Below are 72,089 nucleotides of genomic sequence, written 5' to 3'. Positions count from 1 at the left end.
CACAAGTAGGTGGATTATTATTTGTAAAATAATAATAGTTTAAACCCGAGACACTTAATATTAATTAGATTATTATTAAGGAGTTATAATTGTATAATCATAAAGGGCTTAATGTAAGATTGTGTTTTATAAAAAGAAGGTTAAGGTGCAAACCCTAGATAGACTTTTTATCAAAACAAAACCCTAGCTTCCTTCTCTGGTTTTCGGCCGACCCCAAGCAAAGGGACGCCGCCCTCCTGCCGTCGACCAAGCACCACCGCCGCCTTCTCTTTGGCTGGTTCCACCTTCGGGTATCTTGTGCTTGGTTGTGAACTTCCTACTAGCGAGAATTCGTTGTAACCCGCGTGTTACAATCCCGGTATAGTCGTCAAAGGTTGATTACTAAAACCTTCTATTGTTGTTTATTCTTTTTATTTGTTTATACGCATATAACCTTGATCCTGATTGGGAATATTTATTAATTAGATTAATAAATCAAACACATAGGATACAAAATAAAATCGGCCATGATTATATATATATATATATAATCGGCTCTTGGTAAAATATGTTAACCGCTTCCGCTATAATTATGATACACTAATTCCCAACACTTATGTATATTAAAGCTAACACCGGTGATGAATCCAACATTTTTCGCTTGTGGGAGCCAAATTTGGGTTGGATCCAAAAAAGAGTTGGCGTAAAAAATTAAATAAGCATGTATGTGTGCAAGAATAATTACAAAACGTGCATTTATTCTAACTAGGTAGTGCGGCTGCCGCGGTTCATTACGTAAGGATCCCGGTCGATATCGTTTGTTTCGTATGGCACTGAAACTTGGTATAGCAACCGAAAGAGAAAACACATATACAGTACCGTTAGCAATTGAAACAGAAAACCGAAAAACAAAGTCGTAATATGACCGCAACAATATCAATAGGGGTGTTCGGTTCAACTCAACCAAAAGGATAAAAAACGATTGTTTAACGTTGGGTGCACGAACATACTCACTCGTTTTAACTGATTAGAAACAAAATTTAAACATTAATTAATCTAATAAATAAAATATAAAAAGCTTATTTTCTTAACTTTAAAGTTTTTAACGTATTATCTTTCAAGACTAATAAACGAAAATCTTTTTTGGACACGTGTCATATATATACTCTGGTACTTTCTCATCTTATTTTCCTGTTTATCTCTTATATTAAATATTAATAATTTAAAACAAAAATTAGATAAGAATAAATATTTGTTTTTCTATAAATAATTTTAAACAAATATTTAAATAAAGATAAAATCTCATTTTTGTATATAGTTATAAAGTTAAATTCCGAGTATTATAGATACACATATTTTGGAGTTAGGTGATTGAAATTATGGTAAATTAGGAATTAAAGGTTCTCGTTTGGTATATACTAAATAATTGTATTATTGTTTTTTAAATAGAATAAATAATTATTCTAGGTTCGGGGCATATGCTTCTATCAAATTATACGTGATTTTAGATGCATCGTTATAATGGTTCGAACCCACCATTATAGTCGCATAATTCTTTCAAATGTCAAATCTTGACTACTTAGTTGAGTTTCACCTCTGAAATGTTAGGCGTACTTTTATAATTGGTTTAAACTCATCATTTATCGCACATTGAATCAATATTTAAAAAAAAAACCATTTTTAAATATAAAAATTCTATACTCCATTCATAGAGAACTTAGTTCTCGATTTTACGGTATAATTCATAAAAATGATGAAATATTTAAAAACGTTGGGATTGATCTCCACCTTTTCGTACCGTAAACTCTCTTGAATACAAATTTGAGACGAGTGTTTTATGAATAAAATAAACAAATAAGCATGAAGATGCATAAAACTAACTAAAATAATTGTATCTCATAATTTGAACGTATCATATAAAAATGGGATTTAACCCCATGTAATACATGTGTTTTTTTATCTAATAATAAATAAAAAACGAACTAAAATGTTATAATAAGTAAATAGAACACCAAAGTTCATTTTTAAAAGATAAATCTTGACGATTGTATGTGTTAACATATGACATTATATTTTATTCAACACGAGTTTTTTTAAAGATATATCTCTTTTTTATTATTTATTATATAAAATTATATTTATGCAGCCCGTGTAATACACGGGGTTTAAACCTAGTATAAAATATAAAAAAAAAAACTTTCATATCCTATTTAACCCTATACAAATAAGCAAATGATACACAAAATTTTTAAAGTAAATAGTTTTATACATGCTAGTATCTTATGAAACAATGTATGCAAATTATCATTTTGTACCTATGCTATGTAATCAAACTTATATACTCGTCAATTTTATGTTAACCTTTACTTTAATACATGTTGCAGAAAACTAGTGATGATGCATGAGGAATAATACTTAGAGTGGACTAGAAACACACCCAAACTTTAATTCTCATATTTTGCTTTATGTTGTTATGTTTATACTTACAAGATGTTGTACTTTCCTTTCCATGACAATGTACCTTCATTTAGTATGAAATGAAATTTGAATTATTTAAATATTGTCGCAATTAGCAAGTTATGAAGTCTTGAGCAATCATATTTTCGTCTCACTCCGATGTTTACGACATCGGTTGGGGTGTGACATAGGTGATACCCGGCCTGATTACCCGAAATCAGATACCCGTTTCCTGAACTATATACCCGATCATTTTTTATTTATAATTTTACGTCTCTCTTACCTTTGTCTATTACTGCTTTATTTTAATAGGTTCGTTATGTGTAAAAGTAATTTTCTTTTGGAATATGTATTAGATAATACTATTTATATTTTGTGTGTTGTGAAGTACATAAAATCATATAAAACTAAAATGTTATTATTTATTTATGATAAAACTTATATCTATGTATTGTATCATATTTTAATTTATTTTAGTTGTTATACAAATAAAAGTTATACATTAATGGTTATACCCGATACCTGCGGGTATGCCCGATACCTGACAAGTAATTTGTCACACCCCAACCGATGGCGGAATCATCGGGGCGCGGCACTGAGCGAAACAGATTGTCCAGGAGAATCCATAACAACTATTAGTTATAATATATTAAAGGTTCATGTCCCATACCACAAACATAGAAAATAAAAACAGTTATTACAGACATTGTTCTCAAAGACAAATTATCCATTCCGACAACTCAGATTTCATTAAATTGTTTGTTTCTAAGACTCTATCCTAACTTGATTCCCACATAGCAGCAAAACATCCTATGCACCTGTCACATACGTTAAAATAGAGGTCAATACACATAGTGTAAAGGTGAGCATACAAGTTTGATAATAATAATAGAGTTCGAAATCGTTTACGCATAACCAGCATGATAAAGTGAAGGCAAGTAGGTTATCGACAGAGAAATATGCACAGATGTGATTGCGAGTTGTAGAATGCGCAACACATATCCCCACTGGGACACGTGAAGTAAAGCCCTTAACAACCCATGTCCACGACAGGTGCTGAGTCCAAACTATAGTACTATCATTGCTAAGGTGTCAGGCAACAATCACTGTGTTAGCATAACATACAAGCATTCATCGAATAACACGTAGCATGCAATAACGGTCAGCGTAAAATAGTGTTTGCGTTGTGTGATGGATGTGATTTGAATATAGATAACGTATGTAACACCCAAAAGTGCGTAAAGCAAAAAGGGATCTAGTATACTCACAGATTGTGTTTAACAAGTAAACACTCTCTTGGATTGAAGGGAGCGCTGAGAGAAATTAGCCTAAACAATTAACGATAGCATAAATGATAAGCGGCGCGTAAAACGGTGCAAAGTACCAAGTGTCAGATGGTAATCCGGTCGGATGGCAATCCGATCGGTTGACCATTCGATCGGATGTCAATCCGTTCGGATGGTCATCCGATCGGATGGTCATCCGATCGGATGGTCATTCGATTGGATTGACATCTGCTTGGTAAGAATGTGTTTGTGTATGATGGCTTTCAAGTTTTCGTTGTAGCATTTTGAAAACAGAGAAGTATCTCTACCATTCAGGTCGATCGATCGGATGGCGATCTGATTAGTAGGACACTCAGTGAGAACAAGTTCACAGCGATTGCGATGCGATAAGCGAAAAAGCGATAAAACATGCGATAAATATCGATTAATCCTCGATTATTCACAGATACTCCACATAATACAACTAAAGCAAATAAAATAAAGATTCGATTACAAGTCAAATAAGTCAAACAATAATTGAGCAAGGAGTGGCAGGTCGCAATTAGCAATCTTTTCTTCCGTTGACTTCAATCTTGACTTTGACTTTGACTTTCGCAACACGGGGTGTTACAGCCTCCCCTACTTAAGGGAATTTCGTCCCGAAATTAGGCTTTAGCCGTAACAAACAACTGCGGGTACTACGCCCTCATGTCGCTTTCGAGTTCCCAGGTGAACTTTGCGCCTCGTTTGCCTTCCCATCGGACCTTCACAATGGGAATGCGTGAGCGCCTGAGCTGCTTAGTTTCTCGGTCCATGATCTCGACAGGCTTCTCCACGAAGTGTAATGTTTCATCCACTTGAAGATCCTCCAGTGAAACTTGTAAATCATGCTCAGCCAGACACTTTCTGAGGTTCGAAACGTGGAAGGTCGGGTGGACGTTGTTAAGTTCCTCCGGTAGTTCGAGTCTGTAGGCCACTTTGCCGATCCTTTCCAGAATCTTAAAGGGTCCAACATATCGAGGCGCAAGTTTCCCTTTCTTGCCGAATCTGACCACACCCTTCCAAGGTGATACCTTTAGGAGTACGTGATCGCAAACGTCAAATTCGAGGGGCTTGTGTCGTCTATCGGCGTAACTTTTCTGACGACTCCGAGCTTTAAGCAGATTGTGTCACACCCCGATTTCCACGTGTTTCACCGATGGGCCCGGTGGGGGATTACCGTGACGTAGTTGGCAACAATATAGTCAAACCACAATATTTAAATGCACAGCAGAAGCATAAAGATAGATTATATTTCAACCATCGATTGTAGTATTCAAGTATCACGAATAGTCGAAATAAATCCACAGGGGATCAAATAAAAATATAAATATTGTTCAACAGATATGGCATCCCAAGCTTGCGAGACCCTAACGATGCTTAAGGAGTGGCCAGCCTATTTCGTGTAGATCCTGCATTTAATCTTTTGGGGAAAATACGTCAGTTTACACTGGTAAATACATTCAACCGCCACTTTTGTAAAATGTTTATTAAAATTGATTTGAATGCACAAGGCACAAACTCTTTATAACTTGGGATAATTTATCAATTAAATCTTGTAAAAGAATTACATGTTCACTATGCGTTCGGTCGCCCGGGTCGTGCCGGGTTTAAGGTTAATTGACACACCACATAGCATAAAACCGTGGCGGTAAAGCCAACGGTTATACCTTTATAATTATGGACACATTGTCGGGTGTACGCCTACACCCGCGTGTCAAGGTCGTGGCCATTTCGTAAAATGCTGCCAAGGATATCCGGGACATGGTCATTAAGCTCCCAAAGGCGTAAAGCCAACAAAACCAATTTTTTCAATGGGTCACATTGATAATACCCAACTACTAATGAGTTGGGGTCAATTGCCCGACCAAGCGGTATTTTAAATACCGTAACCCAAGCCCGTATAATGGAAAATAAGTTAAAAGTATTTACCTGAGCAAGTAATAACCTCAGTAAACAAATGCAAGTATCTTTTACTGGTCTCCTATTCTGGAACGAAGGTTTATAACAACCTATTAGAATCCTAACGGGTCTTCAATTTAGCCTTAGCTTAGACCGGTCAGTTTCAAAGGACAAATATGGTTTAATCGCGTGAAAAGCGAAAACCGGGAATGGAGTGTGATTTGGACCCAACAAGTTTGAAGACTTGTTTCATATGGGTATAATAACCACACTCTGGATTTTGAAGTGGAAACAATAAGGTTTGACCCGTTTCGGCTAGTTGATGTAAACTAGTTACATAAACCGAACCGTGCGTGCAAAAGGCGTAACGGGTAACCGTAAGGGTCCTACACAGGTTTCCTAAGTTAATATGCTCTAAAGAGGTTGTGGTATCAGTAGGATACCTTCCATAATGCCCGTAACGAGTTTAAATCCAACATATGGCCCGTAGGGGTATTTTGGTCATTTTAAAGGTTATAAAAGAGGTTTCCGAGTTCTACAGGAAATCTGAGTTTTCCAAACAGTTTATAAAGTTCAAAATACTCTATTTATTATTTAAAATCAGTAGCAACTGGAATTGGTTCAAAATACCACGTAGAACTCAAGTTATGTCCAAAAAGGGTATATTCGGTATTTACCGAATCGATGCCATAACCGCGGGTTATGAGCAGGTTAAAAATAATTAAAAATCTTTAAAAATCTCAAAATAGTATTTTACATCAGTGTGTAAAAGGTTTGGTGTTGAAATTTGGGTTTAGATAGGCTTTATGCTAATTGCGCCGTTTAATTACTAAAGTTTCCGTAATTGCGCTATTTAGCATAACTCCTATTCTAGACCTCGGATTGACGTGAAATTTTAGGGACATGTTTAGAAATCAGTAATTAAGGTTATTGTCCTTTCACATATCCAAAATTCTCATTTTAAAGTAAAAAGGGCGTTATGGTCAACTTTTTAGGCGTTTAACGGAAATGTGCAAAAGACTCGGACAAACAACGAACCGGTCACAGAGGGTTATACCATCATGTAACCTGGTCCTAAGAGAGTCCTAAGGCATATCTAAATCATACCATAACAGGTCAGAACTGAAGTCAAAGCAAAAGTCAAAGTTTTGCGACTTTCGGTTCCGAACCGGGTCAAAACAGTAAACGGTCGGATCAAACAAGCGTAGACTAGTTACTATACTTATTATCATGTTGTATGAGTGTTAAAATAGGTTACACGCCATCTACATTACTGATTATGCATAAAATCGAAATTTAGCATTCTGTTGACTTTTTCTAAGCAAGTTTGACTCGACATTTGGACTAGTTAGAGTGGGAATCAGAGGGTGCCCTTTTAAGGGTTTAAAGCCCACATGATTACCAACAAATAACTGCTTTCATTTCGATTAATCACTGGACCATTTGTGATTAACCGTTAAGTCAATCGTTAATTACGACGGATTGACTTTTAAGCTATAACTAAGCAAAAACTAAACCACAAAGGGTTAAACATACTTACAAGAGTCCTATGCACGACTTGTGAAGCATAGAGAGAATGCTTGAGCCTTAGAAATGATCAGAAAGCAGAATAAAGGTGTGAAGAACTTGGTTGCAACTCATGGCCTTTTATAGTGTTCTAAATCCTTCAAGATGGTGACAACTAAGTCTATGGGGTGATCCAGATCATTTACAAGTGTTTCCTAGTGACTAGGAAAGGTTAGGGGTCGCCCATGTCTCTGAAAATATCTTGGTAAGTCGGTTAAACTGTTATAACAGCCAACAGCCAACTTTCTGTCGCTGGGCGGTCCTTACGGACCATAAGGCAGGGCCTTTGCGGTCCGTAAGCCTTTGACAGAGAAACAGTTTTACCCTTTCGCACCTTACGGACCGTAAGGTAGGACCCTTGCGGTCCGTAAGCCCTTGTTAGAAGTAAAAAAAAAACTTTCATGATTTGAACGGACAACTTGCAATGCATGATTTCTGGTTAGATTTTCAGCACAATGCCTTTAACCCATGCTTGGACAGTTATCTACTCTATCATGCAGAATCATTGGCTTGCATAAGGATAAAATTCTCTATGAATGATTTATTGAGCATTATTTTAATAGGATCCAAATTAGTAAACTTGGACATCCTTTATTATTAGTAATTATCGGATTAAGGTATAATAGATGTTTGTTAATCATGTTAGGGTCTTGGGATTTATAATGAAGTCGTTCAGAGGTATAAATTAACATGTCGACATGTTCAAAAATCCTACCATACATCTTTTAATTAAATCCGGGTTTACCATACTTTTGTCGTAAGTGACACGTGTCGTTTATTTATTGGACACCAATTTTCGAGGTGTTACAGATTGTCTCGAATTTGGAGGATTTTGTCAGTCGTTTCTTGCAACAGCTTAGTACCGGTTATTTGCGAGTCTCCGATCTCGTGCCATACAATAGGCGATCGACATTTCCTTCCGTATAATGCCTCAAATGGTGCCAATTAAATGCTGGAATGATTACTGTTATTGTACGAGAATTCGACTAAAGGTAAGTATGCGTCCCAATTACCACCGAAATCTATAACACACGAGCGGAGCATGTCTTCAAGGGTACGAATCTTTCTTTCAGTCTGACCGTCGGTTTGGGGATGGAAAGCGGTACTTAGATTAAGCGTAGTACCGAGAGCAGATTGAAACGTTTCCCAAAGACGCGAGGTAAACCGACCATCGTGGTTAGAGATGATATCGCGAGGCGTCCCATGTCGACAAATGATCTCATTGGTGTAGATTTGGGCTAATTTTTCTACTTTGTAGTCTTCTCGTATCGGCAGAAAATGAGCAGATTTAGTCAAGCGGTCAACGACAACCCAGATGCTGTCGTGACTTGATGGCGTGCAAAAAAAAAAAAATCGTTATGAAGTCCATAGCTATACTCTCCTATTTCAACATAGGGATCTCGGGTTGGACAAGTAAGCCAGAGGGTCTTTGATGCTCGGCCTTGACTTTCGAGCAAGTCAGGCACTTCGAAACATAGAGAGCGATATCTTTCTTCATGCCCGGCCACCAGTACTTGTAGCAAAGGTCCTGGTACATTTTGTCGGCACCGGGATGAATAGAATATCGGGACTTGTGGGCTTCGTCCATCAGAATCTGTCGTAAATCTTTCCGCTTAGGGATCCAAATTCGGTCCAGATAATGGAATATCCCATTCGACTTATTCACTAGCTGGGCTCCATCGTTGAGAATTCTTTCCTTCTTCAGGGTGCGCTCGGTGAAACAAGCATGTTAGGCTTCGCGGATAAGGGTTTCGAGATGATGCTGGGCTTGAATATTGCGAATGCTATGTAGATAGCTTCGTTGGCAACAACATTTGCTTTGCCAGGATGATAACGAATCTTACAGCCGTAATCATTGAAAAGTTCCACCCATCGGCGTTGACGCATATTCAGTTCTTTTTGGCTGAAGATGTGTTGTAGGCTCCTATGGTCGGTGAAGACCGTACACTTGGTACCATAAAGGTAGTGTCGCCAAATCTTCAACGCAAAAACAACCGCGCCTAGCTCGAGGTCGTGGGTTGTATAGTTCTTCTCATGGATCTTGAGCTGACGAGATACGTATGGAATAACCTTGTCCCGTTGCATGAGAACACAACCAAGACCAAGGTTCGAGGTAGCACAATAGACAACGAAGTCATTGTTTCCGTCGGGTAAAGCAAAAACGGGGGCATTGTAGAGCATGTGCTTGAGGGTTTGAAAGGCAGTCTCTTGTTTGGTTCCCCAAACAAAAGGCTTGTCTCTATGCGTGAGAGAAGTAAGTGGCACGGCGATTTTAGAGAATCCTTCTAATAAATCGGCGATAATAGCCCGCTAGTCCGAGAAAAGAACGGACTCCAGACGAGTTCTTAGGTGTAATCCAGCTCTTAACAGCTTCGAACTTTGCGGGGTCGACGTGAATACCTTGACTATTGACAATATGACCGAGGAATTGAACCTCCTCTAGCCAAAACTCGCACTTGGAGAACTTGGCATAGAGTCGATTCCCCTGGAGTAGCTCAAGAACCAAACGTAGATGTTGCGCGTGTTCGGTTTTCGACTTAGAATAGACCAGGATATCATCGATGAACACGATGACGAAGCGGTCAAGGAACGACTTACACACGCGATTCATCAGATCCATGAAAACCGCGGGTGCGTTGGTCAAACCAAAAGACATAACAACGAACTCATAGTGGCCGTATCGAGTGCGAAAAGCGGTTTTGGGTATATCCTCCTCTTGAATGCGTAACTGGTGATAGCCTGAGCGCAGATCGATCTTTGAAAAACATGTAGCACCTTGCAACTGATCAAACAAATCATCGATTCAAGGCAGGGGATAGCGATTCTTGATGGTCAGCTTATTCAATTCCCTGTAGTCGATGCACATCCAGAACGACTCGTCCTTCTTTTTGACGAAAAGGACTGGTGTGCCCCAAGGAAAGGTGCTAGGGCGAATGAAGCCTTTATCAAGCAATTCCTGGAGCTGACTCGAGAGTTCGCGCATTTCGGACGGAGCGAGTCGATAAGGAGCTCTAGCAACATGATTGGCTCTAGGAATGAGGTCGATACAAAAGTCGATATCATGACTTGGAGGTAATCCAGGAAGCTCGTCAGGAAATACAAGAGGAAAATCACGAACCATGGGCACCTTATCTAACTCCTTAACTTCCTTTTTCTCCGCTACTACAATGTGTGCCAAGAAAGCTTGGTATTCCTTGCGGAGATACTTGCTAGCCTGGACACACGACATGAGTTGGAGTTTCTTCGACGCGACTTCACCGTAAACACACAATTGATCACCATTAGCGAGCGAGAATCGAATCATCTTATCAAAGCAAACAACTTCAGCATGGTTTTCGCGAAGAAAGTCCATGCCTACTATGACGTCGAAACTACCGAGCTGCATCGGAATTAGGTCGATATGAAAGACATAATTGTTGAGTTCGAGAGTACAATCACGAAGAACAGAACTGACAGCGACGATTCTTCCGGTGGCAACTTCAACATCGAATGACGAGGGAAGATGGGCGCGCTTACGATTAAGGAGCTTGTCGAATTCAAACGACACAAAACAGTTATCGGCTCCAGTATCAAATAAACACGAAGCATATATACCATTCACAAGGAATATACCATTGACCACGTTGTTATCGGCTTGAGCTTGGCGGACATTGATGTTGAAAGTGCGTCTGCGGGCTGCTGCTGCTACTGGGGCTGCTACTGTGGCTCTTGCTTCACCACTCGATTTGGGCACATATTTACGAAGTGGTTAGGATCACCACACGCAAAGCAACCTCTAGCATGGATCATGGGTGCAGGAACCGCTTGTTGGCCTTGAGGAGCGGTAGTAGAGCTTGCTGAGCAGGAGCTGGACCTTGAGCTGGAGCTGGAGCTGGAGCTTGACGTGGACCAGTACGGTAGTTGACGGTGAAGTGGCCGTACATGTTGCAATGCACACAGTATCTGCAGGCGATTCTCACTGGGTGGTGATAAGTACAAGTAGGGCAAGCCGGGTGAGGACCAGTGTACGCACGCTTGGCCGGCGGTGCGTTGGTAACCGGTGCCGCTACTTGGCGGTGTTGAGGCTGCGGTTGAGCAGGAACTGATTAGAGCGGGGCAGCAGTATTGACAGCGCAATTTTTGCTACTGTTGTTGTTCTTCCTCTTGTGACGAGATGACTTTGAAAACTGCGGAGCGGCGGCGATTTCAGCGGTTGCAGCACTGGTAGTTTGATGCAGATTCTTGGAAGCTTTATCCCAGTAACCAGACTTGACTCGCTTGTCGTTGATCTCAACAGCGAGTAAAAAGGTTTCTTCGATTGTTATCGTCTTTGCAGCTTGAACGAAATCAGCCACGCAATCCGGAAGAGCACGGATATACTTCTTGATGGTGATTTCGGGTGTAGACACTTGTAACATTCCCAAAATTTTAAATCTAAAATAAAGTTATTACCCGAATAGATCATGGTTAAGTTGACTGTTAGAAATATAAAGTACCTAGACGGGCCTAGGAACCGTTTAATAATTAAATTATAAAAATACATTATATTTGGACTTACTCCATTTTTTTTTTGAAACTTGGTTCAAAATGTAGATAAGATTATTCTCGTTCTAAAGATATATTCATTGTTTTATAAAACGTCATATTTTAGAAGTTATAAACGCCAATTAAGTGAAGCAGCTAAATTAATTATAATATATACAAAAAATAAAAATTAAACAAAACTAAAAGTAGTGCATGTGTGTGCTACGTGTATGTGTATGTGCACAAATTGATACATGTGTGTGTGCATAGTACAATAAATATATAATAATAATAATAATAATAATAAAAATCAACAACTTACATTGAATGTTAATGTATACGTGTACGTTGCCTGCTTAGCTTCCAAGGAATCTACTTCAACCATTTTAGTATAAATAGAATATACATCACAATTTTTTTCGTTGCTTAGATCTCCTATTCTTTCTCACTTTATATGTTCTATATATTCCATATTTTCTTTAACTATAAAACCTCTAATACTTCAAGGCCCTGCCTCGTTTTAAGTGCTTTAACCCCTAATCACTGAGTCAATACCCTGCCCGATTAATTTAGGACCCACCAACGCATGTCAAGGCTCTGCCCAACTAAGCATGTAGGGGTTCTGTCTCGTGACGTAGGGATAAAGTTGAAATGGGGTTACTATACTTAATGCGAGTGCATTATATATTTTATCAAATAGTTCAGGAGTTATACCCAGGATATAACAACCCTCCTTAAAATAAATTGGATACCCCTAAACACTCCTAAATACACCACGTATAAAAAAAATAGGCCCGAAATACCTTTATTTTAATAAAAATCAAAGAAAACAAAATTCCCTACTCGCTCACGAGGCGCGACGGAGACAGCAGGAGCCCGCGACAGCTGGCCATCAGGCCGCACCACATCGTGCCACGTGGCGTGACACCCGGCAAAGCTAGTTCGTGACTCAGCAACCTATACACTGTGCCTGCTCACAAAGGCATCGTGGTCAGTTTACACATCTAGCCTCTTTTTGCGTTTTTGCTAGCCACCCCTGCGAGGACCCCGGGGTTTATGAATCCCCTAGTCCCCCTATATATACATTCTGAGTAAAAGGCAAAGTGTCAAGAACAGACATTACTTTTTTCAATGGATCATAATCTGCCATACCCTTGTGAAAGCGGTTCTAGCCAACACTTGTAAAATTTCGAACACTTGTGAAATTTTCCAACACTTCGAGACACGTAGTCTCTCGCGGGCCGCGAAGATCTGGCCTTCATCTTTCGCGGGGCGCGACAAAGTGCCGGTCAGGCACTATAAATAGGAGGTCGAGGCTTCAGTCTCAAATCGTTCAGAACTTTCAAAACTCTCTCAATTCTCTAAATAGCTTAAATAATACTCGGGCATTATACCCCCTAAATAGCGAAGCTCTGCCTCGTTGTAAGTATTATAACCCCTGGTTACGTATTAGATACGTTGCCCGATTGATCTAGTGCTCCGTAACGACTGTCGAGGTTCTGCCCGACGTAGTTGTTGGAGTTCTGTCTCGGGGAGGGTATAACTAATGTAAATTTGGGTTATTATACTAACGCGTGTGCATTGTTTATTTAACTAGATTATAACTAGGAAGTCACAAGGAAGTACCTAAAATAGCAATGTGAGTAATCTACTTTTTGCAAACTGTTTTTACAAAACCTCAATTAATTAACATTACATTAAACAGTGATTGAGTATTTGTATTCTACAATTATCGTCGGTATGTTGGGCTTTGTATACAAAATTTGTTACTACATTGTGAGTAGTAACATGACCACAAGTCGGGTTGACAGTACCATGGGTGGTAATTAAAGTAGATGGAAACAAATATAATTGCGCGACCACCCTCAATGCTGTAGACTGATAAAACCTGTTTTAATTAAACTGAGATTCACTCACCAGTATTTCTTGCTGATAAAATGTTTTAAACACGTGTTTCAGGTAACTTAGTGTGAACCCAATAAAAGTCAGCTGGAGAGCACTAAAGGCTTAGAAAAGTGGCCATAAAAGTTACCTAATTAAAAAGAAGAATTGTTTTTTTATAAATTAGGGTTATCCCTAAAAACATGTTTATAATGGAAACTTGGGTTATTCCCATGTGTTTATTATCATAAAAATGTGGTGTTTTAACTCTGATAAAAATATTTCCTAACTATGGTGCTGATGAAAATTTCCGCTGCCAAATTGATAAACACCAATACCACTGAAACTGGTTGCGGCCGCTCGTTCCTGGGTTACTAGGTAACGGGGGCTGTGACAACACTTGACTCGGACAGATTATGCTTAGCTGCTTAAAGCGAGCAGTCAAATCAGCGTTGTCTCCATCTTTCTGCTTGATATGCCAGAATTCGTCCTCCAGCTTTAGGCGCTTGTGGGGAGGGCAGAACTCTTGCATCATAACGTCCTTCAACTCATCCCACGTCAGCCCGTAAGCTGCATCATTTCCGTGTTTGTTTCTCTCGGCCGTCCACCAATCTAAAGCTCGGGATTGGAAGACGTCAGTTGCGTTAAGAGTACGGAGATTATCAGGACAACCACTCTAGCGCAGGGTAAGCTCGATCAAATCAAACCATTGAAACATGGCCGTAGGCCCATCTTCGCCGGTAAACTCTTTCGGACCGCAAGCTTTGAACTATTTGAAGCTAAAAGCAGCTTTAGGAGCATCAGTCCTGGACTCTTCAGAAGATTTGCTAGCATTTTCATTCAGCTCACTAACAATATGGGGGATAAATTTCGCCATTTGCTTAGCGACGAGGGCGGCGATGTGTTTGTCATCATGATTGCGGCGAGCTGAGCGCGAGTGAAACGATCTAAATGACAACATTGTCTGCAATAGATAGCGCCATAGGATTTAAAACGCTATATAATCGAATCTCACCTCACACGTACTACTACTAAAGCTCAGGAACACGTCTACCATACAAACACATAATCACATACGCACATAATCACAGAACACATAAGCACGTAGGAGCACGTAAGCACCTAAGGCACAGAAGCACATGAGACAGTCAGATCACAGAAACCTATCATTCAAAGTTCGCGCGTTCAAGAATAGCGGTTGCGATTAGCGAGTACACAGCGAGTAATATAGCGTGCGATCATCCACAAGTAGCAGCAATTTGTTAGCGATTTGAGATAGATGTGCAGTGCGAGTTTTGTGTGTCGATCAAGACGAGAAGCGAAAAGCGTATAATCACCAAAAATCAAACCACATAAACAGGTAAACTCTCATAAAAACACATAAAATCCACATAAAAGCGACGAATATCAGAGTCGCCAATTGTGGGCTCATAATCGAAACACATAAAATCAGCGATTGCGGGATTGAAATCGAGGGTAGATTGTTTAAGGCTTGATAGACGTTGACTACCCAAAGTGATTCGACTATTCACAAGGACTTTTGGTACACACTTTGGCTTTCGGGACTATGCTCTCGCCTCGATTTGGGCGAACGACACGCATCCTTCCAGGCACGCATCCTTCCAGGCACGCATCCTTCCAGTTACAGCGCGACTTCAAGTCGTTGGAGTCCGTCGAGACTTTGGTGAGAGTTTTATAAAATCGAAATAAGAACGGAACAAGTCGTCAAGGTTCGGGTTTCACCCCTGACTTAACAGCTTAGTTCCTGTCTTGATAAAATAGAGAAGAAATATGCGTTAAAGTACGGATTTCACTCCTGATTCAACGCAAATTCTCCTGTTTATAGATAAAAATGTGGGTCGAACATGCGATTTAGTCGAGAGTTTGCGGTTTTCACACCTAATCTCGACTTAATCACTCATTCATTTTCGAAAATTAGAGTGCAGTGATAGTGTAATGTTAGCGAGTGCAAGCGAGAAATAGCAAGTAGGCTCGTGCGGAACCCCTACTGGGTTCGCACACGTCGGTCGGTTGGTAGTTAGACTATAGACTAGGTCATTTCTAAGACATCAACCCGGACTAGGTCGAGTCTTGCCTAATCCCCTATAGTTATGGCTCTGATACCAATCTGTCTCACCCCAACCGATGGCGGAATCGTCGGGGCGCGACACTGAGCGAAACGGATTGTCCAGGAGAATCCATAACAACTATTAGCTATAATATATTAAATGTTCATGTCCCATACCACAAACATATAAAATAAAAACAGTTATTACAGACATTGTTCTCAAAGACAAATTATCCATTCTGACAACTCAGATTTCATTAAATTGTTTGTTTCTAAGACTCCATCCTAACTTGATTCCCACATAGCAACAAAACATCCTAAGCACCTGTCATATACGTTAAAGTAGAGGTCAATACACATAGTGTAAAGGTGAGCATACAAGTTTGATAATAATAATAGAGTTTGAAATCGTTTACGCATAACCAGCATGAAACATGTATAAAGTGAAGGCAAGTAGGTCATCGACAGAGAAATATGCACAAACGTGACTGCGAGTTGTAGAATGCGCAACACATATCCCCACTGGGACACATGAAGTAAAGCCCTTAACAACCCCTGTCCACGACAGGTGCTGAGTCCAAACTATAGTACTATCGTTGCTAAGGTGTCAGGCAACAATCACTGTGTTAACATAACATACAAGCATTCATCGAATAACACGTAACATGCAATAACGATCAGCGTATAAATAGTGTTTGCGTTGTGTGATGATGTGATTTGAATATAGATAACGTATGTAACACCCAAAAGTGCGTAAAACAAAAAGGGATCGAGTATACTCACAGATTGTGTTTAACAAGTAAACACTCTCTTGGATTGAAAGGAGCGCTGAGAGAAATTAGTCTGAACAGTTAACGATAGCATAAACGATAAGCGGCGCGTAAAACGATGCAATGTACCAAGTGTCGGATGGTAATCCGATCGGATGGCAATCCGGTCGGTTGACCATTCGATCAGATGTCAATCCGTTCGGATGGTCATCCGATCAGATGGCCATTCGATTGGATTGGCGTTTGCTTAGTAAGAATGTGTTTGTGTATGATGGCTTTGAAGTTTTCGTTGTAGCATCTTGAAAACAGAGAAGTATCTCTACCCTTCAGGCTGATCGATCGAACGACGGTTTGATCAGATGGCGATCCGATTAGTAGGACACTTAGTGAGAACAAGTTCACAGCAGGTTTGTCACCCGATCGGATAGCAATCCGATCGGGTGGCAATCCGTTGGTTATTGACTATGCATTGAACATGTTGAAAATTGTTTAAGTGTTGAAGTTTCCAAACGTCACATGGTCGGATGGTCGTTCGATCAGATGGCAATCCGATCAGATGACAATCTGTTCGACATTCAGATCCTTGAAAAGTTAAATAAAAAGTTTAAGTGTTGAACCTTTAAGTGCAATCCGATTGGATTGCGGTTCGATCGGATGGCAATCCGATCGCATGGCAATCCGATCGGACGGCAATCCGTCCCACGACCTGATCGTGTTGCTAACTTGGAAATTTTGTTAAGTTTTGCGGTTTGTTCGAGACGATTTGACAACGTGCTAAACAACAGGAACCCCATCAAGACCCAAGTGACCTGATCGAACAGGAATCACCCTAGTCCGATCAGTCAACTGTTCGAGACGGTGGTTTATGTTTAACCCGAAATCAGTTGTCTTTTAGATAGAATTCAGATCTTGAACCAACACATCTCTAAGAAGGAGTAGAAGATTAGAACAAGCTCCGATTCTATCGGTTTTGAGGGCATTGAGTGTAAAAGAGTTGAAAGAAAGTTGGAAAACCATCTTTCAATCCTTTTAACTTTGAAAACGTTCAGATCTGTGCGAAAACATTGTTTAATCTTATGGAAATCCTTCAGATCTGAGTTGTTCTTGGTGGAATGAGGCCAAAACTCGAAGTTCATAAGAACTCCATGATGACGTCATCCTAGAACACCTCAAATCCGCTGATTTCGCGGTTAAAAGTTAAGATTCAAAGGTGAAAAAGATAAAGGAGTGCGTGTAGATCATAGAAGTACAAGATTTAGGTTGAAAACTTACAAGAATCGCGAGAAATCGAGAGAAAGAAGGTCTGAGTGCGGCTGGTCGAGTGGAAGAGCTGTCACATCACAAATGATGTGACAGGAGGGTATTTATAGGGTTTCCAAAAGAGGAAAGTGCACTAGGGTCGGATTGGTCACCGATCGGATGGTAACTCGATCGGATGGCAATCCGATCGGATGGCCACTCGATCGGTTGGCCACTCGATCCAGGTGTCCGGCGTGTTGAGTTTTGTCGTTTCGATTCGCGTGTTGAGTGTTGCGATGCGTTTCGAGCGAGCAATGCGATAGATTAATAATAAAGACATAAACACTATATCTAACATACGATCATCATAAATAACTGGCGTTTAGCGTTTGCGATTCGATTGCGATAGAGTTACGATTGCGTTTCGATTAAACACCACAAGCATAAACATAACTAATCATGCACAAGTAACACCTAAATAGCACACCCACGTAAAACAATAACCAGGACGCATAATTCGGGTTGCGAATGCGATTGCGATGCGATAAGCGATAAAGCGATAAAACATGCGATAAATATAGATTAATCCTCGATTATTCACAGATACTCCACATAATATAACTAAAGCAAATAAAATAAAGATTTGATTACAAGTCAAAGAAGTCAAACAGTAGTTGAGCAAGGAGAGATCGCAATTAGCAATCTTTTCTTCCTTTGACTTCAACCTTGACTTTGACTTTGACTTTCGGAACACGGGGTGTTACATAGTTACCTGACAGGTATTGGGCCGGGTATGAGACGCGATTTTACAACCGGGTATGAATATGAGTTTATCAATACCCAGTCCGAATCCAACCCATTGTCATTCCTACATAATACGAAAAAGTGATTGGGTTAAATTGTATAAGTATAGGGGACTAAAGTTGAAAGAGAAAAAAAATGATTGGGTTAAATTATAAAAGATATAAAGTATGGGGTTAAACGTAAAAAAAATAAAGATCAATATAATCCTACTCTTAAAGCCACATCATCTGTCTGCCTCGAGACTCGAATCCTTGAACCCACAGGGAAAGGCATTATTTTATACTTAATATTGTTAGACCAAAGGCCCTTTGGTATACATTTTTTGAATGCCATATGATTATCTTACAAACACTATTTTCATGTGTCTTTATGATTGCGTAGTTTGCTACTCTAATTGGTTTGTAATGACCAAAGGCCAAATGATCTAACGGTAGCCCTATGGTTTTTTTATGTGAGGTCGTGAGTTGGAGTCTCACATGATGCAATTTGCTTCGGGATGAGCCATGGGGTTTTCCTATTTGTGGGTTTCCAATTTCCTTCCAGGCAGGTGGGCCGTATCACCACGTTTTGTTCTTTGATTGGAAGGATAATTCTTTTGTTAGGGTGAATCTGGATGTTCGGGCCTTTGCTAACGAAAAAAATTGGTTTTTAATGAACATGCCCATAGTGAAATATACCTCATAAATATAAATATAACTAATCTTGACTAATAAACATTTTATTATTAGATATTATTTAAGTCAATTTAATAAATTATAATTAAATTTTATTAAGTAATAAAAATGTAAAAATGATTTTTTATAACATTAAAGTTAAGAGTGTGTTATATATCATCACCGTACTCAGTAACTTTCACCAATAGCAAAGCTTAGTTATAGTCGGAGGAGAGTAAGATGTAAACAACCTTACCTCTACCCCGTAGGAATAGAGAGACTGCTTCTAGTGAGACCCCCCAACTCGATAGTAGTTTTGCATCAAGCCTTGGGCATAAGGCACATAACACTTAGCAACTGAGACAAATGCCGATTGGTGCATGTACCCCCTTTATCTTTCGGCTATCAACGCCACCATATGATGCATGATTAACCATCCTCCTCTTTTAGCATTATTAATACGAAATTAGTAAAATAACGTTAAAATTTGTGCACTTTCACTTTTGCCCCCCAAGCACCCACACATATATACATTATATGTGTATACCGCAAGCGGGGCGGTAAGAGCGTGCTATATAGTTAGAGTTAATTACACATATAGTCCTTATAGTTTATTGAAGGTAACACCTTTAAGTACTAACTTATTTTTTAACGGGCTCAGGTTCTATGGTTTCGATTTTGTAACACCTTTGAGTATTAAGGATAATTGCCATTAATTTTCTGTTAATCAGTATAAAATGACTAAAATACCCTTATAACTAGTACACATACAATTACCAAACGTCAATTATGAGAGAAGACATTGTAGTAGGCACAACATTTTTTTTACTTTTTTTACGTAACTAACTTAAAAGAATCATGATAAATATAAAACTCATGCATAATATCTTTAATATAATATAACACACACATTTTTATTATCTTTTGAGTAAAATGCACGGATAGTCCCTGTGGTTTATCAAAGTAACACCTATAGTCCCCAACTTTTCAAAATTACACTCGTGCTCCCTGTGGTTTAACAAGTTGTTACTTGAATAGTCCCTAGAGTGAATGGTCGTTAGTTATCTCAGTTAAGTGGGTTTGAAATGACATAATTACCCTTGCTAAAAGAAAAACAATTAAAATAAAATCTACCCTTCCCTATATCAACGCCATTCTCCACCTTCATTCCAAAATCTCCACATCTTCACTCACCTCCCCAATGGCAGATCATCTTTACCCTCAACCGCCTCCTGACGCCATCAAGCCTCCACCCATCTCCGACCACAAGCGACTTCTTCTGTAAGGCACTTACGTCATCCAGATCCCTAAAGACCAAATCTACCACATTCCGCCACCGGAAAACTCTCGCAAAGCCTAAAAACTAGCTAATCGGAAACCTAAACGGAGTTGCTGCTTCTGCTGGACACTCGCCGCCGTTTTCATCCCTCTAATCCTCCTCGTCGTCGCCACCGGAGTTCTGTACCTGGTTTTCCGGTATTTAGGAGGTTGTTAGGTGATGAGTTTAGAAAAAGGGTTTATGTGAAAATCCAAGAAGATTTCACATAAATGATGAAAACCACATGCGAAACTATTAAGGTTTCTTATAAAATCAACAAATGAGGCTAAGAACAAATTAGATGCCATTGAATACTTGAGATGGCCGGTCAAACGGTGAATTTTGATAATTTTCCATCAAATATGGCACTGAAATTAGCGATCATTCAGTTAGAATCTGTGCTCATTAAGAATTTATATAGTTTATTTATGAGTGAAATAATATTGAAAAAATGGGTTTCAGGTCGGAGGGAGTTGGGGGTTAGATTGTAGGTGGTGGTTGATGGAATTCAATGGTGGTGGTGGACGATAGAGGTTTTTAGGTTGTCGGGTCGAGTTGGGGGAAGATGATGGCGGCTGAGGTTAGTTGTATTTGTTGGTTGTTAGAGTAGATGGTGGATCTGAGGTGAACGGTGAGTGGATAATAGTGGGTTGTGGAAGTTGCAGGTAGAGGTTGTGGAGGTTGCAGGTGGATGGGGAATAAGGATAAGGATAGGGGGTAGGGTGGAGGTTGCAGGTTGTGGAGGTTTTAATTTAAATGTTTTTTTTAGCAAGGGTAATTATGTCATTTCACACCCCCTTAACTGAGAAAATTAACGGCCATTCACTCTAGGGACTATCCGAGTAACAACTTGTTAAACCACAGGGAGCACGAGTGTAATTTTGAAAAGTTAGGGACTATAGGTGTTACTTTGACAAACCACAGGGACTATCCGTGCATTTTACTCTTATCTTTTATTATATTCGAAACTACAAATTTTGTTACGATTCATTTTTAGTTTAGTTAATATTATATTATTCTTTGTTTAGTTCATTTAATAATATACTATTTAAATATTATGTTATGTGTTATGTTATATTTTGTTATTTTAAATTATTTATTTAGTTTAGATAATATGATACCACATAGTATAATGTAATGTTACCCAAAGTAAACATATGATATGATATGATATGATATGATATGATATGATATGATATGATATGATATGATATGATATGATATGATATGATATGATATGATATGATATGATATGATATGATATGATATGATATGATATGATATGATATGATATGATATGATATGATATGATATGATATAAATACAACACAACACAACACAACACAACACAACACAACAAAAGAAAACACAACACAGCATAATATAACATAATATAATGTTAAATAAACAAAACAAAGAATCATAATTAAATGAGTTAACTGCCATTTTCGTCCCTGTGGTTTGGTCACTTTGGCCATTTCAGTCCATTTTTCAAAAATGCGCCATTTTCCTCCCCGACGTTCTGGAAAGGTGCCATTTCAGTCCAAAAATCATAACCCAGTTAAGTCGGTTAGTAAATAAGGACTGATTGTGTAAATTTGTAACATAAAGGACTGATTGTGTAAATTTGTAACACCACCACCACTAGCCCTGCCACCACCACCACTCCGCTGCCACCACCACCACCACCACCACCACCACTCCGCTGCCACCACCACCACCACCACTCCGCTGCCACTGCCACCACCACCACTCCGCTGCCACCACCACCGCCACCACCACCACTCCGCTGCCACCGCCACCACCACCACTCCGCTGCCACCACCACCACCACCACTCCGCTGCCACCGCCACCACCAATTTTGTTGATGATAATGTTGTTGCTGATAATGTTGTTGCTGCTGTTACTGTTGCTTCCTTCAAATATTAATAGAGGCGATGATGATGATGATGATGATGATGATGAATTTGTCGTTCATCACCGCACCACCACAGCCCTGCCACCACCACTCTCACAGATGTCAACAGTGTCATCTCCCCCAAAGCGGTCAACAGAAGGTCAAACAAGAAAGTCAACGGCTCAAATTAACGACCAAAATCAGGTTATATTCCAATTAACCTGGTGCAAACATTGTACAAGTATAAACGAATGAACCGGAACAAGAAAAACGAACCGTTAACGGCTGGAACGACGTGTTGACCGATTCCGGCCACTGTGAAGATTCCGGCGAAGTTGCAGGTTCGGTTCCAGGTTATATTCCAATTAACTGGGTTATGATTTTTGGACTGAAATGGCACCTTTCCAGAACGTCGGGGAGGAAAATGGCGCATTTTTGAAAAATGGACTGAAATGGCCAAAGTGACCAAACCACAGGGACGAAAATGGCAGTTAACTCTAATTAAATTTGTTGGTTATAGAAGAGAAAAAAATATGTGGGTATATTATATTTGAGATAATATGCATGAGTTTTATATGTATCACAATTTCTTTTGAAAATAGTTATATAAAAAAGGGTGGGAGTTGGCTATAAAGTCTATTTCCCCTACAAAGTGTAAAAAGTCATAAAACACCATAATCTCAACCATAAAACACACTCAAAACCCACAAATACCAAAGTGAAGATTACTAAAACGCTATATTTGTGGGTTTTGTGTTGTGTTTTGGATGATAAGGCTTTGATTATCGAATGACTAACATTAGTTTGTTTTATGTTGATTATCATGTTGTGTTTTATATTCATAGTTATACGATGGTGTGTTTGAAGTTTTTATGGGCTGTTAGGGTTTAGATATTGTGTTTTATGGCTCAAATTATAGTGTTTTATGACTTTGTACACTTTGTAGGAAAAATAGACTTTGTAGCCTAACCTCACCCATATAAAAAATTATTCAAAAAAAATAAAAAACTAAACATTGTCACTACTATAGTGTTTCCTCTCACAATAGATGTTTGGTAGTTGTATGTATATTATTTAAGAAATACAATTATTAAATATTTTTATGTAACATATTTTGTAATATTATTTTATACAAATATAATGAGTTTTATAGTTAATTACACAGATATTCCTTATGGTTTATTGAATGTAACACCTTTGAGTATTAACAAAAAAATTATATAACGGTATTTAAGTCATTGTACATTGATTTAACAGACAAATTAACGGTACTTAGCCTTAATACTGAAAAGTATTACAAAATTGAAACTATAGAACCTGAATATGTTAAAAAAATAAGTTAGTACTCAAATGTGTTATGTTGAATAACAATAAGGGCCATTGTATAATTAACTCATATAGTTATAAAAAAAATATTAAATACATGGAATAACAAAGTAGTGGGAAATTCAAATGAGAAGAAATTACTATTACTAATTAAGAATAAAAAGAATAAAGGGTACAAATGTAACTAGAACAAATCATTTAAAGAGTATATCCTTCATTTTTGTTATTTAAATTAATGAACCCTAATCATTTAATGAGTTATCCTATAAAATAGTTTTGCAACTTACACAATAAAAACAATCATCCACATGATCCTACAAATTCAACGTTTCCTATACCATAAAAACAATTTTCCTACACCATAAAAACAATGTTTTGGTGTAAGATAGAGAATATGTAGGACCCCAGCATTTTAAATAATTTTGCAACTCATAATAAAATATGTGTAGGACACAACACTTTTAAATAATTTTGTCACTTCTAATAAAATTGGTGTATGACCAACACATTAATGGTGGAGAAGGAGAAAATTATGGTGGCATTAATAAGACTTGAGTAACCCGTTATAATATTTATTTGAATTCTACATCAAAATGTCTATTATACCCTTATTAATTAAAACATTAAATAAAAGTAAACAAAAATTATATCTTGATTTACAACCATTGATTAAAAAAATATAAGGCCTAGATTAGTTTATTTTTCTTCTTTCAAAAAGATTCTTCTCGAATGAACCCGTAATACCAAATCTTTATTTGGGCAATGTATTTGTTTATTATAAAACAACATCAGTTTTCATTAGCAATGGGGTGTAGGGCCGTTTAAATCGCTCGTCGCTCGTTCAGAAATTGCTCGGAAAATGCTCGTTTGATTTGACGCTCGGTTGTAAACAAGCTGCTCTGCTCGGTCTGGATCGAATTATTATTTTTAATTAGAACATATATACAAATACATATACACATACATATATAAACATGTATATACACATATATACACATATATACACAAATATGAATTATACATATATACACACACACACCTATATATACACACAGATTACACATACATATATACTTAAAAATAAATTAAAGAGTAAACTGCAATTTTACCCCCTGAGGTTTGGGGTGATTGGCATGTCTACCCCCCCCCCCTAAGGAAATAATTGCAATTTTAACCCCCACTGTTCACCCTTATGTCGCATGTTTACCCCTCGGCGTTAGTTTGGCTAACTGACCTGTTAGATTTAATATGAAATGACTATTTTATCCTTTTCTTATACCCCCCAACATTCCTGTTATGTTGCATAATTACTCCCCACAGGTAAATTACTAAAATGCCCTTTCTTATTCCCCCCTATACTTTCTGTTAAGAAGCAATTTTACCCCCTCGGACATCTAAATCCCTTCCCGCCACCACCCAGATTCAATTCAGCATATTGAATAACTTAATAATCGAAACCAATTGATTCAATTCATTGCTGACATATGCATATAAACCCCTGCTCTTATAAACATAACCCCTGCTCTTATAAACCCATGCTCTTAATCAACCCATTGCTTCAATTCATTGCTCACATATTGAATCAATTCATTTGCAGCAACTGTATACACATTTTAGCAGCAGTATTTATTCAAGCATCAGTATACATTTTAGCATCACTATACAGTACATGATTCAATTCAATTCATTCAAGCATCAGTATACACATTAAGTATACACATGAAAGGCACATTCAAGCATCAATTCAATTCAATTCATTAGCATCAGTACACACATTCAATTCATTGCTCACAGTTAATCTGCATATTATGACCCAAACTGTAATGCAAGGCACATACCTGTTGTGGACTTATGCCTAAACTGTCATCTGCATATTATGCCCCAACTGTAATGAGTGAAACTGTCATATGGCTAGACATGATTAACTGGACTTGATTAAATGAGTGAAACTGTCATAAATAGTTTCTGTTTTTGTATGATCATCTGTATGATCATATGGCTAGCAGCTTACTAGCCTACAACCTGAAATATACATCAACAAAAAGGTACTTGGACTTATTTCTTATTCATGATCAGGTCATAAACTTATAATAAAGAACCTGTTTATGGACTAACCACTGTCATCAAATGGACTAACCATTGTCATCAAATGGACTAACCACTGTCATCAACTGCACATTTGACCACTGTCATCAACTGCACATATTCAACAACAAACATGCTGCACATTTTGATCAAATGGACAAAATGTAATCCTAATCAAACATCAAACATCAAAACATCAACACATCAAAACATCAAAACACATTACCATTCCTACTTCAAAGTTAAGTTAACATCACAACATCAACACTTCTGGGATTATCCTACTTCAAAGTTAAGTTAACCTACAACTTAACCTACAAAATACACATTACTATTCCTACATAACTACTATCTTATCATCCGCTCAACTCTCCGGTGGATAATGGAAGTTGAGGACATGCCTCCCAAACACGTAGACCACCAGGTGGACCACCAATGATGAGCTTGATAAGCTCATCGTCAGGTCAACTGTAAAAAACCAACAGTGAACCAAATCAGATCCTAACCCTGTTTATAACATGATAATGACTAAATCTGACCCTGATTAACTAACAATGGCCGATTATACCTGCGGTGTGGCGGATGAGATAGCGGATTAGCCAACACACAACCGACATTTTGTAGAGAAGACTGATCGGAGGAGATAGCGGAGGAGTTGTTGCCGCCAGAGGAGAAGACTGATCGGAGGAGATCCCTGATCGCCGGAGGAGAAGACTGATCGGAGGAGAATCACTGATCGCCGCCGGTGAAGCCTGTCGCCGGAGAAGATGACTGATCGCAGGTTGAATGGTGGGTGGGAAGGTGGGGGGGGGGGTAATTCTGCTTCTTTATGTTACTTATAGGGATGTTGTAGAGAACAAGCTTCACATTAATAGCAAAATGATTATTTTACCCTTTGACCATTACCTTATTATGTTGACTGTTAATCAAAACTAACGCCGGGGGGTAAACATGCGACATAAGGGTGAACAGTGGGGGTTAAAATTGCAATTATTTCCTTAGGGGGGGTAGACATGCCAATCACCCCAAACCTCAGGGGGTAAAATTGCAGTTTACTCTAAATTAAATTTATAGTTTTATATATATTGCTCTATTAGATTTTGGTCCACTATGTACAAATTTACAGCTATATCTATACGTACTAGCCCAATCACTCCAATAAAAAAAAATTAAGTCTAAAAGTTAGACCATAAACCGATAAACCATAGTCTTCTCATCGCCTCAATTTTCATGTCGTTACCCTAAGTCGACTGTCTTCTGGTCTCAACGTCATTGTTCGTGCCATATGATCATCGCCTCGTCGGCTACAACATTGTTATTCATAAGAAAAAATATTATGCCATTAAAATGTGCCTGTTTTTAAAAACATAAAAACTTGAGACCCAACATTGTCACTATCTCTCTCAGCAAATTTAAATGGGCGACACAGTTGTCCAAATCGCTTGAACTTCGCTCGACGCTCGCTCGGAATATTTACTGCTCGGAAAATGCTTCCTTGATTTGAGGCTCGGTTTTAAATGAGCCGCTCCGCTGTGTTCGGTTTGTAAACGAGCCAAGCACGACCAAAGGTCCGCTCAGTTCGGCTCGGCTCGTGAACAACCCTAATGGGTGCCCATGTGGTTTCGTATGGAACAAAGACACTAGTAACTACATAAAATATTATTCTTTAATTTATAAAAGTCTGTAGCAATACCATACTCAATATAAAGAGAATAAAATTTTCGGTTTTATGATGTGACTTAAAAAAATATTAATTTATGAAAAAGTTATGACCATTTTTAAATATTGCGAGAGTTGGTTTAAAAGTCAAGAATATATTTAGAGAATTGTACCTTGTAATTATTTAAAGTCTAAAATTTTACGAAATTACTGTTTTGTCATCTTCATATGTATTATAATAAAATAAAATGTAGATATAACTTTTTTCAATTTATGTATAAAAAACACACATATTTTGATTTATTAGTTTATAATATATAATGTACTTGTGTATTTTTAACTTGAAATTGAATTATAACTAGTAGGATTAGTAGGATTAACACCCGTGAGAATGTGACAAGAATTCGATCGATATCAATTCGTTACAGTACCTACACATGTTATAACAATCGAAAAAGAAAACCAAAAAATAAACGATATCGGTTTGGTTCGTTAAAATAACAAACCAAAAGAGCCACCAAAAACCAAAAAATAAACGATATCATTTCTCTTTGTTAAGAAACCAAATCCAAAAAAGCAGCCAATCGTTCAAACTTCTTTTAATTAATATTTTAACCAAGATAATTTTAAGCTAGGCGAGGCTTTTAAGTAAAAATAATATAAGTTTATCTAGATAAGTAATTTTATATCAAATTCATATTCTTGATGATATAATCAATATTTTTAAGTATAAAAATAAGTATATATGATTAATTAGGAGAGAGACAGAAAAAAATAAAAAATTAGATAGCTTCAACTAATAACACGTGTTATCTATTGATTTTCTATTCTTTGTTATGATTTTTAAATACCACTACACCAATTGTGTTTTAGTTTACAATTAAATACCACTACATCAATTGTTTCACAAGAAGGATTATTTGTGTTTGAGGGAAAAAAAGGAAAAAACTCGCCGTCCAGAGGGACTTAAATACGAGTTATAGGGATGTTGGTCACACAAATTTACTATAGTGTCAAACACTCAACTTGGTTTGAATAAATCCGAAGAACATATACATAACTGGTTAAGTTATTTTACAAAGACTTCTAATTGTAAGAAGTGTAAGAAGGATTTATAGAGTGACAACTGTCCAATAACTTAAAATTATACCCAATGCATCACCACCCAAAACCTAAACACCCCCCCCATCCCACCACCACCCAAAAACCTAAACCCCCCACACCCCCCATCCCCCGGCAAAAAAAAAAAAAAAAAAAAAAAAAAAAAAAAAAAAAAAAAAAAACTATACCTCACAAAAAAAAAAACCCAAAAAAACCTAACCCCCCACCCCTAAAAAACCTAAAAAAAACCTTAACCCCCCCCCCCTCCCCCTCAAAAAAAAAAAAAAATCTAAAAAAAACTAAACACCCACCTCACCACCACCCAAAAACCTAAACCCCCACCCCCTCGGCAAAAAAAAAATTAATTTTTTTTAGGTGGGTGATGGGGGAGGGGTGGGGGTTTAGGTTTTTGGGTGGTGGTGGATGTTTAAGTTTTTTTTTAGTTTTTTTTTTATTTTGTCTAGTGGGTTTTTTAGGAGCCTTTGTACCCTTTTTACAATTAACATCCTTTGTATTTAATCCTAATCCTATACAAACAATGCATTAAAAAATTTTAACAATGAAACTTGATAGATAACATGTGACATTCACCGATAAGTCGACACATTTTTTGTGTGCATGGTATACAGAGCGTATTTAACCAAGGGCGAAGGTTAGTTGTTGCTCGGGGGTGCACCCGCCCACCTTAATGTTTCGGTTAGAAGTGTATAGGTTCCGATTTTTCGTCCGAAAAATTAAAAAATTGTATAGGATCGCCTCCTCCCAATTATTTTTTCTAAATATTTATACAATATATAAATTAAAGTAAAGTTTGTTACCACTTTGTATATTCTAAATATTTATACAATATATAAATTAAAGCAAAGTTTGTTACCACTTTGTATATAAGTGATGGGTAGTTTTGTAAATATATTTTAACTCTTTTTTTTTTTTTTTTTTTTTTTGATGGTTAATTGATAACATAAAACGATTGATATAACCAGAAAACTTGTTAAGTTACATCAAAACAGAAGGTAGACGGGCAACAAGCTGCGCCGCCAACCCTTTCTGAATTGCAAACCCCAACCTCCCGAACACAAACCCCTGCCCCCTTGGGGTCGAACAATTGCTGTGGATAACCCGTTGAACCCTCGTCAAGAAGTTGATGGCTTCTGGCGCTAGGGAGCCAAAAGTATCAAAGGCAAAAGGGATAAAGACATGTTGGTTCTCTGCGCAAGCTTTAGCGTGCTTATCCACTTTCTTTGATTCTGCCTTTCTTGCTGCTAGTCCAGCTACAAACCCGTTTTCCCTTAAACCAACCAAAGGGGAAACCCCCGTGAGGTCTACACAAGCATGTTTCCCCCCAGCCCAGCCAAAGACGAGCAGATCCGCTGGTCGCAGAGTAGATCTCCCTTCCATAGGGTCCGTGAGGAAATTCACAGGGGCCTCTTTCTTAGCAGAAATCCCAGCTCTTCTTAAGATGTTCCCTAAAACATCTCGCACCTAGTCATGCCGATATTGAAACCCAGGGAGCTCTTTACAGTGAACTGCGTGCTCCCCATATTTATCCATACAAGCTTTACGACATATCGGGCAGGTTTCATCTTCTGGGTACATAGGGATCATTAGCCGGTATTTGAGAATGGTTCTGTATTCTACTGCCGACATGCATTGTCCTAACCCCTCAATCGGGACAACGGTCAAAAATTCCTGAGCATGGGGACCCTTCAGACACTCAAACACAATAAACTTAATCGCAAGTTTTTATGTGTAAGAATGAGTCCTTTGAATGAATGAAATTTTTTAGTTTTATTTGGAACTATTATTATTTGACCTGACCCAAATAAATTGCCGACCTAAACCGAAACATAACGATAGAAAAAAAAATTGGGTTCCATCACTTTACGCCCCCTCAAAACTTTTGGTCAAGCTCCGCCACTGTATTTAACAACATTTATCATTATTTTTTTAAAATTCACCCTTGAAATCAATTCACAAGCATTTATCATATTTAAAAAAAAAAAAAAAACTTCATCCTTGAAATCAGTTCACATGAAAAACATTTGACTCTCTTTATAAAAAGTAATATTAGCATTGAATGTTCATTTTTATTAGTTGGATCCAGGTAATATTTAATTTTCTTTTTTCTATGGAATGTTTTACTTACCCATATCTGTATAAGTCTTTTTACTTTGAATAATAACTAATTTTCGTGAACTTTCTCTACTTTCTAAGGCTTGAATTTCTATCAGACGGTTCTTCATTCGATTGATTTTAGGTGAGCATTTTCTATCTAAGAACTTCAAATCTCTGGTAAGAATTAAATTCGCGTTACAAGTTTATTAGCATGGGCGAAACTAGGAGTCAAGTGGTCGTTTTCACCAGATTTCATCAAATTTCTTAATTTTTTTTTTCTAAATCTAAGCACTTTTTTAAGAAAAAATTTCTTCATATATTTTTTTTTTCTAAATCCAAGCACTTTTTTAAGAAAAAAAATGATTTAAGTCTTAGTCTTTGTAGTTTATCCATTTTTTTCTTTAATAAAATTAAAATCTATGATTTTGTTTTACGAAAAACATGAGTTATACTCAATCACCGTAACTCATCTATTTCATACATATATTATAAAATAAAATCTAAGTTTTTAGTATAATAATAATAATAATAATAATCATCATCATAATCATCATTTATTATTATCGTTATTATTATTATTATTATTATTATTATTATTATTATTATTATTATTATTATTATTATTATTATTATAATCAGAACATAAGTTGTTCCCCGGTCACCCTAATTCATCATAACCTAAGTCTTTTTCTGAGAAAAACATAAAAGGACTCAAAATTACTGTAAGTCGTTGTCGTTCATTTTTTTTTTGATATATGAAAGATTTTTTTCTTTAATCAAATAAAATATGAGTGGGACCCGGAACCATAATTCGTCCAGTTTTATACATAAACTATAAGTTTTTAATGAAAATCTTAATAAATTCTACCACTATTTATTATCATAAATTGTTTATCTTTAATGTTTTTATTTATTTATGGGAATTCAGGAAGAATAATACTCCTACTGTCCATGGATTCTTTTCGTCTGCATATGTAAGTTTCTTCTTGAATCGTTATTTTTTTTCGTGAACTTTATCTAAATTATTAAATTAAAATTTTATATAAAGTAAATTACAAAGAGCGACAATAATCGGTTTGGCCATTCTCGAAGTCCATGTTAAAGCCCGGTTTTAAGGCCTAAAACTAGAACTAGTGTTCTTTAATTTTTATATTCACTATCAGTTACTTATGTTTTGTTTTATTATATCACTAGATTAGAACCCTGTGTATTACACGGGCTGAATAAATGTGAATTTATATACTAAACAATAAAATAACATATCTTTAAAAACTTTGTTTATTACATGGATTGAATACATATAATTTTATATACTAAAAAATAAAAAGTTATATCTTTAAAAACCCCTTGTATTGTTGTACAGGTTGAATAAATGTAATTTTATACATCAAATAATGAAAAAAATACTAAATAATAAATTATTTATATATTTAAAAAACCCCGTGTATTGTACGGGTTGAATAAATCTAATTTTATATATCAAATAATAAAAAAAGTTATATTTTTAAAAACTCATGTATTACACAGGTTGTATAAATGTAATTTTCTATAGTAATTTATAAAAAAAGTTATATCTTTAAAAAAACGCCGTGTATTACACGGGTTGAATATTACATGGGTTGGATAAATGTAATTTTGTATTGTAAATGATAAAAAAAGTTGTATCTTAAAAAACCCGTGTGTTACACGGGTTGAATAAATGTAATTTATATAGTAAATAATAAAAACTTATATCTTTAAAAAACCTCATCTAATACACGAGTTGAGTTCTGATTAATTTCAGATTTTGATTTCCTGCATTTTCTCTCCTATTAAATAATAATAATTTTTCTCTCCTTAAAATTACATCTTAAGTCATATTCTTATTTTTATAAAACATATTTAAAAAATATATAATATTTTATTTAAAATAAATATATTTAAAACATTTACTGATTATAAAGAGTTAAATATATTTAAAACATATTACTGATTATAAAGAGTCATAGACAATTTAAATATGTTACCTAAATTTGGATGTAAAAGTATAAACGTAAATATTACAATAAAATCTCTCTACGATATAATAAAGAGTTAATTGCTCGGATGGTCTATGTGGTTTCACGTTTTTTCACGTTTAGTCCTCAACTTTTGAAATTGTAGGTATGCTCCATATGGTTTGTTATTTTGTTACCCGGATAGTCCCCTGAGTAGATGTGAGTTAGTTTGGAAATAACAGGTATGCTCCCTATGGTTTGTCATTTTGTTACTCGGATAGTCCCCGGAGTAAATGTCAGGGGACTATCCGAGTAACAAAATGACAAACCATAGGGAGCATACCTGCTATTTCCAAAAGGTGGGGACTAAACGTGAAAAAACATGAAACCACAGGGACCACCCGGACAATTAACTCTATAATAAAACTATAATGTAACCTATTCCTATATCTAAGGAAATATATTATAAAAATAATAATTTACTATTAATAGTATATTTTTTAAATAAGTTTTTAATCTATACTATATCTCTACGTATATCTCATAAATAATTATTTAATTTTAAATAATTATTTAATTTTAATAGGCTAAAAAATAGATGGTTCCAACGAGTGACATGTGTCGTTAAAGTGATTTCTTTTATTATATAGTATAGATACTTGTTATTTAGCGTTTTAATATAACATAAAAAATTTATCATAATTACTAGGTTATACATCTATATCTTACATGTAATTGTTTATAAATTTGTTATATAGTAGAAAAATGAAAGTATATTAATTTATAAAAAATACAAAAAAGAACATGTATAATATAAATTATATAATGCGTGATGTGATGGTGATGATGTTGTTAGTAAAAATTATGAATGTTTTAAACAAGCGGGATTAACTTAAAGCCAAGAAAATTGGCTTCTAAAAATACTATATGTTTAAGAGTTAATTGCCGTTTTAGTCTCTGTTTTGGGTCATTTTACAAGTTTAGTCTGTTGGGTTAGTTTTATCTATTATTTTTGTTAACAAGAAGACAATTCGGTCATTTTATATGGCTGAATTGGCATTCTAGCTAACACATTTACATATAAAATGATCGAATTGCCGTTCTCGTTAACAGAAATAATGAATGAAGTTAATTAAGTGGACTAAAATGATAACGGTGAAACAATTTTGTACCCACTGACGAAAAATAAAACCTTTAGACTAAACTGACAAAATAGCACAAACCACATACACTAAAATGAGATTTAACTCTATTTTTAATTTGATTATTCAGGCTGCATTGTTACATGTTTGACCATATGCTTAAATTGGGCCTCTTTCAAACCGCCGAAGCCTTTGCTAGAGAGGCTGGAAACAACAACGCTGCCGCCGGTACGTCGCCGTTTCCCTTTGCGATCGTCATTTCCGTTCTATTTCAACTATCTTGGTTCCCAACATTATTTGACATGTGATCAGTTGGATTTACTTCAAATTCGAAAACTAAAACTTCTTTTTTCTTTTAATAATTTGGGCCAATATTTATCATGTTTATAAGGTAAATTTATTTGGTGCCATTTGTTAATGGATTCTCTCAAGTTTTGAAGGTGAAAGTAATAATCTGACTGTAAATTTTAAATGTCACATTCTCCTTTGAACTTAGGGTTTTTAACAAGCATGATTGTTACTTTGAAGAAAATGTTAGTGATGGTAACTGTAAAATGGACTACATTTTAACTGAATTGTAGTTACAATTGCTGGAACCTTAATATACAGAAAACAAACTAGAAACAAACCTAACTCGGGCCGGTGGGTTAAACACAGTTATATATAGGGTTAGGATCGTCTGAGAAGCACTAGCTTAATTGAGAAACTTGAGAAATCTCTAAGCAAAAAAATGCAATTCTTTTCGAAAAAAATCGGAGCTTTTTCTGTCAGTTTTTTTTATATATACATATATGTATAGTTGATAACACAAATGTGTATATTGCTAATCTTTAACTATACATATATGCATACACGTGTTTAAAATTGAAACATAAGTATTGTACATCTATAAATGATTGTACATATATGTATATAAAGGAAGATTATGGTTCTAAAAATGTTTTTTTCTAGTGTACATATGTGTAAAATACGTGTTTAAAGTTGAAAATTAAGTATCGTACATATATGTTTCATACTATACACATATGTATAGTTTAAGAATTGATAATATACATATATGTATATATTTGGAAAAAAAAAATCGTTAAAAACGTGCGATTAAAAGTAAAAGAAAAATAAAAAAATTTTGGCTTAGAGAAAATATGTGGTCTAGAATGCTTCTCAAGTTTCTTAATTAGCAAGTGCTTCTCTCAGGATACCTACCCATACTTATATTATTGTATTGTTAATTTATTTATGTCGGGTTCTCAACCGGTGCAGCCTGTCTATCTCCCGGGATAGAGGAAAGGTTTGCACCCTCCCCGGACCCTGCTAAGCGCTTGCTATGAGTGGGATTTTATCGGATACGTTTGTTTGTTTGTTGCTATTTAATTATTTCTGGATAATTTTTTCATCTAACTTATCAAAGATTGACAAGTGATTTGAGTGTTGCTGTTATTTTCCAGCAGTTAATATACCCGATAGCTTTTTAGGACAATTTTGGTCTCAATTTTGGGACGCTCTTGATGACTCTTATGCTGGGATTAGGGCAGAATCCTCTGATCAGGTGATCATCAATCAGAACTTGAAGTTTATCGTTGTGTCCTTGTGGCTGTGGATTAATGTATATTTTATATCTTATGCAGGGTGCAGATCGGGGCCTGGCTCGGGCTCTGATTCATGCTCACTCTCAGGCCCTTGCTGAAGATCGGTCCCGTGGTCCGTCAATTGACCAGGTTCGGGCCCGCCTCCATGAACACGCCCAAGCCCAGGCCCAATTCCATGCCCATGCCCAGGCCCAGGCCCAACTCCATGCCCAGGCCCATGCCCAAGCCCAGGCCCAAATCCATGCCCAAGCCCAGGCCCAAATCCATGCCCATGCCCAAGCCCAGGCCCAAATCCATGCCCAGGCCCATGCCCAATCCCATGTGCAAGTCCAAATCCAATCCCGAGCCCAAGCCCATGCCTATGGTTTGGGGCAAGCATCAGTGAATCATATTCAAATTTATGACATCTCAAGCCAGCCCATAGTGGGTCCTACATGGAATGGTGAACAACATGGTTCTCAACAAGGGTTGGTTCAAGAACCCTCAAGGTGATGTCTTCAAATATCTAATTATATACTATTACCTTTTATTTATTTATTTATTTATTTATTTTCCACAAGTCCGAACTTAACATAATAATTTCTCCAGGCACAACACTGCTCGGGGTTCTCATCAGTCGCGCCGCAGGGTATGATGCTAACTTGTATGGGTAGCAAGATGTTCAATTTGGGTAACAAGTTGAAAGGGTCATTTTTTGTGAGTCGAAACTGTGTTGACCCGCATAACCTTTTCAATCCATTATTAAAATTTTAATATATAGTTAAAGCATCTATTCTGGGTACAAAAGCTATATTATTACAATAAGAATCTAAATCTTCGAATAAAATGATCCGGGAGGTTACTATTATTTTTTTTAAATAGACTTTTGAGTGAGTTTTTACCCGTTTGACATGTTTGTCTTTAGTTGTGTTTTTATTTGACCCGTTTGAGATAAAACACAACCCCAATCAACTCATATATAAATATGTGAGTCAGAATTGTAGAATTTTAAGTATAAGTCTTAACTAAAACCTTACTTTTGTTACAGGGCAATAGATCTCGAGGTCAAAGAGGCAGAGCTAATGGTAGAAATCCAGCATAAGATAGCGCTACAAGGATCATGAATAAAGCCACAAGCAGGCCTGGTAGTTTAAATTATTATCAGAAGTTTTTTTTATATAGTACCTTTCTTTGTTTTGAAGTTCTTGAAAGTAATACTTCTCTTTGTTTTTAACTCTTAAAAATAATTTGTCATCTGTTTGACCCTTTAGACACATAAGTTTTGTTAGTAAAACTCTTGAGTGAATGTTCTGTTCTATTAGGTTCTAGTCTCGATCTCTAGGACGACTTCAAAGTACTCTTGAAGTTAGATAGCCATGGTTTAGGGGTATTGAGTTCTCTATGAACTTGTTCATGATATAGGTAGCTTCATTTTAAAGATGTGGACTTTAATTTAGCGACTTTCCCCCTTAATGTCCTTTTGTGAATGGATTTCATCCACATGAAGAATGAGATCCAAGTCAAAACTTGTGATCAATTATATGTTAACGGCATAAAGTAGTTTCTCTACGTATGTCACCATCTCTATGGAAGATTTGTATAGAAAGTGGTTGAAGTTATGGTGTTTGATGGGTAGTCAATGCCAATCAATCATATTCGGTGAAATGAGATTTTGTAAATCAAGTTTCCATATAGATCATGATTGACATCGCTCAAAATACCTCCTTAAGAAGAAAGACTTGTTCAATTTTGTTGGGTATGTTAAGAACGAATGATTTAAGTTCAATTAAACTTAACAAGTCAATCTTATAAAGGTGAACGCTCATGGTAGTTACGGTGCATGATGCTAGCATGACACCAACCGAGGATCGAGTTAATTTGGCTATTCACAAAAGCAACAATATTTTATCAAAAAGGTGGTGTGTGCCACCATTAGACACCCCCACCAACCGGTCCCACGACCAATATGGAGGAGTTCAATCACGTATCGTGGGAGGCGCTCAAGTTCGTTCCTAAGACCTCCACTACATATTCCCGCCTCCTTACTGCCACCGAAGGGGACTTTTCTATCGAAAATTGACTAGTTTGATGGTTACTTTTAGTTCACCTTTATCAATTGACGAGACGAAGTGGTGCTTTAGTTTCTATAGATGGAATGATGCACCTAGGATATTGGTTTTGTTATGTAAGCAACCTTCCCATGCGTTTTGCAAAAAGATGGAAGGGTGCAACCTTTCTATTAGGTGTTTACATATGGTTAAGGTCCAGTGGTTGTCCCGATGGCCTTACACGCTGGTTCGATGAGCAAGCCTTGTAATTCTAAGATTCAAACAACGAAAGACTTCATTACATATAAAGTATAATAATCACCAAGAAGAGAAAATATACAAGAAGCGATTCACATCCAGTTCAAGTAAAAGTTGGCTTGTTTAATTTACACGTTTCCACACATGTCTCCCACATCCATGAGGGACCGATAAGTTAAACAAGCCAACTTTTCCTTGGAACTAATGTGGGAGACGTGTGTGGAAACGTTCAACTTCAAATGGCCGTAACTCTCAACAACCATTGATTACCCCTTGTAATTGATGCTTTCAATTTTATTGGAACAACGAGAGAAATCCCGTCTAAACTATCCAAGGATAGGGCTGTGTGGCCGTTGGCGGCTTAGGGAGGTTGAAGTTGGTGGGACACGAACATGAGACACCTTCTTTGGAGGGTGTTTGCAAAAATCGTGCCTAGCCTCCGATTAGTCGTCGATTAATTGCCAGTCGAAGGTTCACCGAGTAATTTTCATCTAATCATCCAATTAATTGCTAGGCGGTCATCAATGGTCAAATCCGGTCCTAATCGGCGAAAAATCAGTGGCCGTCTAGCAATTCCGGCAGTTAATCCTATCTACTTCAAAATATGGGTCGAATAAGGTGTTAAAACATGTCTACTTAAAAAAAATACATATAAAATCCCAATCTGATTAATCTTTGTTAATCTCGATTAATCACTAGTCGGCACCCCACCGGCTGACTAGCGCCTAGCGATTTTACAATACTTGGATGGTCTTTATCTCTAGGCGTGTCACCACTCATCCACCTTCTTGGGGCGTTTTGTGGTTATTTTTTCTATTACTTAAGACCTAATATAACGTTTTTGGTTATCTCCGTTACAATATTTAACGTTTCAAGCTATTTTCCCTGCTTAAGAGCGGATTTAACGTGTCTGCTATTTCTCACCACTCGAGACCAAATTTAATTTTTTAGTTATATCTGTTACATAAGACTAGCCTTAATGTTTTAGTTATTTTTCTTTACATAAGAAAGATCAAATGTTTTGGTTAATTGAACCTCCCATAAAAGGCCTCCTTTGTAATGTGTGAAATCTTTTTCAAGATAATATAAATCTTATCCCTATTTGTGTTTTTTATACATTTTCTAGAACCAAAAGGCATGTGGCCTAGCGATATCAAAGTGTGTGGGTATCCCTCTCCATGTGGTTGAGTGTTCATGTCCCATGGTTGATAAATGTGTGGATTTAGGAGTAGGATTAGAGGTGTGTGTTAGCCACAATGTTTTGAAAACCGCACCGAACTGGCCTGTCGGACCGGGAACCGGAGGTCTGACCGGTCCGGTTCACCATATCGGACCGCTTTTGGGTCGAACCGGCCGGTTGAACCGGATTTTTTAGGGGTTGAACCGTTTTTTTTCTTAAAAATTTCCAACTTTACGACATCACCTGGTTCTTACATCCGGTACGACTGGCCCAACCAGTGGACCGGTTCGACGTCAGGTCCGGTCCTAAAAACATCGGTTAGCCATTCAAAAAATATCTAGAACATATATCAACCACACACGTTTCCAATGTGTGTGATATGAGGCATCTTGCACTCTGTCTTGCATCGGTTGGAAACATATCCCCATGACATAGGTGGCAATTCGTAATGTACAACTCTATTGGTTGGAAACATATCTTTCCTAGACAACCTACTTGTGACCACATCCATGCACACCATGCTTAGTTGTTTCATGTTTAATAGTGAGGTTCTATGTATTTGAAGGTCATTCTAGGATGCCAAGGGTGCCTATATAGTGCTTTGCATTGATTCTTTCATCTAACTTCCATGAGGATGTAACAACCACAACTTATTCAACATTCAAATCTTACAAAGGATGTACACGATCGTCATGATTTCTTAAATTAATGGCAAAAAATGTTTCTTTGTTTGCTTCATTTGGATTTTGCTTATATATGTTTATGAGATATTTGTTGAATGGTTATGCCATCCAAATACGCCACACATGCCTATAAAGGATTAAAGGGACAAGTTGCAAACTCTAGATTGTGTTATACTTGTGAATAGCCTCGGCCCATGCTAAAAAGCAGGCTTTAGTAATGGGCCATGACCCCTTTTAGTAACTAGTGTTAGTAAATTGGGCTTCGTAGTGGGCCATGGCCCCTTGAGTAATAAAGATTGTTACTATTAGCAACCACTTTCTTTTGATAGGTGGCCTTTTTGTTGCTTGAATTAGATGGGCTAAACGGTAATGTCACGTGTATTGGCCGTTGCCAAATGGTAACTATCATAATATGTGCTTGAGTCACTTATTTGGCAATGCACTTTTAATGAGTTATCTCTTGTGACGGGTGGTAGAAAATTTAATTTACTTGGTAGGAAATCTGTATCTTACCATACGCATTATCCGTTCCGTTGATGCCAGTTTAACCTTTTTGTTGTAGGATGCCATTGATCCATAACTTGGGGAACGATGTGGATTCTTTGCATGACAGTATGTTGACATTGGTAGAAAGGTATTTATACATTATTACCGGATTCGCAGTACACATTAATCATGACAAAGGTATGTTTGCTCAGTAGTTATAGGTATTTTCAACTTTTTTCTTATAGCCTTATTTGTTTATTTGATTTATGATACTTCCAAAAAGAGGAACAATTTGACTCTCTTGTTAGGCTGGGCGTTGTGGTTTAACATGGAAGGGGTCTTTAAAGCGCCACGTCATTGCCACGTAGGCAACGTGGCTTTAACTAACCCATCATTTAGCTATCACGTTGTGGTTTAACTAGTATTTAAATAAAAGAAAAAAGGAAACAAATATAAATGTGTTTGAGTGGCCCCCGCCTATTCCAATGGCTGGCGCCCGTTAATGGCTTAAGAGTTAGCGAGCCATCTTTAACGCCCTCGAGGCGGTGTGCAAATCCGTTAAACGTCGATGTGGCTGGGGGCGCGAATACACAACGTCCAGCCTTAGATGTGCTACTATTAATCTTAGATACCATACGTTTAAAAAGGAAAAAAAAACAGTGAGTCTTTGACCTTTGAAGTCAAACATTCAACTTTCACTTCAGATATATTGCAGATCCCGTTAAACTGATTAGCAACACATTCCAACTAGATAAGGAGTCAAAATAAATAGATCTTTATTGTTTTGATTTGTAATTCTGGTCAATTAACGTAGATTTGAGTTTTATGACATTGGCGTCAATCTCAAGCGGTACCCGTTTTGTAAATTAAGTGAGTATATCATAGTACTTGATCCAACTAAGTTTGGTTGAAAAGATAGTGTGATACATTTTTTATATTTTATAAAACTTGCTAAAAGAGCTAACAAATATTAGCAATAAACCCAGGAAAGTAGAAAGAAATGCAAAAACTAAAAGTTTAAAACAACAAATTTCTTTTTTCTATGCGTCCAGGGCCCTCGGATACTCGGATTTACCTGGTAGAGAATCTACATCTTATCTTTTCATGTACATATCCGTTGACGCCAGTTTAATCGTTTTGTTGTAGGATGTCAATGTTCTATTTATCCTAGATACCATACGCTCAAAAAGGAAAATAAAACCAGAGTGTACTCTTTGAAGTCAAACATTCAACTTTCATTTCAGATATCGCGTGTAGCGGGTTAAACTGATTAGCAACACATGCCAACTAGATAAGAAGTCGATATAAATAGTTCTTATTTGTTTTGATTTGTAAGGGGCTGTTTGGCAGCCTTTTAGTGATTCCATTAAGTGCGCTTCGAGAAGGCTACCTCTCAATCAGACAGCAAACCTCTTACCCATTAAGTTTCAAATGATGCTAAATGAAAATTTTACCCTTTCTCCCTTCACCTGTGTTAATAACCCTCACCCGACCACTCACGCAATCACGCACCACCTCCTCGACCCACCACCACTTCCTCCACCACCATATCCATAGTTGTTAATTGCGACCATAGCGGTCGCTATAGCGCGATTTATAGCGATGCGACTTACTGTCGCTATTTGGTTCATAGCGACGACTATCGAATTTAGTGACAGTTATTATTTTTTTTAATTTTTCTAATTTTTTTAATGTTATAAAGGGTTATAGCTATAAAATAGCTAGATTTATAGGTTTTTGTTAAATATACATGTAATATAGCGTATATACAAGGGTATTTTGATGTAATATACATATAAAAATTTTCAAAATTCTTTTTTCTAGTGTAATCGTGATAGATATTGCATACGTATTAGTATTAGTATATTGTAATAGTGTAAGGGGGGTTAGTGTAACTAATACTTCTATAAATAAGGCATTAGTCATTTTAGTAAGGGGGAGATATTTTAGGAAGTTGTTAGGCTCTTGCGTTAGCATGAGAAGGGCATAGCCCTGGACCACTTCGGTGGCTAGTATTTGTATTATCTTCTTCAGTTTTATCAAATATAATTACAGATTTACCTTCATCATCTTCATTAAATTCTGTTACCTATCAAATCGCTATTTATAAAATAGCCGTCGCTATTCGCTACGTAGCCTAGCCATGCCTTGTCGCTATTTATCGCTATTCGCTATCGACAATTATGACCATATCATCCTACTCTTACTGGGTCAGCACTTACTGGCTCAGAGTCTCTTACCTAGTCAAACCTCTTACTGGCTCAGCACTCTTACTGGCGTAGAGGTTGCCAAACAACCCCTAAAGCTAGTCGATTATCTTGGATTTAATGTTTATTCCATTAGTGTCGAATTCAAGTTTTACCCCTTTTGGAACTAAGTATATCATAGTGCTTCTTGTAAACCAACTTTCTTTAGTGCCTTTTGAATTTGTTTAACTTTCTCTTTCTTGTTACTTCTATTGGTATTGAGGTGTTCAAGTAAGCTAACTGCAGAAGTCACTCGCATGACCTTGTAAACTAATGTATGTTGTTTGTAAGCAGCCTTCCCTTTTTCCTTTTTCATCTCTACAATTTCCTGCTGTTAATTGTTATATGATGCATTTGATTTTGTTTCCTGAAAAACTGCTATGCTAAGCTTTATGATCTGACCCACATAGTCATTAGTTGTAACACTTATCTATTTAAATCCCATATATAGTTATATTTATTACTAAGCCATCTATATTATTTACGACTTATGAGTTCATAGAGATCACATATTTTTCTCTCTGTTTGTACCAAATAATAGGCAGCTTGTATTTTGATCCTTATGCAAGTTTATTTTTTTGAATTGAAGTTAATATATCAAACCATCCCACCATAGCAAAAGAAAAGTTGAGGTTCTGTACCATATATTAGATTGTTCAAATCTAACACTCAAATCTAGTGTTTATGGACTAAAAAGCAGGCTTGTCGCCGTTTTCATAATCTTGATTGCTCTCAACTGGCAGCACCTCTCCCTCTTTGACTCCGAGTCTATTATATTGCAGATCCCGTTAAACTGATTAACTTCAACTAGCAATTATAATACTTTTGTTAGCTTTATGTTTCATTAGATAACATGGTACTTGGTTTTGGTCCGATCGTTGATTCCAAAGATCGGCTAGTCTATGGTTATGAAGTATATGCAACTTTTTATTTGAACATTTTGATATGCTAAACCTTACCTTTGAATAGTGTTTCTTCATTAAATTCATGCAGTTACTCGTTTTATTCTGTCTCATGTGAATTGTCCATTGTTAATTGTGCTGGAGTTCAAGGTATTTCTTTTCAGTTTTCTGCCTACTAACTTATTTTTAATGGTATTTCTACTGTGCATACAAATTCTGAAAATAAGATTTTTGTTTTTATTCAAGCAAAATAATAGCAAATAGTCGTCAAGCATTTTTCTGTAGACGTCTTCGTCCGATGCAGCTAAGATGTAGATCTGGTTTTGTGTATTTTTCACATATGGTTAAAGCTGGAGATATTCGACTTGTTTACTTGTGAATAAGTAATAAGTTCTGTTAGATCTAGCTAAAAAGAAACACGTCAGAAGTCATCGAAAGTGTATTTTTATGGTGTACAATTTTCTAAACCGCTTTAAGAAAAAAAAATAGAGATATATTTTGTAATATTAATATAGTTTTTGCAATCTCGTTTAGTTCACTTGTTTTCTATAAAAACAGTAGAGAAATTTAGATGGTAGGTAATTCGGTTCAACCCAATCTCAGCGGCACCAAAATGCTGACCCGTTTGATCTGTTACCCATGCCATCTGACGTGCCTATAATTTAATGCTCTTTTAGTTTGTGTGTTTTCTTCATAAATCTATTATTTTTTTTTTTGAAGAAAATTTATATTTTTAATTTCTTTTTTTTTTTTTTTTTTTTTTTGCAGAACAGGTATAACTTGGCAATGTCTCATTTTCAAATCTGGAAGAATGTCAGACCAGTGGAGGAGTAGTATTGTAGTGCCTTTATATAAGAACAAAGGAGACGCCCAATGTTGTGGTAGTTATAGAGGGATTAAGTTGTTAAGCTACACTATGAAATTATGGGAGAGGGTGATTGAGACTAGACTTAGAAGAGAAACCCAGGTTACGGTAAACCAATTTGGTTTCATGCCAGGGCGGTCAACTACAGAGGCAATACACATTCTAAGGAGATTGATGGAAAAATATAGAGAGAAAAATCGAGATCTACATATGGTGTTCATTGATTTGGAAAAGGCGTATGACAGTGTGCCACGTAGATTGATATGGGAAAGCTTAGAGGAGAGAGGGGTACCTGGTAAGTATGTAGACTTAATTAAGGATATGTATGTTAAGACCACAACTAGTGTTCGTGCACCGGTAGGGGATACAAATTTCTTTTCTGTGGAAGTAGGACTCCACCAAGGGTCAGCGTTGAGCCCTTTTCTATTCGTGATTGTCTTAGATGAGTTGTCAAAGTCGATTCAGGAGTCCGTTCCGTGGTGCTTGCTTTTTGCAGACGATATTGTGCTGATAGAAGAAAGTAAACAAAGCTTGAAAGCGAGGTTGGAAGAATGGCGTATAGCCTTAGAATGCAAAGGTTTGAGGATAAGTCGCTCAAAGACTGAGTACCTTTACTGTGATTTTAGCGGAGCAGGCGATGAACACGACACTCAGATTACCATTGAGGGCCAGGTGGTTCCTCAAGCAACTAAGTTCAAGTATCTTGGATCGTTTGTCCAGAGTAATGGAGAGTTAGATAGCGACGTAGCTCACCGTATCCAGGTTGGATGGTGTAGGTGGAGAGTAGTCACAGGGGTATTGTGCGACAAGAGGTTCCCTGATAAATTAAAAGGGAAATTTTATAGGGTTGCAATTAGACCCTCTATGGTATACGGAACAGGGTGTTGGGCCATCAAGAAAATGCATGCTCGAAAGCTAGAGGTAGGGAAAGACTAGGAGTCGCTAGTATTTCAGACAAGATAAGGGAAGGGAGATTGAGATGGTTTGGGCATGTCAGAAGGAGGCAGACGACAGACCCGTGTAGAATAGTTGAAACACTTACTGTAGATGGAAGGAGGAGTAGAGGCAGGCCGAAAATGACTTGGGATGAGCGGATTAGGCAAGATTTGCTAGATTTGCACCTCTCTGAGGACATGGTCGAGGACAGAACTTCGTGGAGACGTAGGATTAAGGTTAAGGACTTTTAAGAGTGTGGCATAGTTTTTGCTTTACATTCTCGTCTTATTAGTTTAATTTTTCATTTTGTATGAGGTGTGATATAGCTTTTATAAGGCCCCACCTAGTCCCGGTGTCGTAGTTTTACTAACACGTACTTATTCATTTATGTGTTTATTTTGATTATTTTTATTCCCCCTTCTTTTAGTAGTGTGTGCTTATATGATGTCCCAGAAGATTATGTCTTGGTTCCCCCCTTTTCTTAGTAGTGTGTGCTTATATATTTACCTAGAAGCTTATATCTTGGTTATGGTTTTTAGAGCCGGGGGTCTCACTGGAAGCAGCCTCTCTATCCCTGGGATAGAGGTAAGGCTTGCCTACATCTTACCCTCCCCAGACCCTGTCAATAGCTTCGCTGTAGGTGGGATTATACTGGGTATGGTTGTTGTTGTTGTTGTATAACTTGGCAATGCCAGAAAACGCGATCCAGTGAAAGTGTTATACACGAGTCTAATTGTTTAAACCGATGTATCCCAAGTATCAAACCTGTATTTAACACTTTAGGATGAGATACTTTGATTTTGTTGAGCACTAGAACTAATAATAAAAGAGCTATAAGCCTAAAATGTAACTTTTTGAAAGGTGGAGAGTTTTATATGTTCCTTTGTTTTTATAAAATCAACTAGAGGTATTCGTTGTCGCGCGTTGTGCGACATTACACGTTAGATTCGTATATACATTAATAGCGACTTGTCATTAATTTATCATGCTGCATTTTGTATATGTAGTGAACAAAATCAGGTATGCCTAGGCATACACCTTGTTGTCGTTACAGTTGACACTTAGTTTCAAGTTTCCCCAAGCTAATACATCGGGCTGATTATCTAGGCAAATGTGTTGCTTTTTGAAGGATGGTCTGAACAAAAGGAACGTTTTTGCGATTCTAGTTCTTCACTGCTATCCCACCTTGGCTGCTTCTTATAGGTGGACAAAAGGGCTTTCTTCTGCGAATCGTGGTCTACTCCGCCAAGCCGCCTTTACCAGGCTTTTTTGATGGTGGATCTAAGCCTTCAATTAAGTATATGCCTATATAATAAACAAACTTTATAATTTGTTCTTTACTAACATCCAACAAAGATAAAGATTATAGCACTGCATATAAGAAAGACAACTGATTTTAATAAACAGATGTTTATCATCTGACATTTATGTTTTCACATATCACATAATATATTAGATGCGAAAACAACACCACTACAGTTACTAAAGCAACGTTATTTTAAAGCAAACCGCTATATCAAAACAAACATAGTATTCAGCTCAAAATGTAGTGTTGTTTTGTTCATTCTCTCATGCCCAAAGAATTTGGGTTGACCAGTTACACAATATAGGGTTAAAACCGATTTCAACCCTATGATTAGGTTCGAGTTCAAACCGGCTTCACAACTGGGTTTGGTTCCCAGCCCTTTTTTTTGTGCACCTCTAGTGATAGATCTATAAACTTTACCTATGAGGCCATGGTGACTTTTGGGTGGAATAATGCTACATCAGTAAGGGTCGCGACCCGTTTTGACATGTATAGTAATATGAACTTATAGAGAGCTTCATCGGCTCATCCCATATAGTAGATTACCTAAATCATCAAAGGAGGTGAAAATTTTCTACATTGTGATGCACATTTCATTACAGACCATATATCCATCATTAACAATTTACCAACTCATAGAACACATCATCTAAGACTATTGGGTATGGGGCGGGGGTTTGGGCGTGGGTTGGAGAGAAACGCCCAAGTGACCACCCCGGATGGGCTTGGGTTTGGGCGTGGCCCCTTGGGCGGGAGTTTAAGGCCGGGCGTGGGGCATGCTAGCGATCCTATGTGGCCGACTCTTATTGGCTTGTTGGCTAGGGCATAGCGGGCCATTTTAAATTTAAAAAAAATGATGTGGCTTGGCCACGCCAGCCCAGCCACGCCCACCATACCCCTATGAAACTTGGGTTTGTGTATTGAGTGCCCCATATCCACGTGTCAACCCATGCCCCAAACCCTCGCCCCACGGTGAATTTTTTGCATAAATAGGTGGTTTGAACCACAAAAGAGTGTTATTAGGTGGGTTTGAATTTTTCATATTTAGGTAGGTTGTGAAACCATACAGCGACCTTCATGAACTTTTCTGCACAAAATCAGAGTTTCTGCAAAAAGCTGCAAAGAATGTTGAACATCGCAGAATGATACAGCGACCTTGTGAAGGTCGCTGTTTGAAGTACCAAGCTTTGTGAAGGTCGCAGAATCATATTACAAAGTTAATCAAGGTCGCTTTTTCATGTCACAATCTTATTCAAAGTCGCTGTTTCATGTACCAACCTTATTCAAAGTCGCTTTTTCATGTTACAATGTTATATAAAGTCGGTGTATCAACTTACAATGTTAATCAAGGTCGCAGAATCATATTACAAAGTTAATCAAGGTCACAGAATCATACTACAATGTTAACCAAGGTCGCTTTTTCATGTTACAATGTTATTAAAGTTGCAGAATGATATTGCAATGTTGAAATGTGTTCTGAAATTTGAAATTTATATGTTTTATAACCCAACTGTGTCACATAAGAGATGCACACCAAATTCGTGTGTTGTGAACAACATACTGTTTTTGTTAAAAAAATTTAATGTTGAAATTTAAATTGTGTCTCTGTATCATGTTCTTTATTAAAAATGTTCGTTGGTTGATATTTCTGCCGATAGGAAAATTTTGTCAATGTATGATGATTCTCTTGGATCATTCGTCATGATGTTTTTCTCAGTTTTAATTTTCGTATATCAAGTGGGAAGATCTTGTGTGGATGAGAAAGATTATTCTCATCTACCATCTCCTCCCGTAAGGTGTACGAAGATAATGAAATTTGCTGGTGTGGTTGCGTCAACGTCTGCTATTGAGTCTTATGAAAGATTTAGCAGACGCTGAGGTATATGTCATCTACCACCTCCTCCCATAAATTATTCTGCCAGTTTTGGTGTTGGAATCAGCCCCATGGAGATCCTCCAGCATCCTTAACCTTCGACCTCTCATTTCCTTCGCATAAAAAGTTGCATCAGGAAGCTCGATATAAGAAGAAATGGGACGGGATTCACTGTATTTTACTTCTAATTGGAAGCCCGACAAACAGTCTTGCAATTAGAAATGATTTGTTAAAATAGTACGAAGTGAACATTGTACTTCTGCCCCGACAAACAGTCTTGCAATTAGAAATGATTTGTTAAAATACTACGAAATGAACATTGTATTTCTGCCTGTATGTAATTAAAATAGTACTACATTTATGTAATTTGCGAGTTTGATAGATCTTATTATAATGTTGTAATCTTGTTGAATTACCAAATAAATAACCTTTTTATATCTGGGTTTGTATCATGCCTTGTTGTAACCCTAATTTCAATGATGGTTGAAAAAAAAATTAGAACCAAGACTTCAAACGAATAATAAAATCCGACTAACTGATTAGTTGAAACAAATAACCATTTCAATGTATTTAAAGTTGTTTTAAGAGAACTACCATTTTTACTTTTTTGAATATTTAAAAAATATTATTATATGTATATTCATCCAGAAGATGATGGTGGGCTCCACCAACTATCTTGTTACTCCAACACTATAAATACTAGTTGTAGTAGGTTCTCAACCCACTACACAGCCCACTCATCCTTAACATTTCCTAACAAACCAAATCCAGGTTACACAACCCACTCATCCTTATCATATCTTAACATTTCACTTTGTTAGTTCATGGATTCTTTTCGGCCATACCTCGTAAGACTATATTGGGGCGGTGTGTTTTCCTTTGTTAACGGGGCTGTTCAGTTTGACCAATCCATGCTAACAACCTCTTTCCTTATGCGACATAAATCGTCGTATGACGAATTGGTGGATTCAATCTGTAATCATGTTCAACTTCAGAAAGAATCGGTGTGCCTTTCATTGTTACTAGGGTACACGTTTCAGGGCATATCTCAGACAACAAAAATTTTCAACGATGATGGTATTGAAACAATGAACTATTTAGCCCAAGTATCGGAAACCAACTTCATTGCCGAGATCTATGTTCAGTGGGAGGCAGTCAATCCTGTCCAACACATGAGTTTCACAAACCTTCTGCATGACATTATACAACGTAATGTTGTTGACACCCAAGATTCTGATGAAGATGACGAGGGATACGGGCAAACAACTCAAGAACACCACTTGATGCCTGCTGTTGATAACATAGTAGGTCCATCCTCCCAGTTTCTGGTGGGTGACAACAATAATGACGGTTTTGATGATTCGGAAAGTTGCAGCACCGAAGAGAGATCTGAAAGTGAAGAGGCACCACCATCCGACGATGGTACTTCTGACGACGAGGCTGCAGTCAACCAACACACTGAGTTGACCCTGGCTCAGCCGCGGCCTATCATTCCAGCGACACATGACGACCCAAACGAGGACGAGGAACTTAGGGATTACATGTGTCCGGATTATGAAGATAATCCAATGGACGTATGGAATCTAAAAGTAAAACATATACGTCTCGGCATGTATTTCAAGTCAAAACAGGAGGTGGACCTTGCTATCCGAGAATGGAACATTCGCCGTGGAAGGGAAATTTTTGTGATGGATAGTAAACCAACTTTATACAAAGTTAAATGCTACACGAGAAACAAAAATTTTAAAAACCCTTTACCTCATGCTCCTTTGTGTGAATGGCGTGCAACGGCATCAAAACAGAAACACCAACACCTTTGGCAAATTACCAACTGGGCGCCTGCCCACACTTGTTATTCCACGGTGGTACGCAACAACAACAGGTGCCTTAGATCTAAGGATATCGCTGCACACATCCTGCCACAAATTCGTACAGACATTGCGTTGAAGGTGAAACACATCAGGACGCATATAAAGCAAGCGATGTCTGTCAATGTTACGTATACGAAGGCGTGGCGTGGACGAAGAAAGGCAATTGAGAGGATATATGGAACCTGGGAAAGCAACTTTCAGGAGCTGCCAAAGTACGTGTTACGGCTTCAGTCTTGAAACCCTGGTACGGTGGTTTCATGGTTTCATCACCCGCACTCGGCTCCAGGACATCCAACATTCAAATATGTTTTTTGGGCATTTGGTCCTTCTATTCGCGCGTTTCATCTTTGCCAGCCTGTCATCTCTGTGGACGGCACACACTTGTAAGGAGGGTACCGTGGTAAGTTGTTGGTTGCGGTAACCAAAAACGCCAACAACTACATAATGCCAGTGGCGTACGCGCTAGTTGACGAAGAGACGGTTCATAGTTGGTGTTGGTTTTTCCAAAATTTGAGAGAATACGTCACCAAAGACTGTAACAGTAGAATTTGTGTTCTATCAGACCGTCATGCCGGGATAATTAATGCGATGGAGAACCTTCTGGATTGGAGGGAACCAAACGCCTACCACCGTTATTGTCTTCGGCATGTCAGAAGCAATTTTAGTGGTAGGTTCAAGACCAAATCTCTTAGGAAGCTGTGTTGGATGATCGGGAGCACAAGTCAACGAAGAAAGTATCTTTGGGCTGTGAGGGAAATGCAGATGTTAAATCGGGGTGCTTGGAACTACCTGAACGACATCGACAAAAGCAAGTGGACTATTGTTCATGACCGCGGAAACCGTCGTTGGGGTAACCTTACGACGAACATATCTGAGTCTATGAATAATGTCTTACGGGAAGCAAGACTCCTGCCAGTAAAAGCCTTAATTCATTATACGTTCACCAAGGACGTATCAGAGTATGCTCGCCACGCGCAGATGGCCCAAAGCTGCAATACCCCTCTACCCCCTCGAATTTGGTCCAGGTTTAACAAGTTGCATTCCGTAGCCATGCAACATGAAGTGTCCGTCTACGATGTCAGAGAAGGTCGTTACGCGGTGGTTTCAAGGGAAGAAACCAATGATGACGGTGGAAACGAGTACACCGTTGAATACGGACGCAGCCGGTGCTCATGCGGGAAATGGAAAATGCTTAGATTCCCTTGTTCCCATGCTATCGCAGTTTGCGCTTGGAGGGGTGAGCAACCACATGACGTTACCCACTCCATATTCCACACCACCACCTATCAGGAACAGTATAGCGGTCATTTTTACACCTTGGGACACAAAGATGAGTGGGAAGAAGCGGACTGGACAATTCAAGGGGACCCTTCGAGGATCACAACACATCGTGGCAGGGTTCGTTCAAGAAGAATTCAAAACGAGATGGATGTTAACTACCACGATGAACCCCAGGCACGTCGATGCAGCAGATGCGGAGAAACCGGGCACAACAGGAAGACCTGTGGCCGACGTTAAGTTAGTATCTTTTTGTGGTTTTAATGTTAACTGTTAGGTGTATCCTCCTATGTTTTGTGTTTGGTATTTCTGTTTGAATTGTCAATTGGTGGTGTAATTTAACAATTAAGACATGTGTTCCAAAAAAATGAGTTTTTACGACTATTAATTTAAGAAAATTCACAAACACAAAACACAACATAAAAACATCAAAGAACATTACATGGTTTATTTTAATTTAGGAGAATTCACGAACACACAATACATCTACCAATACAGGAACCCCTAAGTCACTAACGACGGCATCATCTGATAACACATTCAAGTCATGCTCTGGAATCAAAAGGATGTATCAGAGTCGCTGTCAAAGTTGTGATATTGTTCCCATGGATCATCACTAACGACGGCATCATCTGATAACGCATTAGAGTCACGATCACTGTCGTATTGGTGGTAGCACAAGCTATGGTAGATGCATCCAAACCTACATATCGGGTATGGATCTATAACCCTTGGCGATGCAGGGTTAGGGTTCTGCACAATCCAAGGACTTTGATGTTCAACATATGGTGGTGGGCGAGGATGTTGGTTGAGGGGTGAAGGTCTGGGAGGGGCATGCAGGTGTTCAGTGGAGGGGAGCACACTGTTAGGGTTTGGTTGTCGACCAATATGGTTACTGTTGGTTTGGGGTGCAAGAAAGTTACGGTTGGGTTGTGGTTGAACAGAGTTAACGTTGGGTTGTGGATGAGCAGTGTTACGGTTCGGTTGTGGCTTGTCGTTCAACATTTGCAGGGTTTGGCTCCCCTTCATGTATATGCAAATGAAAATGAATGTGTAATTCGTTATCACCATCTGCCATCGGAATAACTAGTGGGGTGAGGTAAAGATGTGAAGACATATTTGGGTGATAGGTGGTATTTATAGACATGAGAAGTATAGGGGTGGGTAGTTATTATAATACTAGTACAATAAATTACTGATACAATAAAGTACAATAACCTTCTTCCACTAAAGAGATAGAAAAGTACAAAAAACTTTCAAGTAAACACCACTACAACAAACATCATGATAGAAACGGAGCAACCCTATTTCCAATGGCAGTCACCTCTAGATGATAGTTCCGAGTCTGACTCTTCTCCAGAATATGGGTTGTGCCAAACACAGGACCAGTCTTCTTCTTCTTCCTCATAGTTCCAAGCTTCCTTCAGGACTTCTGGGTCGTAATCCTCCTCCGGGTTAGGGTTGAAATCAAACTGTTGATTGTCATAGGTCCAAACTTTTTTAACAACGGGGATTTCTTCAACCTCTTTATTTCTTCCACGAACGTCCTTCTGTTTCGCCAGTTGCTGATTCACAACTACACCGGAAGACGATCCTCCTTCCTCCACAGGTTCCGATTTTGTTGATTTCTTTCCTTCCTCCAGAACAGTAACCTTTGGGGGTATTTCCCATTCCAAAATAGCTTTAATGTCTTCTTCAGTTAAGAAATTGTTTTGAAAGTGGGAGAAAGGAGGTAACCGTTTGCCAACATTGCGCTTATCCATTACTACGAAATGGTATTGCAAAGAAGAGTGATGAGGTGGTACCAATGGAGGGCCTTTTATAGATGAAACAGCGACCTAGTATAACATCTGTGAATGAAACAGCGACCTAGTATAACATCTCTGTATGAAACAGCGACCTGGTATAACATCTCTGTATGAAACAGCGACCTAGTATAACATCTCTGAATGAAACAGCGACCTAGTATAACATCTCTGAATGAAACAGCGACCTAGTATAACATCTCTGGATAAATAGTCACTCATACCCCCATCTCGAATTGCACCAACGACACACAACAAATGGGGGACCCGGAAGACTCGTTATTGGAGCTGGAAGAAGTCCCTGATACCCCCCCTGAGAAGATCCCCAGAAAGACACGCTGGTATTATTACCCAACAGAAGAGTCTAGATCGTGGTCAAAAAATGTAATGGCGTTTTATCATAACGGAGATTCTTCTTTCTGTTATAGCGGATTCCTTGGAAGGAGACAACTCGGGTCCGAGTTTTGGGGTGCCCTACTTGGATACGAGAACTACGGTTACTTGTCGCCACTGGTAAGGAGTATAAATTATTAAAACCCTCCGAAAATTTAGTTTTATTCTTATGTTATAAAACTTTCACCGTTGTAGCATGTGTGTGGGTGGGTGATGAGAATGATGAGGTTCAGATGGATTTTAATAAAAAAAATCCAAAAAACCAGAACAACTGTTTCCATGGACGATTCTCCCACCTCAATTTCTCGACCTTTTGGAAGAGAATCCTAACCATCGTGCGTTACCTTTTGCTATTGGATTAAAGGAACATTACCCTCCATTTTGGACATCGATACGGTAACACTATCATCCCCCACTGTATATCTTAAACCAAATACGTTTATCTTATTTATTTTTGTCTCAGGTTTATATTCCAATCTGTGTTGACCTTCAAGACTGGTTCATGGTTCGTGTTGATATGCGGACACTTCACCTTACTTTGTATTTTACTGGGACATGTACTTCAAGTGTTTCTGATGGGTCAAGCTTGATTCAAGTTAGAGTATACCCAACCCTAATAAAATTTGAATCGTTATTCAAAACATTTTTGGAAAAAATTGCATACTGGGAACATTCTAAACGCCCACATGTGGAAAACACAATGGTGACACATACTGAAGTTTGCCAACATCAAAAGGAAAACCCAGGACCAGATTCAGGGGTGTTAGTTTGTATGTTGTTAAGTAAACTGGTTAATGACGAGGACGTCGGGATTGGGGGAGATGTTGTGGAGGCTTGCGCGAAATACAGACGAGAGATGGCGGATGAGTTTTATGCAGCTCGTTTTTCACCCCCAAAACGAGAGGAAACGACCTCTGGCGAGACAACGCCAATGCCCCCAAGTCCTTAATAAAACGTGTAATTGTTTATCGTACTTGTATTAAATTATTAAATATCAATTTCGACTTTTTTTGTCAAAAAGTCAAAAATGGCTTTTTGGCCGTTCCCCCCCCCCCTCATAACGAGAGGATACGACCTCTCGCGAGACAACGCCAATGCACAAAGTCCTTATTCACCCTATCAAACGACACGAAGAAACCCGGTGATGGCGAACTGCGACGCACCGGTGAGATAACAGACTCAGAAAACGCAAGGTTGGCCCTTTTTGACAAAAAGTCAAAAATGGCTTTTTGGCCGTTTCCCCCCCCCCCCCTCAAAACGAGAGGATACGGCCTCTGGCGAGACAAGGCCAATGCCCCAAGTCCTTATTCACCCTAGCATACGACACGAAGAAACCCGGTGATGGCGAACTGCGACGCACCGGTGTCACACCCCCAATTTCCACGTGTCACCGGTGGGCCCGGTGTGGGGTACAGTGACGTAGTTGGCATCGTCATAGACAATCAACACAATATAATAATGCACAGCGGAAGCAGAATAGAAACATTTCAACTTTTAAATAAAGCGTAATAATAAATATCACAGTAGTTGAAATGGATCCACAGGCGGATCAATAAAATAAGATAAAATAATAGTTCAACAGATAAATGTCGTCCGAGTTTGCGAGACTATTGTGGACGCTCTCTAGGAAACAGCCAGCCTATTTCCGTATAGTACCTGCACTTAATCTTTTGGGAAAAATACGTCAGTTTACACTGGTAAATACAAATCGACCGACTCATTTTGAAAATGATTTAAAATTTATTTAAATGCACAAGGCATAAATATTTTATTAACTTGGGATAATTATATAATATAAACTTGTGAACGATTTACATGCACTTATATCTCTGGTGGCCCGGGATCTACTGTCCGGGCTAGAGATTTAATTGACACACCACATCAAAGAGTTATACACGACGGGTGTACGCCTACACCCCGTGCTCTGGTCGTGGCCATCTCGTAAGATAATGCCAAGGATATCCGGGACATGGTCAACAACCCCCCAAAGCCTTTAAGTAAGACAAAACTGTTTAAACGAAATCACACAAGCTATTCAAGACTGAACACCCATAGGGAGCAGGACTTGTGCGCCCGATCAAGCGGTATTTTAAATACCGTACCCCAAGCCCGTATAGGGAAAATAAGTCAAAATGTATTTACCTGAGCAAGTATAAGTCACAAACGATAAGTGGTGGTAGCTTTTACCGGGCTTCCTAATCTGGAACAAAGGTTTATAATTAACCTATTAGATTCCTAACGGCCTTTTATTTAAGCTTAAGCTTTGACCGGTTAGTTTTAGGAGTGATACGGTTTACGCACGATTAAGCGAAAGACCGGATAGAATGTGATTTAGACCCGACAAGTTTGAATACTTGTATAATATGGGTATACTAAATACATTCGGGATTTTGAAGCAAAAACGATATTGTTTGACCCGTTTTGGTCAATTTACGCAAACTAGTTGCGTAAACCGAACCGAACGCGAAACGGCGATACGGGTAGACCAAAGATTCAAATGCAAGTTCCCTGAATTAATATGCTTAGAATATGATATTATATCAGTAAGTTATGTTCTATATTGCCCGGGATAATTTTAAACTCAATTTATGCCTTAGAAGGGCATTTTGGTCATTTAAAAGATAATAAAAGGATAAAATTAGAAATCTGAGTTTCGGGTCTGGTTCATACAGTGAATATACTTAATATAACATATTATATCAGTGGGGTATGACCCATATATCAAATATATCCTTTAAAACCGAACTATGCACCGTAGGGGCAATTTAGTAATTTCACAAGGGCTAAAAATGCCAAAACTGGAAACCTGAGTTCAAAATATCATACTTACTGTTATTATATGAAAATATGTGATTTACATCAGTAGGTATAAGTTTTATAAGTTTAAAACAAGTACCACGCTTACTATGCGCTTAAAACGCTAAAAATACGATTTAAGGGCGTTTTCGGGTTTTCACAGTAAATCCGAGATTTTTATATTTCCAGAAGTCTTATAATAATTTATTCAACATTTAAAATCAGTAGAAAAAGGTTTCGGGTCAAAAGAATGTGTAAAACTCATTTTATGACCAAAACGGTCAAAACCGACATAAGCCGAAATGACTAGATGATCTAGGATCCGTTCAGCCAAAAATTAATTAAAAATCATCAAAATTCCCAGAATATTATATATAATCAGTTGGTAAAAAGTTTTGTACCAAAATGTGGCCAGAAACGGGTTCTACGCAAAAAGGACCGTTTATGTAAATTTATTATATAGTTTTACGCTAATGGCCATAACTCACAATCTGGACCATCAACTGATCCGAAACTTTCGGTGCAAGTTTATATAATAAAAATACAGATCTCTACTCTTTTACTTTTCCAAAAATCCCGTTTTAAATCAAAAAGGGCAAGATAGTCAACTTTATGCATAAACCGGAAACAAGCATTCGAATAGGCTAAGCATAGACTCAATCAACGAAAATTCCAGAAAGTTTAACTAAAATAAAAGTAGTCAAAAATACTTTCCAATACAGATCTTGTACATGCATGTATGAATCCGAATCGATAGTCTACGAAATAGTCGTTTACAAGACTTTCGGTTCCGATTCGTGGCTATACTATAGAGTGTCGAGTTGATGATGATTAAAACACATTTATATATATGTTACAAGTTATTTTCAATGATAAATCAGGTTGCATGTCATCTATATCATTAATCATGTTATTTTTCACAAAGATTGCTTCTGTTGACTTTTTAGAACCATGTTTGACTCGACATTAAGCATGCATGTAGTGGGAATCAGTTAGTACCCTTTAGAGGGTTTGTTTCCCACATAAATACCAATCTATAACAAGTTTCAATTCGAGAAATTACTGAAAGAAATTCGTTTAATCAGAAAGTCAAAGGTTATGAACACCCAGTTTGACTTTTACTAATAATCAAAGCAAAAACGGATTATAGAACGAATTGAATGCTTACAATGGTCCTAAAGATGTTTAGTGGACACTAGAAGTCGGCCTTGATGATCAGTTTTCCTCCAGAGAAGCTTGCTTGAAGTTCTTGATAGAGAGAGCACTTTGGTTACAATGAAAAATGATCAAGAATTGATCAATAATCTGATTTAAATCAGAATTTTCGAGGCTCCTGTAGTTGTAGGCATGCATGGCATGCTATTGGTGCAAAAGGAGGTGCAATTGAGCTGTTTACCACCCAAATTCGGACCCAAATAGACCCAAAACCGAATTCTGGTCGCTGGCAGTCCCACGCGGCCCGCCTGGGCATGTCCAGGCGGGTCGCCTGACCCCTGTGTCAGCCAAACAACTTTCGAATGTTGACAGCTTTGACCCCTGAACTTGAACGTGATGTTTCGGCTACTTTTCTTGACCCGTAAACCCCCAAACTTGGTTTTTAAGAACCTTGGGACTTTTACCAACATGGTAATGCCCTCGGATAACTTTGCGCTCAACCGAAAAGTCCTGAAATTCGACGTTGACGCTTCTAGTCCCTTAAGTACGGTTTTGGCCATAACTTTCTCATACGTTGACGAAACTTCATGAAATTTTTACCACATATTCTAGTGAGTATATTTTAGCTATACAAAGCTTCGGGTCTGCCAAAAGTTCACTCAGAGGTATAAATTAAACATGTTGACACTTTTGGCCCCTATAGTTTGAAATACTTCACTTTTGTGCAATTTCCGCGTCGTATGATCCATGAACCATCCGTTAAAGGTTATAAACATTATGTGGGGTTATCATAGAGTCTATTTATCCATTGTTGACACTTTGGACCCTTACGTTCCATAGTCTTCACTGTTTGTCACTTTTAGTCCCTTTAAAGTATGTTTTCACATAACGGAACCTTATGACACGTGTCAAGACATTATTGGCCGTAATTTTTCGAGGTGTTACATCCTCACCCCCTTAAAAGAAATCTCGACCCCGAGATTTATTCAAACAATTGGGGATATTTTTCTTTCATCGTGGATTCCACTTCCCACGTGTATTCGGGACCTCTACGGGCATCCCATTTGACCTTTACGATAGGCACGTGCTTCCTTCGAAGCTTCTTTACCTGTCGATCCTCGATCGACAAAGGTTTTTCGACAAACTTTAGACTTTCGTCTATGTGTATATCTGTATGCGGTATAACCAGTGAATCGTCAGCGAAACACTTCTTCAAATTACAGATGTGAAACACATTATGAATGGCACTAAGCTCTTCAGGCAAGTTTAACTTGTAAGCGACTGCCCCAACACGTTCGATTATCTCGAAAGGTCCTATATATCTCGGGCTTAGCTTGCCTTTCTTTCCAAATCGCATGACACCTTTCCAAGGTGATACTTTAAGCAACACTTTTTCACCCACATCAAAGTGAAAATCTTTACGCTTAGGATCCGCATAACTTTTCTGCCTATCTCTGGCAGCTTTCAAACGATCACGGATCTGAACGATCTTGTCTGTCGTCTCAAAGACGATATCTGGTCCAGACAACTGGACATCTCCAACTTCTGCCCAACAAATGGGCGATCTACACTTTCTACCGTATAGGGCCTCAAAAGGCGCAGCCTTTATGCTGGAATGGTAGCTATTGTTGTAGGAGAATTCAACCAGTGGTAGGTGCTTATCCCAGCTACCACCCAAGTCGATCGCACATGCACGAAGCATGTCTTCCAAGGTCTGAATAGTACGCTCACTCTGACCATCAGTCTGAGGATGGTAAGCCGTACTAAAATTCAAACGAGTGCCCAACGATTGTTGGAAACTCTTCCAAAAATGCGACGTATATCTAGTATCTCTATCGGAGATAATAGATATAGGTATACCATGTAGCGCTACTATCTTATCGACGTATAATTGAGCTAACATATCTGAGCTATACGTCTCTTTGATGGGTAGAAAATGAGCTGACTTAGTCAGTCTGTCAACTATGACCCATATGGTATCATTTCCTTTTTTCGTCTTTGGCAACTTGGTGATGAAATCCATTGTCACCATTTCCCATTTCCATTTGGGAATTTCAGGTTGCTGGAGCAAACCTGACGGCTTCTGATGCTCAGCCTTGACTTGCGCACAAGTCAAACATTTGGCCACATACTCGGCCACGGACTTTTTCAAACCAATCCACCAGTAGTTTGATTTCAAATCCTGGTACATCTTATCAGCTCCAGGATGAACTGAGTATTTAGAGCTGTGGGCTTCCTGGAGGATAACATCCTGAAGTCCTCCATATACCGGAACCCATATTCGTCCGTTTAGACGTAGCATTCCATCTTTGTCGTGGGATAACTGCTCCTCAGTTACTCCCAACTTTTCTGCAGGATAGTTAGCTTCCAGCACAGCTTCCTTCTGTGCAGCTAACACCCTTTCATTCAAACTATTCCTTATCTCAATGCGCTTGGCATTGATTCTGATCGGTTTAACCCTTTCCTTTCTGCTTAAGGCGTCGGCAACCACATTTGCCTTGCCTGGATGGTATCTTATCTCACAGTCATAATCATTGAGAGTTTCCATCCATCGCCTTTGACGCATGTTCAATTCCTTCTGATTGAACAAGTGCTGAAGACTCTTGTGATCTGAATAAATGATACACTTGGTTCCATACAAGTAATGTCTCCATAGCTTCAATGCAAATACCACCGCACCTAATTCCAAATCGTGGGTGGTGTAGTTCTTCTCGTGCACCTTGAGCTGTCGGGAAGCGTAGGCAATGACTTTGCCTTTCTGCATGAGTACACAGCCCATGCCCGTATGTGATGCATCACAATACACCACAAATTCGTCTATACCATCAGGCAATGTCAACACTGGCGCATTGCTCAGCTTCTGCTTCAGAATGTCAAAGGATTCCTGCTGCTTAGGGCCCCAATCAAACTTAATCTTCTTACGGGTCAATGAAGTTAGGGGCGCAGCAATCCTTGAAAAGTTCTCGATGAATCTCCTATAATATCCTGCCAATCCGAGGAAACTGCGAATCTCGGTAGGAGTCTTCGGCTCCTGCCAATTCAGGACTGCTTCGACTTTAGCGGGATCTACTTGGATACCACGCTCGCTAACAACATGTCCAAGGAACTGGACTTCACGAAGCCAAAATTCACACTTCGAGAATTTGGCATAAAGCTTCTCTTGATTCAGAAGTTTGAGAATACAACGAAGGTGTTTCTCATGGTCAGCTTGGCTCTTCGAGTAGATAAGAATGTCATCAATGAAGACGATGACGAACTTATCTAAATAAGGTTTGCAGACGCGATTCATGAGATCCATGAACGCGGCTGGTGCGTTAGTGAGCCCAAACGGCATCACTAGGAACTCGTAATGTCCATAACGAGTCCTAAACGCGGTCTTGTGCACGTCTTCATCCTTGACCTTCAACTGATGATATCCTGACCTTAGGTCAATCTTGGAGAAGTAACTTGCTCCTTGTAACTGATCGAACAGATCGTCGATCCTGGGTAACGGATACCGATTCTTGATAGTGACCTTGTTAAGCTCACGGTAATCGATGCACAGACGCATCGATCCGTCCTTCTTCTTAACGAACAAGATTGGCGCTCCCCAAGGAGACGAGCTAGGTCTAATAAAACCTTTGGCTAAAAGCTCATCCAACTGTGTCCTCAACTCCTTCATCTCCGTTGGTGCCAATCTGTATGGTGCTCTTGCTACAGGTGCAGTGCCTGGAATGATATCTATCCGAAACTCTACTTGTCTATCCGGTGGCAATCCGGGTAGTTCTTCAGGAAACACTTCAGGATATTCCGAGATAACAGGAATATCTTCAATCTTCGGCTTCGGCTCATCTATGGTAACTTGTGCCATATAAATGACACATCCCTTCTGCATGCATCTGGATGCTTTGAGCATGGACACTTGCTCGGGCAATCCATGCTGGGTATCTCCCTGAATAGTAAGTGACTCACCAGACGGAGTCTTAACTATTACTTGCTTTCTGTTGCACAGAATCTGGGCTTGGTTACTCGACAACCAATCCATGCCTATCACTATGTCGAATCCAGCTAGCTTAAAGGGAAGCAAGGATAGCGGGAATGAATGATTCCTAATGGATATAACACACCCATCTAGAACAGTCGAGGCGGTTTCTAAGGTTCCATCGGCTAATTCCACCTCATATTTCACGCTTAAGGTTTTAACAGGAAGGTTCAACAGTTTACAAAACTTATTATCTACAAATGACTTATCAGCCCCCGAATCAAACAAAACTCTAGCAAAAATATCGTTTACAAGAAACGTACCGGTAATGACGTTATCATCGAGGACTGCTTCCTTTGCGTCCATCTTGAAGACTCTCGCGTTAGTCTTCTTCCCTTCCTCGGCCTTCTTCGCAAACTTTGGACAGTTGGGCCGAATGTGACCTTTTTCGTTGCAACCAAAACACGTTGCATCCTTCATCTTCTTGCAATCCACAGCCTTATGATCTGTGGACTTGCAGATTCCACATCGCTTCTCCGAAGACTGGGATTTTGTTTCAAACCGACACCTCCCAAAGTGGTGTCTCCTACAAAACTTGCATCTGGGTTTTTCACCCGACTGATGATCACTCTTCCTAGACCCCGACCCTTTCCTGTGGTCGTTGTTCCCTCTATGTCGCTTTTCAGATCTTCGTGAGGTGTCATCCTCACGTTTTCGTTTGTTCTCCTCAGAGCTCCTCATAGCTCTCAATCTAACCACGTCTTGAGTGAGGGAGAGGGATAGATCCGCTACGGATCTAAATGTTGTAGGTCTTGAAGCTTTGACGCTGGCTTTAATCTCCGGTGCCAGACCCCCAATGAATCGAGCAATCCTACGCGGCTCCGGGGTCACCAAGTAAGGCACTAAGCGAGACAGCGTGTTGAACGTGGTAAGATACGTTTGACAGTCGAGGTTTTTCATGACTAAGGATACAAAATCCGATTCAATTCGCTCGACCTCGTGTTGCGGACAGAAGTTCTCTTTAATCAGGGCCACAAACTGTTCCCATGATAAACCGTACAGTGTGGCCTTACCGGCAGCTTGCAGGAGTGACTTCCACCATGCTAACGCATCTCCTTTGAATGACTGGGACACGTACTTCACGACGTCCCTATCAGCACACCCGCTGATATCAACTACAGTGTCCATCTCGTCAATCCACGTCATGCAGTCGACGGCTCCTTTTTCCCCAGTGAAATCTCTGGGCTTGCAGGATACAAAGTATTTGTACGTACAGGACCTGCTGTACGTGTCACGTTTCAGCTCAATCTCCTGCTTTGGGACGCTGCTGTGGTTGGAGGAATGATTATCATCCTCAACTTTCTTTGGCTCACTCTTTTTAGACGGCGGCTTACTATGAGCCCCAGAATGAGTCTTAGCTTTGACATGCGTCACTGAGCGGGTTCTACTCTGAGTACCACTAGATTCTCTGAACTGCCTATCCATAGCCTTGGCGACAGCATTATCAATCAGTGCTTGCAATTCTGCACCGGTAACGTGAATCTTTGCATTATCTGAGCGTTCCCCAGAATGACTGTTGGTTTCTTCCGATTTGGCCATCGTAGCTTTAAGCTACAATAAAGGACAAGGTCTTATTTAGAACCTAACAGTATTATCGTCCTAGACGATTTATTAACCATGGTATCAAAAACCTTAGCAGTTAATTTAATAGATTTCATTCAGGCTCTTATTAGCAATCAAGGAATGAAAATATATATATTGGCACCATAGGCCTAGTCACAAGGACAATCACTAAATTATAAATTTAGATTTTTATAGGATTATAAATTGTATAATTAAACAAATAATCCTTTACTAGACAGAGAGTCGTAAATCACAACTGTCATTATATATAACATAGTTATAACCCGTAGGTATCAAGCCATTACTAGACTTGTGTACAGATAAAATCTGTAGATATTTCTTTACTAGGCAGGGAGTCATAGACCACAACTGCCACTATATGACATAGTCATAACCCGTAGGTATCAAGTCATTAATAGACTTGTATACAGATATAATCTGTAGATAATTTATTAAAAGGTGGGTCGTGTGATTCTACAGATCACGCTTAGCCCAGAATGTTAACATGTTCTCAGATGTTAACAGGGAGTTGAATCTTTTCAACCAGGTTTTACCATCAGGGCCAGGCCTGTTAATAAGGCATTCAGGCTAGGTTATACCTTACTAAGATTCTTATAAAATGGCAAATCAAATAAAAAAAATTGATATTTTCCATTATTTTAATATTATTCATGCATATAAATAAAATGATAAATTCAAATTAACCATTTAATTTCCACTAAAATACCAGTACATAATTGCCCTAAACGGGACTTTGAAATAACATAACTAGCATGAATAACATGCCCGCGCAGGGGCTAAACAAGTACAACAATAACAAAATAAAATAAAACAAACCCACGCAGGGGTTAACAGGATGATATACCCACACAGGGGTAGAGAAAGATAGATATACCCACGCAGGGGTAGGGTACTGGAATAAATGTCCACGCAGGGACATGAGTACATAAAATGATAATCGAAGGATTCAACGATCCTTCTTGCCCTTACCCTTGAGCAAATCGAATACCTTCTTAAACAAGCCACTGGTGCGTCGGCGATCCTCTCGCATGTTGTGCTGAAACTCGCGTCGCATGCTATCAATCCCCTGCAGGATCTCCTGAACCTGCGGCGGCGACATCATAGGCGCCGGTGGTGGTGGCTGGTAGTGCTGCGGCTGCGGCGGCTGGTAAGGCTGCGGCTGCGGTGGCTGCTGGTAACCCGGAGGGTAACCAAAAGTAGATGGGCCAGCAGCCCAAGGGTCTCCAAGTGGACCACTATGTGGGAGTGAGCTGTAGTTCACAGCTTGCCAATAAGGGTCTCCCGTGTAATCATAACCCTGAGGGAATACCTGCTCGAACGGGTTGAACTGAGCGGCACTAGCATAAGCCGGAATCGGCTCTCCAAAATTCTGCGGCGGCAGAGGCGGGATCGGAACGGAAGTAACCTCCGATACTGGATGCTGAGACTCCCCTGTCTCAGACTCCCCGGGTAGGGACGTGTAGCGGCTGCTACTAACACGTGGAGGGGTGCCTATGCGAATCCCTCCGCGCGTAGACATGCGCGCATTCCTCCTTGGCCTCTGAGGCGGAGGAGGTAAAACTGGCGGCGGTGGTGGTGACGGAGTGATCACGTCACGCCACAGGGCCTCAGACAGGTCCTGCGGTAGAGGCGGCTGCTGCTGGAGCTGCTGCTGCTGCGAGTGGTGCTGTGAGTGCACCGGCGAACCATGGAGCGATTGAAGCATCGGAGTACCATGGAGTGACTGAAGCATCGGAGAGTTGTGGCTAGGGGTGAAGTACCAATCATGCTGCTTAAACCTCTCCTGGAAGCTGTCCACACCATTAAATGGTGATCCTGTGTATGGCGACCCATCCGATATCTCAATCGGGTGGTTTGGTGTACCTGATGGTGGGAGCGAAGGGTCCGTCTCCTCGTCCACGTCCATCCCGTGACCACCAGAAAAGTGGTCCTCCTGTCCAAGTGGGTTATGGCCCACTGGCTCCTCCACATAAGCATTAGGGTTATACAAACCCTGGTAGGCTGGCGCTGGATGTTGGTGCGGTGACTGGTGCAACGGTATGTATGATCCAAGCGAATCATGGGGCCCGTTCTCCGAATGCGGCCCAAACGAGTGGGGTAATGACGGAGAAGTGCTCGCGGAAACCGAATGCCTAGCAGGCTCGGCAAAAGACCTCCAAAGGTCGTTGGCGGCTGTGTTGTGTGTAGCAGATGGAGCCCGCCTATGCGAGGGACCAGCCTCATGATCGTGCGATGTAGGAAATCCTCCACGACCTCTCATCCTTGGCGGTATCCTGATCCTGTCAAAAATCAAACAAGTTGCACAACAAAATATATAAGACAATGCAATAATAAATAATAAAATAAATTAAACGAAATGTTGAACATTTCCTAAGTTTCTTGTCTAGACTCGAAAATCGAGGAATGTGCAATTGTGTAACTGAGATTAAACACGCTAGGATAGTGTTTAATTCACTCAGCGTTGGCTCTGATACCAACCTGTCACACCCCCAATTTCCACGTGTCACCGGTGGGCCCGGTGTGGGGTACAGTGACGTAGTTGGCATCGTCATAGACAATCAACACAATATAATAATGCACAGCGGAAGCAGAATAGAAACATTTCAACTTTTAAATAAAGCGTAATAATAAATATCACAGTAGTTGAAATGGATCCACAGGCGGATCAATAAAATAAGATAAAATAATAGTTCAACAGATAAATGTCGTCCGAGTTTGCGAGACTATTGTGGACGCTCTCTAGGAAACAGCCAGCCTATTTCCGTATAGTACCTGCACTTAATCTTTTGGGAAAAATACGTCAGTTTACACTGGTAAATACAAATTGACCGACTCATTTTGAAAATGATTTAAAATTTATTTAAATGCACAAGGCATAAATATTTTATTAACTTGGGATAATTATATAATATAAACTTGTGAACGATTTACATGCACTTATATCTCTGGTGGCCCGGGATCTACTGTCCGGGCTAGAGATTTAATTGACACACCACATCAAAGAGTTATACACGACGGGTGTACGCCTACACCCCGTGCTCTGGTCGTGGCCATCTCGTAAGATAATGCCAAGGATATCCGGGACATGGTCAACAACCCCCCAAAGCCTTTAAGTAAGACAAAACTGTTTAAACGAAATCACACAAGCTATTCAAGACTGAACACCCATAGGGAGCAGGACTTGTGCGCCCGATCAAGCGGTATTTTAAATACCGTACCCCAAGCCCGTATAGGGAAAATAAGTCAAAATGTATTTACCTGAGCAAGTATAAGTCACAAACGATAAGTGGTGGTAGCTTTTACCGGGCTTCCTAATCTGGAACAAAGGTTTATAATTAACCTATTAGATTCCTAACGGCCTTTTATTTAAGCTTAAGCTTTGACCGGTTAGTTTTAGGAGTGATACGGTTTACGCACGATTAAGCGAAAGACCGGATAGAATGTGATTTAGACCCGACAAGTTTGAATACTTGTATAATATGGGTATACTAAATACATTCGGGATTTTGAAGCAAAAACGATATTGTTTGACCCGTTTTGGTCAATTTACGCAAACTAGTTGCGTAAACCGAACCGAACGCGAAACGGCGATACGGGTAGACCAAAGATTCAAATGCAAGTTCCCTGAATTAATATGCTTAGAATATGATATTATATCAGTAAGTTATGTTCTATATTGCCCGGGATAATTTTAAACTCAATTTATGCCTTAGAAGGGCATTTTGGTCATTTAAAAGATAATAAAAGGATAAAATTAGAAATCTGAGTTTCGGGTCTGGTTCATACAGTGAATATACTTAATATAACATATTATATCAGTGGGGTATGACCCATATATCAAATATATCCTTTAAAACCGAACTATGCACCGTAGGGGCAATTTAGTAATTTCACAAGGGCTAAAAATGCCAAAACTGGAAACCTGAGTTCAAAATATCATACTTACTGTTATTATATGAAAATATGTGATTTACATCAGTAGGTATAAGTTTTATAAGTTTAAAACAAGTACCACGCTTACTATGCGCTTAAAACGCTAAAAATACGATTTAAGGGCGTTTTCGGGTTTTCACAGTAAATCCGAGATTTTTATATTTCCAGAAGTCTTATAATAATTTATTCAACATTTAAAATCAGTAGAAAAAGGTTTCGGGTCAAAAGAATGTGTAAAACTCATTTTATGACCAAAACGGTCAAAACCGACATAAGCCGAAATGACTAGATGATCTAGGATCCGTTCAGCCAAAAATTAATTAAAAATCATCAAAATTCCCAGAATATTATATATAATCAGTTGGTAAAAAGTTTTGTACCAAAATGTGGCCAGAAACGGGTTCTACGCAAAAAGGACCGTTTATGTAAATTTATTATATAGTTTTACGCTAATGGCCATAACTCACAATCTGGACCATCAACTGATCCGAAACTTTCGGTGCAAGTTTATATAATAAAAATACAGATCTCTACTCTTTTACTTTTCCAAAAATCCCGTTTTAAATCAAAAAGGGCAAGATAGTCAACTTTATGCATAAACCGGAAACAAGCATTCGAATAGGCTAAGCATAGACTCAATCAACGAAAATTCCAGAAAGTTTAACTAAAATAAAAGTAGTCAAAAATACTTTCCAATACAGATCTTGTACATGCATGTATGAATCCGAATCGATAGTCTACGAAATAGTCGTTTACAAGACTTTCGGTTCCGATTCGTGGCTATACTATAGAGTGTCGAGTTGATGATGATTAAAACACATTTATATATATGTTACAAGTTATTTTCAATGATAAATCAGGTTGCATGTCATCTATATCATTAATCATGTTATTTTTCACAAAGATTGCTTCTGTTGACTTTTTAGAACCATGTTTGACTCGACATTAAGCATGCATGTAGTGGGAATCAGTTAGTACCCTTTAGAGGGTTTGTTTCCCACATAAATACCAATCTATAACAAGTTTCAATTCGAGAAATTACTGAAAGAAATTCGTTTAATCAGAAAGTCAAAGGTTATGAACACCCAGTTTGACTTTTACTAATAATCAAAGCAAAAACGGATTATAGAACGAATTGAATGCTTACAATGGTCCTAAAGATGTTTAGTGGACACTAGAAGTCGGCCTTGATGATCAGTTTTCCTCCAGAGAAGCTTGCTTGAAGTTCTTGATAGAGAGAGCACTTTGGTTACAATGAAAAATGATCAAGAATTGATCAATAATCTGATTTAAATCAGAATTTTCGAGGCTCCTGTAGTTGTAGGCATGCATGGCATGCTATTGGTGCAAAAGGAGGTGCAATTGAGCTGTTTACCACCCAAATTCGGACCCAAATAGACCCAAAACCGAATTCTGGTCGCTGGCAGTCCCACGCGGCCCGCCTGGGCATGTCCAGGCGGGTCGCCTGACCCCTGTGTCAGCCAAACAACTTTCGAATGTTGACAGCTTTGACCCCTGAACTTGAACGTGATGTTTCGGCTACTTTTCTTGACCCGTAAACCCCCAAACTTGGTTTTTAAGAACCTTGGGACTTTTACCAACATGGTAATGCCCTCGGATAACTTTGCGCTCAACCGAAAAGTCCTGAAATTCGACGTTGACGCTTCTAGTCCCTTAAGTACGGTTTTGGCCATAACTTTCTCATACGTTGACGAAACTTCATGAAATTTTTACCACATATTCTAGTGAGTATATTTTAGCTATACAAAGCTTCGGGTCTGCCAAAAGTTCACTCAGAGGTATAAATTAAACATGTTGACACTTTTGGCCCCTATAGTTTGAAATACTTCACTTTTGTGCAATTTCCGCGTCGTATGATCCATGAACCATCCGTTAAAGGTTATAAACATTATGTGGGGTTATCATAGAGTCTATTTATCCATTGTTGACACTTTGGACCCTTACGTTCCATAGTCTTCACTGTTTGTCACTTTTAGTCCCTTTAAAGTATGTTTTCACATAACGGAACCTTATGACACGTGTCAAGACATTATTGGCCGTAATTTTTCGAGGTGTTACAACCGGTGAGATAACAGACCCAGAAAACGCAAGGTTGGCCCTTTCTGACAAAAAGTCAAAAATGGCTTTTTGGCCGTTCCCCCCCCTCAAAACGAGAGGATACGACCTCTGGCGAGACAACGCCAATGCCACAAGTCCTTATTCACCTTAGCATACGACACGAAGAAACCCGGTGATGGCAAACTGCGACGCACCGGTGAGATAACAGACCCAGAAAACGCAAGGTTGGCCCTTTCTGACAAAAAGCCTAATATGTCGGAATATGACGAAACATTAAATTTTTATTATAAAGAAAGTACGAAAGCACAATTCATAAACAAGAACAACATTCATCCTACATACAACGCCATCTATAAAGCTCGTTAGCCATGTGGCGACGGTAGTTGGTACAACTCTCTTCTACGTCAGTTTCATCAATGAGCGACTTGCCTCTTACAAGGTTCTCCATCATCATACAGACAAGCACCCCTGAATTAGCAATGTTACCATTGTCCTGAGGCACACCGTCTTGAACATAACCAAATGAAACTTTTTTCTTTGTGCAGTATCTCGAGTTTCGCCAATAGTGGATTTGGTCAAGAAAATGCTTGAAGAAAATTGGAAAAATGTCCATCACGTGTTCAACCAGCCGTCTTTTTTCATTTCCCCATCTTTTATCAGTCCAATATTGTGTTATTTCCATGTTAAACATATCAACACGGAATAGTAACCAGTCCTCCTGCTTAATCCATATCGGAATATACAAATAATCAACCTCCCAAAATGGAGGGTACGGTTCCTTCTTTCCCGCCATGTCTACCGCTCTTAAACAATCCTTCGTATAACACACGTCTTCATAAAATTGCGGAGGTAAAACCGTCCAACGCAATTTCCTTGACGGGTCTTTTAAAAGTTTAGATTGTCGAAGCCGCATCAGCCTTAACGTCCACGCTTGAACATGCTGCCATAAACAAAATATATATCTAATCAGTGATTTGTATAATCAAAATTTAATACTGGAAGGATTGGGTTTACAATGTCATTTAGGCATGCACTAGATTCGTAGCCTAGTAGGCTACCCCAAAAGCTTCTAGGTAGCTGTATTTCCCCTAAAAAGCGAGAATAACAAAAAGGGGAATCCCCGTTTAGGTAAAACTCAACAGCATCCCTTGACCAATTTTCGGAATTTTCGGTTGGAAATGCAAAATTTTTTCTTTCTGGAGGGCTGCGACCAGGTTTACTCGACTGAGCGGACGACCCATGGTTATTTAGCACGACCTCGGTCGGCTTTGGAAAAGACGAAGTGCTAGAACGACAGGTTGGACGTCTTAACTTGTTTAGAATCGAAAATGACTTTCTCTGGACCACATGCGAATTATTTTGCTCATCAGCTACTTGATTGTCACCTTGGTTAGCCATAAAGGTGGTTGTGGTTTTTGTGGACTTCTCATTCACTATGGTAGGGGTATTTATAGTGGGTGGAAATTGATTTAAAAATACTTTTTCTTTTTGAGAAAAATGCTTATTAGTTTAACATTGTGAAATGTCCTTTATACCCTTAATGATAAACAAATATAAATACCTCATGATTGTGTTAGTTTATGTGTTTTTTTAGTATCAGTTTACTTAGAAAAATAAAATAATAATAAAATATATTGCACAAATAACAAAATCAAAAACCACAATATATTTATTTCACAATGTATTACACAATATATTTATTTCACAAAGTATTACACTCTATGGGTCATTCGGTGATGGTGGAAACAGGTTCAAGTCGAGACTCCAGTTTAAGGGGTTTGGTTCAACATCTGCATAACGGTTCCGGTGATCTTCGTTACTTTGGTTTGGGGGCCAATACTGATAGTCTGTTTGGGTCTCCGGCATAAATGTTATCATCTGTGACGCGGGGGTAACAAACCCTGCCAGACTTGTGTTGGGGTCCATCATATGGGACGAGGGGCTAAAAAACCCCGCCTGACTTATGTTTAGGTCTACAAACTGATTGTTGTTACCCATATCATTCTGTTGGCAGTTCAATAAGTCACCGACGTCAAAACCCTCGGAGCATGCCGTAGCCAACGCTGACTGCCATGATCCACCCATATCAGTATTACCAAGGTTTACCGCAAAATTTACATCTTCGTTACCACCGGATCCTGATCCCCCCCCTGTTTCGAAGTTTGGGCCCCAATTTGATGTCCCGGCCTCTTCAACGTTTCTACCACCACGAGCACGACATCGGGGCCTGCCTACCCTCTGTGTACGAGGATATGAAACAAGGTCCACCGGCTCCTGTGACAGATGAGTCGGATATTGTGTGTATTGTGGAACATTAGACATCTCAAGGGCCCGATACGCCGCACCATGAATAACGTCCACATCTTCAGATCAGTGAATTAGACCCATCGTCTCCGACTGCAAAAAAATAACTAATAATTAATTTTTTACTAAAAATAAAAAAGGTAACTTTCAATAATTTTAAACTTGTATATACCATCATTTGGACCCTTGCTCCTTCGTCTTGAAAACCGCTCCTAGGGCCAGCTGACAACTGTGGGTTAGACACATATAACACCGTATGTTCCATGTACCACGACATGTAATCATTGGCAACTCCAACAGATGTCATGAGTTCCCCGGTCACCAAGTTTTGATGACGTGCCTCCCACTGACTAACATACGGTGCGTGACGAGTTAACCAGTTCCAGCCGGTTTTCCCGCTCCGGTTCATGGAATGAAGTCTGGCATGCTCATTATGATCTATGGCAATTGGGTTAGGTATGTACTGGAACATGCCAAACTGTCTCATCACTCGTTGAGGATAGTGATGCTCCACAACCGAGTAGAATAGCAGAGGGCAACAACTCCGCCAAATTCCCATACCACTCCGACATATATCGGGGAGTCTACCCACAATGTCGTCGTATGGTCTCCAATTAAACTGCAACAAAAAAAAATTCAATCATTAGAAACGTGTTCAAACAAACTTAAATTTTATATGTCAACAACTAACAACCATACCGTTGCCTCGGTCACTGATTGCAGCTGAGATCTATATGTTCTCAGGCAATGTGTGGAAACATCTGTACACGTTAAGC

The 72,089-nt window shown here is 38.6% G+C and overlaps 2 protein-coding genes across 3 annotated transcripts; both read left to right on the top strand.

Annotated features, from left to right (window-relative positions):
• Nucleotides 1–33,882: 33,882 nt before the first annotated feature.
• Nucleotides 33,883–45,332, top strand: LOC110866246 (mediator of RNA polymerase II transcription subunit 15). Of its 2 annotated transcripts, XM_035983887.1 has the most exons (7): nucleotides 33,883–33,974; nucleotides 35,195–35,292; nucleotides 35,372–35,820; nucleotides 35,921–35,960; nucleotides 36,360–36,456; nucleotides 40,043–43,264; nucleotides 43,883–45,332. In XM_035983887.1, the coding sequence occupies exon 7, from the start codon at nucleotides 43,926–43,928 to the stop codon at nucleotides 44,913–44,915; it is 990 nt and encodes a 329-aa protein (XP_035839780.1). In that variant the 5' UTR covers nucleotides 33,883–33,974; nucleotides 35,195–35,292; nucleotides 35,372–35,820; nucleotides 35,921–35,960; nucleotides 36,360–36,456; nucleotides 40,043–43,264; nucleotides 43,883–43,925; the 3' UTR covers nucleotides 44,916–45,332. The 2 variants fall into 2 exon arrangements, with proteins under 2 accessions (XP_035839780.1, XP_021971187.1); XM_022115495.2 differs by lacking the exon at nucleotides 43,883–45,332 and having other exon boundaries at nucleotides 40,043–43,791.
• A 5,077-nt stretch (nucleotides 45,333–50,409) lies between these two features.
• Nucleotides 50,410–51,483, top strand: LOC110866565. The gene has a single exon (XM_022115708.1). The coding sequence runs from the start codon at nucleotides 50,410–50,412 to the stop codon at nucleotides 51,481–51,483; it is 1,074 nt and encodes a 357-aa protein (XP_021971400.1).
• Nucleotides 51,484–72,089: the final 20,606 nt, after the last annotated feature.

This window comes from Helianthus annuus, chromosome 15 (assembly GCF_002127325.2).
Source record: "Helianthus annuus cultivar XRQ/B chromosome 15, HanXRQr2.0-SUNRISE, whole genome shotgun sequence".
NCBI lineage: Eukaryota > Viridiplantae > Streptophyta > Magnoliopsida > Asterales > Asteraceae > Helianthus > Helianthus annuus.
Note: the sequence above shows the minus strand (reverse complement) of the source record. Positions and strands in the feature narration are given on the sequence as shown.

Bases quoted from the DNA above. Each gene is read 5' to 3' on its own strand.
- LOC110866565 (XM_022115708.1), top strand. From the start codon at position 50,410: ATGCCAGTGGCGTACGCGCTAGTTGACGAAGAGACGGTTCATAGTTGG.
- LOC110866246 (XM_035983887.1), top strand. From the start codon at position 43,926: ATGTCAGACCAGTGGAGGAGTAGTATTGTAGTGCCTTTATATAAGAAC.